Source organism: Primulina eburnea, chromosome 4 (assembly GCF_022965805.1).
Source record: "Primulina eburnea isolate SZY01 chromosome 4, ASM2296580v1, whole genome shotgun sequence".
NCBI lineage: Eukaryota > Viridiplantae > Streptophyta > Magnoliopsida > Lamiales > Gesneriaceae > Primulina > Primulina eburnea.
In genome coordinates this window covers 12,605,585-12,677,673 of record NC_133104.1, presented here as the reverse complement: position 1 = coordinate 12,677,673, position 72,089 = coordinate 12,605,585, and the positions used below count along the sequence as shown (strand labels likewise).

The window sequence follows — 72,089 nt, the reverse complement described above, 5'->3', positions numbered from 1 at the left end:
GATTATATCAGGCCGTGATTTTTGGTTGATTTCGTATTTTTGACAGAGTATACAACAAGCTCTTTCACATATCATCCACAGACCGACGGATAGTCAGAGCGGACTATCCAGACACTGGAGGATATCCGTGGAGCTATAGTGCTTTATTTTAGCACTAATTGACAAGATTCATTGTCACTTTGTGAATTATTGTAAAACAATAGCTATCAGATGAGTATTGAGATAGCTTCATTCGAGGTATTGTACAGTGAGAACTGCAAATTCCCTTCGTATGGGGATAATATCTCTGAGGTACCTGAGATTGGACATAATAGGATCAGAGATATGACAAAGAAAGTGAAGCAGATTCAGAAGAAAATGAAGACATCTCAAAATAGACAAACTAAATATGCCAACGTCAGATGATGACCGTTGGTATTTGAGGCAGAAGATTGAATATTGAATTGACTGGGATTAAACAGATTTGGTAGCAGATGATGGTGTTGATTTGTTATGAGGTGTTGATTTGTATATAAGGATATTGTATAGCCAGTATATTGAGATTGATTTTATCAGAGTTACTTCGAGTTTTATTATGATATTATACTTCTTGAATTATTATTCCAGATTGGAATCAGAAATCCGTGAAAGAAAGATAATTCAGAACGAAGACTATTCCGCTGTTGAAAGTACAGTAAAGTCGTCAGGCATTGAAGAGGCTACCTGGGAAACGGAATCTGATATGAGACAAAGATTTCTAAAGTTATTTCATTGATATGAGCTTTCTTTTAGCTTCTGTACATATCCTTCTTGTATCTGATTTGATATCTAAGTCAATTGCCTGTGATTTCGGGGACGAAATCGTTTCTTAGGGGGGGAGAAATGTAATGCCCAAGATTCTATCATTGTAATTAGACATGCATTAATTGACAGAATTGAAGTTGTAGGAGCTCGAGTGAAGAAGCCGGGCGTCGGTGCATCATAAGCCAAGATGTTGGACAGAACATCCGGCGCTCGAGCGGTACATTTCAACCGCCCGAGCGCCAATGCACCATAAGTATACCCTTCGAATAGAATGTCTGGCGTCCGAGCGGTAGTTTTTGACTGCCCGAGCGTCAGGGGATGATAATTTGAGGGCTTGGACAGAAAGTCTGGCGCCCGAGCGGTAGTTTTTGACCGCCCGAGCGTCAGGGGATGATAATTTGAGGGCTTGGACAGAAAGTCTGGCGCCCGAGCGGTAGTTTTTTTTACCGCCTGAGCGCCAGTGTTTAACAAGCAGAGTAACCGGACAGAGTGTTCGGCGCCCGAGCGGTAAATCTTAACCGCCCGAGCACCGCATGGAAATGTGGGAAAAGCAGCCACATATCTTATTCATTAAACTTGATATATATATAGCCATTCATTCAGAATTAGACAGAAAGGAAATCGAGGAGAGCTTCAGGAAATATACGAGAAATCCTTACGCCTTTTCACCTTTTAGATTTTGATTTACGCAAGATCCGGCCGTCTGATTTTGAATCCGAGTAGAGCACCGTGTTCCTATTGACGAGAGCTTTAACTGGAAGTAAGTTTTGTTATGTTTGATATTGTGACACCCTGACCCGATACAATTAAAATACAGCGGAATTTAAAAATTTTCTTTCAAACATGGAAGGAGTTTCAAAATACATTTTATAAAAGTGTTTACAAAATAACAACATGATCATTCCAATGACATAACAAAATACAAAATATCATTAGTGTGATCATGTTACAAAATGGTACAAAATAATCATCCTTCCAATCTTCGTATGCATATGACCCCCATCCACAGTCAACGTCCCGGTCCGTCGCTCTTATCTGCATCACATGAAAATAACTGAAATGAGAATAAATCTCAGCAAGTGGAACTCTTACATAGCAATGATACATAGTATACTCTGTAAAACATGGCTTTTAAATCATAAATACCATCGACTCTGAAACATGAATAACGTAGCAATAACTGTAGCAATAGCAATAGCAATAGATAGCAATACGATGGTATTTCTCTTTTCTATGGTTGGATTGATATCAATAGTATCTGTAACTGTGGTTGCCAATATCCCATCGATATAAATCGATAACTGTGAGGGGATAAAAGCCTATGGTCGATGATCATCTAATTGCATGCAATGCCATGGCTATGATTAATCAATCCAATAAAACATTTGAATTCTCAATAGCATTTAAGGCCGTCGTTTCGCAATCTCATAATATTTCTTGTATTCCCTTTATAACAATGGTGAGACATACAATGCCTCCAATAGATAATCAATGAAATGAATACATAGCAATGGATCAATGGAAGGGAATAACACTTTGAAACCTTTAAAACACAATACATATAATATCATGTGAGCAAAAAGGATGAAATTCCACTTACTACCAATAGAACACCTCAAATAAGCTCTTGGTACACCACCTACAACAATAATCCATAAATAACACCAATATCAACTCTAGATCCACAAGTACAAGCCAAATAATCCATTAAACAACTCAAACATCAAATCCAAAATAACCCTTAACTCAAAACCTCGTTAGAATCGCACCAAAAACTTACCTAAGCTTCCTTATACCACGGAGAACGATGATCTCAAGTCGGAAATCGAAACAAAGCCAAGAATCAAAGGTAGGAAGCAAAAGAAATGGATGAAAACCCTTGGTATTTGAGAGAAAATCTCGAAAAGTAGATAGGATAAGGTATGGAATGAAGTCAACTCAATCAAAAAGGTACTAAATAACTCGCCCATACTTACACCGCGGGTGCGCCAACACAAGCACCGCGGGTGCGCCATGCTCTCGGCATACCAAAATAATTCTCATGCACGATCACCGCGGGTGCGGTGCTACAATTACCGCGGGTGCGGTGCACACCGCGGGTGCGGTCCTTGCACTGCCGCGGGTGCGGTCATGCCACGGCCCTAAAAATGCAAAATGATGAATAGTACACCGCGGGGGCACTCATCTAAGAGCGCGGGTGCACTCTACTCACGGCAATGAACAGTACAAACTCAACTAAAATCGATCCGAAACGCTGAAACGAACAATCAACACCAACTAATACCTCAAATAAATAATAACCAATAATACTATAGCCCAAAACACAACTATAAACGACTAATCATAAACCCAATTAACACAATAAAGCTTAAACCGTACCGTACACCGGGCTCGGCTATTACAATCTCCCCTCCTTAGAGGAATTTCGTCCTCGAAATTGACGTCACGGCACGAACAACTCAGGATACCTCTCTCTCATCTCAGTCTCTGGTTCCCACGTAGCCTCCTCAATCAAATGGTTCCTCCAAAGGACTTTAACGATGCCGATCTCTTTGTTCCTCAGAACTCTAACTGTGCGATCCAGAATCTGAATCGGAATCTCATGGTAAGTCAAATTCGGCGTCAAGTCCAATGGCTCATGGCGAAGAACATGGGAAGGATCTGCAACATACTTCCTGAGCATCGATACGTGAAACACATTATGGACTCTGTCAAGATCGGGCGGTAGGGCTAATCTGTAGGCTCGGTCACCAACTCTGTCCAATATCTCGAATGGACCAATGAATCTAGGGCTCAACTTGCCCTTCTTGCCAAATCGCATCACACCCTTGAGAGGTGCTATCTTCAGAAAAACATGATCGCCAACCTCGAACTGCAAAGGTCTGCGACGAACATCTGCATAACTCTTCTGCCTCGACTGAGCAGTCTTCATCCTCTCTCTGATAACTGCAACAACATCGGCAGTCTGCTGGACCAACTCGGGACCCAACATCTTCCTCTCTCCAACCTCATCCCAAAACAAAGGGGATCTGCACTTCCTGCCATAAAGTGCCTCATACGGTGCCATGCCAATCGTCGCCTGGTAGCTATTGTTGTATGTGAACTCCACAAGTGGCAGCTTAGAATCCCAACTACTAGAATAGTCAATAGTACAAGCTCTGAGCATATCCTCCAGAATCTGAATGACTCTCTCTGACTGACCGTCGCTCTGAGGATGATAAGCTGTACTGAAAGCTAATCGAGAACCCAAAGCTCTGTGAAGACTCTTCCAAAACTCGGAGGTAAATCTAGGGTCACGATCAGACACAATCGACACGGGCACACCATGAAGTCTAACAATCTCGGCAATGTAGTCCTCGGCATACTGAGACATCGAATACGTCTTCTTGACTGGGAGAAAATGAGCCGACTTGGTCAATCTATCAACAATGACCCAAATGGAATTATAACCCCTCTGAACTCTGGGCAGACCAGTCACGAAATCCATAGTGATATGCTCCCACTTCCACTGAGGAATCGGCAAAGAAAGCAATGTCCCAGCAGGTCTCTGGTGCTCAATCTTTACCTGCTGACAAGTAAGGCACTGAGAAATGAACAAAGCAATATCTCTCTTCATACCTGGCCACCAGTAGAGTCGACGAAGATCCTGATACATCTTCGTACTGCCTGGATGAATCGAATAAGGTGCGGTATGAGCCTCTGTCAAGACGTCTCTACGAATATCGTCGCCAGAAGGAACACAAATGCGGCCTCTGAAAGTTACCAAACCATCACCATTCAGACTAAACTCTGAATTCCCTCTAGCCTCAGCTCTAGCTCTCATCTCTGTCAACTGAACATCAGTCGACTGCTCTCTACGGATCCTGTCCGTCAAAGTAGATCGAATGACCAACGCTGAAAAGCGAGCAATGGTACCTGGAATCACTAGATCAATCTCCTCTCTCTGCAAATCCATCAACAATGGTCTCTGAATCAAAGAACTCAAAGAAGCACTCGATTTGCGGCTCAAAGCATCAGCCACCACATTCGCCTTCCCTGGGTGATAACTGATCGTCACATCGTAATCCTTGACAAGCTCTAACCACCTCCTCTGTCGCATGTTGAGCTCTTTCTGCGAGAACAAATACTTCAAACTCTTGTGGTCTGTAAAGATCTCACACTTTTCGCCATACAGATAATGTCTCCAAATCTTCAGGGCGAAAACCACAGCTGCGAGCTCCAAATCATGCGTCGGATAATTCTTCTCATAATCCTTCAACTGGCGAGACGCATAGGCAATGACCTTACCTCGCTGCATCAACACTGCACCAAGGCCTCTCTTCGACGCATCGGTAAAGACAACAAAGTCCTCTGAACCACTGGGCAAAGAAAGAACAGGAGCTGTCGTCAATCTGTCCTTCAACTCCTGAAATGCACTCTGGCAATCGATAGTCCACTCGAACTTCACAGTCTTCCTCGTCAGATTGGACAATGGCAGGGCAATCTTGGAGAAACCTGAAATGAAACGACGATAGTAACCTGCCAAACCAAGGAAACTGCGAACCTCTGAAACAGTGGTAGGAATAGGCCAACTCTGAATCGCCTCTATCTTCAATGGATCAACAGCAATGCCATCTCTCGAAACCACATGGCCTAGAAAAGAAATCTGATCTAGCCAAAACTCACACTTCTTCAACTTGGCAAACAACCTCTTCTCTCGCAACAACTGAAGAACAACTCTGAGATGCTCTGCATGAAGCTCTCTGGTCTTGGAATAGATCAAGATATCGTCAATGAAGACAATGACGAAGCTATCCAGATAAGGCTTGAACACACGGTTCATCAGGTCCATGAAGACTGAAGGGGCATTGGTCAACCCAAAAGACATGACAAGAAACTCATAGTGACCATACCTGGTCCGGAAAGCTGTCTTAGGGATATCAGACTCCCTAACCTTCAACTGATAGTAGCCAGACCGAAGATCAATCTTCGAGAACACAGTGGCACCATGGAGCTGATCAAACAAATCATCTATCCGAGGCAACAGATACTTGTTCTTGACAGTCACTTTGTTGAGCTCCCTGTAGTCGATACACAGCCGCAAGGAACCATCCTTCTTCTTGACAAACAGAACCGGAGCTCCCCAAGGCGAAGAACTCGGACGAATAAAGCCTTTGTCTAAAAGATCCTACAACTGAGTCTTCAATTCCTTCATCTCGGTAGGGGCCATCCTGTACGGAGCCTTAGAGATAGGAACCGTACCTGGAGCTAAATCGATCACAAACTCAACATCCCTATCCGGCGGCAAACCCGGAACATCATCCTCAAACACATCAGCAAACTCCCTCACCACATCAATATCATCTACATTCAACTTAATCAATCTATCAACATCCACAATAGAAGCAAGAAATCCATCGCAACCTCTACACAACAATCTCTCAGCCTCAAGACAAGAAATAAAAGGAAGGACCAGCGAAGTACCTGCACTGGCGAGCGCTCCTCCCTGGCCATCATCTGCAAAAGTCACCTTCTTAGCAACACAATCGATAACTGCACTGTAAGTCGAAAGCCAATCCATGCCAAGAATAACGTCGAAAGCAACCATAGGGATAACAATCAAATCAGCGAAGACAACTCGCTCCTCAATACGAACAGGGCACGCAAAGACAATCGATGTCGGGCACAACACGTCCCCCGAAGGCAAAACAACATTAAGATGAAGGGGAAGAATAGAAGGAACTATACCCAAAGATCTCAAAAATAATTCAGACATAAAAGAATGAGTAGCACCAGTATCAATCAAAGTAGTAGCTACTCTGCCTGAAATCAAAATAGTACTAAGGATCAATGAAGATTCACGATTAATACCTTCCTTCGTCATGGAAAAGATACGACCCTGCACCTTCCCTTGGCTATCTCCCCTCGGGCAATTCCTAGCAACGTGGCCTGCCGCGCCACAACGAAAACAAGTATGAGTGCCCAATCTGCACTCTCCTCGATGATGCTTACCACACTTTGGACACTGCGGCTTCTCAGGATCAAATGGAACTGGAACTGGCGGAGGTCTAGGACTCGACTCCATCTTGCCCTTGCCCTTGAAACGATCCCTGCCCCTCTGATTAGAACCCTGACCTCTCTGAGCAATGGCCTGGTGTCTCTCTTGCCTCTCCCGGGCAATGTCCTTCTCATCCTGCTCGGCCAACAAAGCTTTGGACACAATCTCCTTGAAAGTAACAGCCTTGGACATGTTGATGTCACGACGAATCTCAGCTCTAAGGCCTCGAATGAAATGAGCGCCCTTGTCCTTGTCGTTCGAAGCAATATACGGAGCAAATAGGCAACCTTCCTCAAACTTCAGGATATACTGGCCAACATCCAAGCTCCCCTGTCTAAGTTCCAAGAACTCCGTAACCTTCCTCGCTCGAAGTGCGTCGGGGAAATACTTGTCGTAGAACAAGTCAGTGAACTCTGACCACTTCAGTGTCGCAACATCAACTCCAACTTTCGTAGCATTCCACCAAATGCGGGCAGCCTTAACCAACATGAACACTGCACAGCTAATCCTGTCTTTATCCTCGTACTGGAGATGATCGAAGATAGCTTCAAGCGCCTTGACCCACTCGACAGCAACTAGAGGATCGGTGCTACCTGCGAATTCCGGTGGATCCATTCTCTTAAAAGAAGAAAAGACGGCATCAGTGCCAACAGCCTGAGCAACTTGACCTCTCACTTGGCCTCGACCCTGACCTGCTCCTTGCAATCGGAGCAACTGCTGAATCTGATCGCTATGCACCTTAGCCTGCTCCTTAAGCAACTTGCCGAACTCGTCGACAACTCTCGAGGAAGAACTATCCTCACCCTCTGCTGCCTTACGCTTAGGAGGCATACTCTACAATTGCTCACAAGACACCAATCAATAAATATAACAATGGATAGATGCAAGAAAACATACCCGGACAGTTGAAAGTAGACGAAGTCATATGCATTGGTCCGAAGAACACCGCTCTGATACCACTAAATGTGACACCCTGACCCGATACAATTAAAATACAGCGGAATTTAAAAATTTTCTTTCAAACATGGAAGGAGTTTCAAAATACATTTTATAAAAGTGTTTACAAAATAACAACATGATCATTCCAATGACATAACAAAATACAAAATATCATTAGTGTGATCATGTTACAAAATGGTACAAAATAATCATCCTTCCAATCTTCGTATGCATATGACCCCCATCCACAGTCAACGTCCCGGTCCGTCGCTCTTATCTGCATCACATGAAAATAACTGAAATGAGAATAAATCTCAGCAAGTGGAACTCTTACATAGCAATGATACATAGTATACTCTGTAAAACATGGCTTTTAAATCATAAATACCATCGACTCTGAAACATGAATAACGTAGCAATAACTGTAGCAATAGCAATAGCAATAGATAGCAATACGATGGTATTTCTCTTTTCTATGGTTGGATTGATATCAATAGTATCTGTAACTGTGGTTGCCAATATCCCATCGATATAAATCGATAACTGTGAGGGGATAAAAGCCTATGGTCGATGATCATCTAATTGCATGCAATGCCATGGCTATGATTAATCAATCCAATAAAACATTTGAATTCTCAATAGCATTTAAGGCCGTCGTTTCGCAATCTCATAATATTTCTTGTATTCCCTTTATAACAATGGTGAGACATACAATGCCTCCAATAGATAATCAATGAAATGAATACATAGCAATGGATCAATGGAAGGGAATAACACTTTGAAACCTTTAAAACACAATACATATAATATCATGTGAGCAAAAAGGATGAAATTCCACTTACTACCAATAGAACACCTCAAATAAGCTCTTGGTACACCACCTACAACAATAATCCATAAATAACACCAATATCAACTCTAGATCCACAAGTACAAGCCAAATAATCCATTAAACAACTCAAACATCAAATCCAAAATAACCCTTAACTCAAAACCTCGTTAGAATCGCACCAAAAACTTACCTAAGCTTCCTTATACCACGGAGAACGATGATCTCAAGTCGGAAATCGAAACAAAGCCAAGAATCAAAGGTAGGAAGCAAAAGAAATGGATGAAAACCCTTGGTATTTGAGAGAAAATCTCGAAAAGTAGATAGGATAAGGTATGGAATGAAGTCAACTCAATCAAAAAGGTACTAAATAACTCGCCCATACTTACACCGCGTGTAGTAGCCCGAATGCCGAATTGGGTAATTAACGGATTAATGGTGATTAATCATGATCGGAAGGTCCGAAGATGGTTCGGAAGCACCGAAGAGTTCGGAAGGTCCGAAGTGAGATCGGAGGATCCGATCATTAGGTGTCAAGAGTTGATCGACACGTGGGAGTTCGGACGTTCCGAAGTGTATGATCGGAGGATCCGATCATGAGCTGTCAAGAGCCAGTGGACACGTAGCGTTCGGACGTTCCGAAGTGGTGTTCGGAGGATCCGAACATGGCCTATAAATAGTGGTCGGATTTCCTCATTTTGACTCGCCAATTCAGAGAGTTCCATAGCATTTCAGTCGTTTCTGACAGGTTCTAGTCTTGTTCCGAGATTTGGGCACTAGCGGGGAGCTGCTGGTCTTGTAGCAGAGCTGTGCTCTAGTTGGGAGCCAGCGGCATCAGCGGGCTAGCGACGGACGAAGGTTTGGAATTTTATCAGTATTTATCTCAGGATTATCTAGTTAAGTCTGGTAGATAAGTTTAGTGATGGTTTTCACTTGATGAATAGGCTTGGATTAGACCTGTTGTCTGGTTGTTCCAGTGGATTAGGATTGCTGTGATAGAGGTACGAAAGTACTATCCGAGATATCCTGGTTGAGTATACATTCATATATGTGTTGCATGATTATGTGGTGCATTGATATATGTCATATGATGCATGCTATTATGTCACGTTTATTACTGCACGTTGCATTTCATGTTGAGCCGTATCTCCTTCGAGATAGCCTTTGCTGTTGAGCTGTATCTCTTTCGAGATAAGCTATATCTTGGGGCCGCTCAGCCCTGTCTTGTGGACGCATGGACACCGAGAGTACACAGTGGCCGACGGGTCGGGAGGGCTTCGGTGGTCCGGGACATTTTAGGTCCACGTCTGTCTTGTAGTGGATGCAGTGACCCAGAGGTTGGACCGCGCGGCACTATCCACTTGGCGCCTCTAGACTGAGCATTGTTGAGATCCTTTTGTGATTCCTGTTTCTTGACTACCCCGGTATCATGATCATAGCATGTGCATTTCATATAGGTCTGTATACTCATACTTTTGTACTGGGCGTTCTTATCGCTCACGTCCTCGGTTTTGTTTATCTTGGACACCCCATTCCCTCGGGGCAGGTCTCAGGTTGGATGGTTCCGGAGGAGCAGGAGGAGGACGTTGAGTAGCCGGTTGGTTTAGTTTCGGTATCATTTGATTCGATATGGTTGTACCAGATATTCTTTACCTTATTTTGAGTTGTTCTAGAGTTCGTTTGGGTTGTATAACTATCATTTGTTAGTTGTTTCCGCTATTATCTCTGATTAGTAATTATTAAGTTAATTGCATGCTTAGTTTTCAATTAGTAGGTGATTCTGGAACGGGTCACTACATTTATGGTATCAGAGCATGCGTATGATTTTGGGATATAGATTTTGTTTTGGGATTTCCGTTGACCATTTTTCCCTATTCTATCTTGTAGCGATGGCTGACCATTTTGATGACGGGAGTAGTCAGGGGAGTGTAGGTCGATGGGGTGACCAGGATGATCTTAGGCGTCACCATGAGCATCGTCATCGTCGGGATGGTCCTAGGCGTTTCGATATGCATCGTTTCATGCAGATGGGGCCTAAGCCTTTAGTTGGCGGTGAGACTCCCGATGATGCGGAGGATTGGTTAGAGCGCATGGAGAGTTGTTTCCGCGCATTCCAGTGCACCGATGAGCAGAAGATGGAGACCCTTAGTTTTCTTCTTGAGGGCCGTGCTCGCAGGTGGTGGCGATCGACTTCTGCGCCGATAGTTCAGTCTCAGGGTAGAGCGACTTGGGCCGATTTCCGTGCAGCGTTCATGCAGCTGTACTTTCCTCCAGCCCTTCGCCAGGCCAAGACGATTGAGCTCTTGAACCTGAAGCAGGGGAGTATGTCTGTTGATGAGTATCAGCAGAAATTCTTTGAGTTATTACCCTTCGCTCCTCATATCAGTGGCAGTTCTGAGGCCAAGTATGATCATTTCCTCCAGGGCCTTAATCAGGAGATCTTTGATCGAGTCACTGTCTGTGATAATCCTACTTCGTACGATGGGTTGGTGAACCGGTGTCGTCAAGCAGAGATCAGTCTCCAGCGTGGTAGGGCTATTCTTTCTTCTAGACCTCCGAGTACTTTGAGGCCTCGATCTCAGTCGTTCAAGAAATCTGGTTCGTCTTCTTCTGGATCTAGATCTCGATCTAGCGGTGTTTTCCGCTTTGGTAAGAAGAAGGAGTCTTGTGCGCATTGTGGGAAGAACCATCCATCGGAGCAATGCCGAGTAGCCGCAGGAGCTTGTTATCAGTGCGGAGAGATGGGGCATATTAAGAAGAATTGTCCTCAGTTGCGAGGTGGAGCAGGATCTGGTTCTGGATCTCAGGCGACTGTTCAGCAGAGGAGGCAGGGTCAGGCAGTGGGTAGTTCGAATCTTCGACCTCGTGCCCAAGGTCAAGTTTTTGCGTTGAACCAGGATCAGGCTGCAGACGAGACCGAGAGAGTCATAGCAGGTACTTTTTGTTTATGCGGTATTCCTGCTTTTGTTCTTATAGATACCGGAGCATCTCATTCATTCATTTCTGCACGATTCGTTAAACGTCATAAGTTACCGTATGTTTCTCTAGACGTCATTCTTTCTGTTTCTACCCCGATGGGTCATTCGGTTTTAGCCAAGCGTCTAGTGATGGGTTGTCCTTTAGATTTTGAGGGTAACGAGTTGACTGCGAATCTTATGATTCTGGAGATGGAAGATTTTGATTGTATTTTGGGTATAGACATTTTGACTACCTACCGAGCTACTGTGGATTGTTACCAGAAGCTTGTTCAGTTTCGTACGACTGAGAGCTCTAGTTGGTTTTTCTATGGTGAGGGAGCGCGACCTCCGATGCCAGTAGTATCTGCTCTGAAAGCCTGTCGTGCTTTAGAGGCGGGCGGGGAAGGCTACCTCATCTATACAATTGATACGTCCACAGGTAGTGTTGGTATAGAGGATATTCCAGTGGTTTGTGAATTTCCTGATGTATTTCCAGAAGAGATTCCTGGTTTTCCTCCGGTTAGAGAGGTGGAGTTTGGCATTGAATTAATGCCAGGGACTGCACCGATTTCTCGTGCCCCCTATCGTCTGGCTCCGTCAGAGATGAGAGAGCTGAAGCAGCAATTGCAGGATCTTCTTGATAAGGGTTATATTCGCCCGAGTGTTTCGCCTTGGGGAGCTCCAGTCTTGTTTGTCAAGAAGAAGGATGGATCGATGCGGTTGTGCATTGATTATCGCCAGCTGAATCGGGTGACGATCAAAAACAAGTACCCATTACCCCGTATTGATGACTTGTTCGATCAGCTTCAGGGTACTTCTGTTTACTCCAAGATCGACTTGCGATCAGGTTATCATCAGATGAGAGTCAGAGATGATGATATTTCCAAGACTGCATTTCGTACTCGTTATGGGCATTACGAGTTTCTAGTTATGCCATTCGGATTGACGAATGCGCCAGCGGTGTTCATGAATTTGATGAACCGAGTCTTCCGAGATTTTCTGGATCAGTTTGTGGTGGTTTTCATTGACGATATCTTGATCTATTCTCATAGTGTGGAAGAGCATGTCCAGCACTTGAGGATTGTGTTGCAGATTCTTCGCGAGAAGCAATTGTATGCTAAGCTGAGTAAGTGCGAGTTCTGGATTGATCGTGTAGTATTCCTTGGTCATGTGATTTCCAAGGAAGGAATTTCTGTGGATCCCAGCAAGATTGAGGCAGTGCTAAATTGGTCACGACCTACGACGGTGGCTGAGATCCGTAGTTTTCTAGGTCTAGCAGGGTATTATCGTCGCTTCATCGTGAATTTCTCCCAGGTAGCTAGACCTTTGACGCAACTTACTCGGAAGGATGTTCCATTTGAGTGGTCATCTGAGTGCGAAGATAGTTTCAGAGAGCTTCGTCGACTTCTGACTTCTGCACCTGTTTTGGCGTTACCGTCAGGATCTGATGGTTTCAGTGTTTACACCGATGCCTCTTCTCAAGGCTTAGGGTGTGTGTTGACGCAAAACGGTCATGTGATTGCTTATGCTTCCAGACAGCTGAAATCTCACGAGGAGAAGTATCCTACTCATGATCTAGAGTTGGCAGCTATTGTGTTCGCGCTGAAGATTTGGCGTCATTACTTGTACGGGGTTAAGTTTGAAATCTTTACTGATCATAAGAGTCTGAAATATCTGTTCACTCAGGCTGAGTTGAACATGAGGCAACGTCGTTGGATGGATTTGCTGAAAGATTATGACTGCGAGATCAAGTACCATCCAGGATCTGCAAATCTCACAGCTGATGCTCTTAGTCGCAAAGTGAGAGTTTCTGCACTTCAGACCAGTGCTATGATTAGTACTATTCAGGATTGTTGTTCGTTGGGATTTAATTTCAAACATCGGAAAGGTATGGAGAGCATTCGTGTTGCTACCATTTTATCTGAGCCAGCCTTGTTCGCTCGGATTCGAGATGCTCAGATGTCTGATCTCAAGACTCAGAGATTAGCTCGGTTAGCGGGTGGAGATAGCGGTTTCCATTATCAGTCTAATGGTCTTCTGTGTTTGTCTAATCGAGTTGTAGTACCAGAAGATGATAATTTGAGGGAGGAGATCTTATCTCATGCTCATCGAAGTAAGTTGAGTATTCATCCAGGAAGTAATAAGATGTATAAAGACTTGAGGACACGATTTTGGTGGAAAGGGATGAAGCGCAGTGTTTATCAGTTTGTTTCCAAGTGTCTTGTTTGTCAACAGGTTAAGGCAGAGCACCGTCGACCTGGAGGATTATTGTTGAATCTACCTATTCCTGAATGGAAGTGGGAGCATATCGCGATGGATTTCATTACTCACTTGCCATTATCGTCGAGGAATAGTGACGCTATTTGGGTAGTGGTGGATCGACTCACCAAGTCTGCTCATTTTCTGTCTTATAACCGGGATTTCACTTTCGATCGTATGGCTCGATTGTACATTCAGGAGATTGTACGTTTGCATGGAGTGCCTGTCAGTATTGTCAGTGACAGAGATCCTCGTTTTACCTCACGGTTTTGGGGTAGTTTCCAGTCAGTTTTGGGTACTACACTGAGTCTGAGTACTGCTTATCATCCGGAGACTGACGGTCAGTCAGAGAGGACTATCCGTACGCTTGAGGATATGTTGCGAGCCTGTGTTATGGATTTCGGACCCGCTTGGCAGGATCATTTGCCTTTGATTGAGTTCGCGTACAACAACAGCTACCATCGTAGTATTGGTATGGCACCATTTGAGGCGTTGTATGGGCGACGTTGTCGTACTCCTTTATTCTGGGACGAAGTTGGTGAACGACATGTTGAGGGACCGGAGTTAGTCCAGCAGGCTATTGATAAAGTTGCAGTAATCAAGAAGAGGATTAAGATTGCCCAGGATCGACAGGCTAGTTATGCGAACACCAAGCGGCGACCTCTTTATTTTCAGCCAGGTGAGAAAGTGTTTCTCCGAGTTTCGCCTTTTCGCAGGATTTTGAGATTTGGTCTCAAGGGTAAGCTATCTCCGAGATTCATTGGTCCTTTTGAGATTCTAGAATGTGTGGGAGATTTAGCTTACAGGTTAGCATTACCTCCGTATTTGTCCGGTATTCATGATGTGTTCCACGTATCTTTGTTGAGACGATACGTAGCAGATGAGTCTCACATCTTGCATCCCTCTGAAGTTCAACTTGAATCAGATTTGTCTTACGTAGAACGACCAGTTCAGATTCTCGATCGCAAAGACAAGGTGTTGCGGAATAAGATCATTCCTCTTGTCTTAGTACAGTGGCAGCGCAGAGGCACTGAAGAAGCCACTTGGGAGTTAGAGAGTCGTATGCGTTCAGAACATCCAGAGCTCTTTTGAGTTTTGCTTTGTATATGTTTGTGTTTTTCAATTGTAATCGAGATATCAGTTGTATTCAACAACAATTGAGATATAATAGCGATGTTGTTATTTCGTTTTGTTCATTCTCTAAGCCTGATTTCGAGGACGAAATCTTTTAAGGGGGGGAGAATGTAGTAGCCCGAATGCCGAATTGGGTAATTAACGGATTAATGGTGATTAATCATGATCGGAAGGTCCGAAGATGGTTCGGAAGCACCGAAGAGTTCGGAAGGTCCGAAGTGAGATCGGAGGATCCGATCATTAGGTGTCAAGAGTTGATCGACACGTGGGAGTTCGGACGTTCCGAAGTGTATGATCGGAGGATCCGATCATGAGCTGTCAAGAGCCAGTGGACACGTAGCGTTCGGACGTTCCGAAGTGGTGTTCGGAGGATCCGAACATGGCCTATAAATAGTGGTCGGATTTCCTCATTTTGACTCGCCAATTCAGAGAGTTCCATAGCATTTCAGTCGTTTCTGACAGGTTCTAGTCTTGTTCCGAGATTTGGGCACTAGCGGGGAGCTGCTGGTCTTGTAGCAGAGCTGTGCTCTAGTTGGGAGCCAGCGGCATCAGCGGGCTAGCGACGGACGAAGGTTTGGAATTTTATCAGTATTTATCTCAGGATTATCTAGTTAAGTCTGGTAGATAAGTTTAGTGATGGTTTTCACTTGATGAATAGGCTTGGATTAGACCTGTTGTCTGGTTGTTCCAGTGGATTAGGATTGCTGTGATAGAGGTACGAAAGTACTATCCGAGATATCCTGGTTGAGTATACATTCATATATGTGTTGCATGATTATGTGGTGCATTGATATATGTCATATGATGCATGCTATTATGTCACGTTTATTACTGCACGTTGCATTTCATGTTGAGCCGTATCTCCTTCGAGATAGCCTTTGCTGTTGAGCTGTATCTCTTTCGAGATAAGCTATATCTTGGGGCCGCTCAGCCCTGTCTTGTGGACGCATGGACACCGAGAGTACACAGTGGCCGACGGGTCGGGAGGGCTTCGGTGGTCCGGGACATTTTAGGTCCACGTCTGTCTTGTAGTGGATGCAGTGACCCAGAGGTTGGACCGCGCGGCACTATCCACTTGGCGCCTCTAGACTGAGCATTGTTGAGATCCTTTTGTGATTCCTGTTTCTTGACTACCCCGGTATCATGATCATAGCATGTGCATTTCATATAGGTCTGTATACTCATACTTTTGTACTGGGCGTTCTTATCGCTCACGTCCTCGGTTTTGTTTATCTTGGACACCCCATTCCCTCGGGGCAGGTCTCAGGTTGGATGGTTCCGGAGGAGCAGGAGGAGGACGTTGAGTAGCCGGTTGGTTTAGTTTCGGTATCATTTGATTCGATATGGTTGTACCAGATATTCTTTACCTTATTTTGAGTTGTTCTAGAGTTCGTTTGGGTTGTATAACTATCATTTGTTAGTTGTTTCCGCTATTATCTCTGATTAGTAATTATTAAGTTAATTGCATGCTTAGTTTTCAATTAGTAGGTGATTCTGGAACGGGTCACTACACCGCGGGTGCGCCAACACAAGCACCGCGGGTGCGCCATGCTCTCGGCATACCAAAATAATTCTCATGCACGATCACCGCGGGTGCGGTGCTACAATTACCGCGGGTGCGGTGCACACCGCGGGTGCAGTCCTTGCACTGCCGCGGGTGCGGTCATGCCACGGCCCTAAAAATGCAAAATGATGAATAGTACACCGCGGGGGCACTCATCTAAGAGCGCGGGTGCACTCTACTCACGGCAATGAACAGTACAAACTCAACTAAAATCGATCCGAAACGCTGAAACGAACAATCAACACCAACTAATACCTCAAATATATAATAACCAATAATACTATAGCCCAAAACACAACTATAAACGACTAATCATAAACCCAATTAACACAATAAAGCTTAAACCGTACCGTACACCGGGCTCGGCTATTACAGATATGATTTGAAATTATGATATTGGGAGAATTATGATTTGCTTATTATTATGTGTTCTGGATATACTGATCGGTATATAAATGAGTCAGATCGGAGAACTGACTGTGTATGTATTTTTTATGATTTTCAGAACTGATATGATCGAGATTGTACAGATTTGAGATTATGATCTGTTATTGTTGAGATTATGAGTTGTACTGATAGTGATTATGAGCCATGTTATTATATATGTGATGTTGAGATTGACGGGGTTATTGAGATGGTATTGTTATGCCGTCGAAACATCAGTAGATTGATATTAATTAGATTCGCTATTGATTGAGACTGTATCGTTGTATAGTTGACATTGATCAGATTATATCTTGATTTGAGTATTGATCAGAACAGGTCTTGAATTGAGTGTACATTGACACAATATATTCGATATTGTCATTGCCAGATTGATATTGACAGGCAGTGAGTTCGAGACTTCGACAGAACTAAAAAAAAGGTATAAATCAATGTTGATTTGGGATTGCAGAACTCGAGTTTGATTTGACTTGAGTCTCCCAAAATCACATATTTTACCTTATTGCATTGATATTTGCAATTGAATGAGATGGATATCTTTGGTCTACTGATTTATGTATTGAGTCATAGGCGGATGCATCTAGTCGTAGAAGAGTGATCTCGTGACAGAGGTGCCAGATAGTGATGGAATCGTCACTGGCCCATTGCACATTGTCACAGAGGTTTGGCAGGATATGCCAGGGCTGATATGCCTAGATGATTGGCAGATATGCCAGGGAGGATGTGCCTAGTCTATGGCTGATTCTCCAAGATGCCGGACGTTTGGTCGTATCGATATGTTGGGGATTAGAGCAGCTCCTATCACTGAGATTCGATACGGAAAGGGCCAAAGTCAGTGAATACGAACGTACCACCACCCCGATCGGGAGTGTAGGTTGGTGTATGTTCTTATTTAGATCGAGATCCCAAGATTAGGACGAGTCGAGTCAGAGTCTAAAAGTCATAGAGTGTGATACAGAGTTGCATTGATTCATGTGAGTATAAGAGCCACATAGTGTGATTCAGAGTTTGTATTGATTCATGTTTATGATTTTGATACATGTTATGAATATCTGTTTCATACTTTTATATCTTTCTGTTTATATGAAATGCATGTATACATGATTTATACTGGGAATGTAATTCTCACCGGAGTTATCCGGCTGTTGTCTTGTTTGTATGTGTGCATGACAACAAGTGGGACATGATCAGGATCAGGAAGAGGATGAGAAATTATAGTTAGCGTGGTGATCCAGGCCCAGAAGCAGAATATGATTCAGCACTGGATGTATAGTCGTTGAACCTAGTTGAGATAGAGACATGTAGTACATGACTTGCACTTTGATATTGACATGTTTATCAGATAGAAAACTATTACGTTTCCGCATTTATAATTTTAAAAAAAAATTAGTCCCACTTTTCTTAATTGTTATATTTGACATGAACAATAATTAAGACATGAATTAGCGTCCGGGTCCCCACAGAAGTTAACATGATTGCTCAATAATGAAGGAGAGTAGAACTCCCTGTTTTGTGAAGGAGTTCACTAAAATTAGCAGCTGCCCAATATGATGAGCGAAAATTTTGATATTCAAAATTTTCGAGTTTCATTATATGAACAAGACTTGTATCTTTGATACATCGGCGCTCTCGGATCGTCGATCATGGTTATAATGAGTTCGGAATCATTTTTTTAGTAAGTTTGGAATTTACTAATTAAATGTTGTTGCTAATAGTGGTGACTACTAACATGTACAAATTCTCATAAATGTTCTAGAGTAGTCTAGAATTAAATTAACTAAGGAGTTAATTTTATAAATTAAATGATGGTTATTTAATTTAATTAATCTACATATGCATGTATATATTTTATATGGTGATATAAAATATGTGTATGTGATATTAATATATCATGTATTATTAAAAGTTAATACATACATTATATAGAGTTTTTGTGGGAGATGAACTCCTAATTGGATTAGGAGTCAACTTCTATATATACATCATATGCGGTTAAAAAAAAAAGAAAAGTTTTGCGCACAAAACAAAAAAAATTCTCTCCAATTCCCAAAGTAAAAGTCACGGCCAACATAAGGAAAATTGGAAGAGATTTTGGCAATAAAAAGCAAAATTGATTTGCTTAATATTTATTAAGAATCAATATTATTAGTTAATATTTGATTAAGAATTAATTACCAAGATTAAGCAAAAATCCTTGTTTATGAAGCATGTAACTCACGACCACCTTATAGGAATTTGTGTGAAAAATTTCAGCCACTTTTTTTTATCTTCCATCATCGTGCCGCTTTGTCTCCAGATTTATGGAAATTCAGAAGCTACAGTCTCAACGCATAAATCGTTTCTGATTTAGTGCAATCCAAACGAGGAACAGAACTTTCGATGGTGGACCTAATTAGGCGATCAAATGAGAAGAGCCGTTCATAGGAAATTACAAGAAGGGTTATATCTGACTAAACAACGGAATAGTTTGGAGTCGAGCGTCCTAAGAACAAAATTTTTAAATTTTCGTTGCGTCTTGGGTGCGAGAATACGATGTCCCAACAGGTTTTGCATCATTTTATTATTATATGATGCTATCTCATTTTGTGCAGTGTTATGAACTCCTTTTTCATGCAACTTTGATATTCAATCTTATGGGTGTGCAGATTCTACTGTTTTTTTCTTATGAAATTGTGTATTTATATTATGTTCGTTGTGTTGTGATTAGTATTTACTACTGGGTTTTTATGAAATTTTTACCAACACATTGCTTTCAAATAAATTGAGTACAGATTTATGGTGAGGCATAAGAAACATTGTCGTCCTTTGTGATGGTGAATTAATCTACTTTGATCAAGTGGGATGTAGGATCGCCTTTATCCAAACCACTATGTATCTTTGTGTCGTCTTTATATTTGAACACGAGAAAACACCAACACTCAAACACCTTACACTCGATCAAGAACTTAGCACTTCCATACACTGATTCTTGCAATACATATAAAAATATCCACAACTCAACGAAGTACTTTTACAATACAATTTTATTTACAAATATTTAACACTCAATATTCATATATTTCGTTATACACATGCAATCTGTGCGCCTTGTTGCTAGTGTATAATAAGTGATGTTCAGAGTCACCAAATATACGTTTCATACTCTGGCAATCCTTAAATAATTGTTAGGTAAATTGATTATTTTTATGGATTTTTATTCTTGCCTCTAAATAGATATTTTTTTATCTACTCAAATAACATAAAACCAGAATTAAAAATACAATTTTAAACATTATACCAATATAATTACACTTTATTAAAAAAACACTAATCTGATTCAAATTAAATAGTTTTAGCCATTAAATGTTGATATATTGTACCTTTATTTAAGTAAATGTATATTTTAGCAAATAAAAATATTAAGGGCTAATATAATTAAATTTTAGTGATTTACATCATTATTAGATATATAGGACTATTTAGAAAATAAAAATATACACGGAATAGATTTGTAAAAAAAAGTTGAGTGAGTCTCATGTGAGACCGTCTCACGGATCATAATCCGTGAGACGGGTCAACCCTACCCATATTCACAATAAAAAGTAATACTCTTAGCATAAAAAGTAATACTTTTTCATGGGTGACCCAAATAAGAGATCCGTCTCACGAATATGACCCGTGAGACCGTCTCACACAAGTTTTTGCCAAAAAAGTTACTTTAGTGAGCCATACATAGGAAGTAATTCGTAATGAGCGGATGATTCATGATTGTCTATGACCTCAACAAAAAATGAGCCAAACATAGAATAACAATGATCGTAGAATCTACTCACAACCTATCCTACACACCAAGGTATACCGAATTCTTTCCTGTATATAAACGTGACTATGTTCTGTTGAAAGGAAAAATACAAAGAATTGATGGCATCAGGTGACAAACAAGTGAAGCCAGGTCAAGAATATTAACATGTATATAAGTCATGCACATTTCCTCGACGGAGCATACCATACTGTCAATCAATTTCTAAGGAAAACGATGATATGAAAGGTTTTTACAGCACTAGAAAGTGTAGGAGCTGCAAAACTATACATTTATACAGGTACTCTATTTCCACGTCGACGATCAAAGAACTGCAAAGAACACACAATTCCGAATATCAGGATAACGAAAACGAGCATGAGCAGGTCTATTTCATACATAGTCTAACCCTTGTTACTTTAGTTAAAAATGGTTCAAACCCTTGTTACTTTAGTTAGGATTAAGTCTAATGGCAGAATCATTCTTTTAAATGGACTACATAACCATAAAATATATTGTAGAATCCAAATGCAGTACACGTAAAATTCATGCACTATTTAATTGTTAAATTGTTTATTTAAGTTTAAAATTATTTATAGCGATGCATGTTTTATGAAATTGCATTATTTTAAATTATTTATGTTTATGTTATGCACGTTAAAATGTTTTCTCGAGTTTCATGTTTCATGCGATTATTCGATGTGGGATCGAGAAAAAAGAGACCGCCGACTATTTTGGCAATTTTAAAATGTGGTATTTATTTTAAGTTCGGTTTGGGGCATTTTAAACGATTTATTGAGTTTTTAGCATTTTAAAAGCCTAATTTAATTTATTAGGTGATTATAAGATTTTTAAACTTTTAAAGTTTAATGCATGTGCATTTTATTTCAAATTTAGGGATGCTAATAAATTAGTGGAGAATTGGTATTTTAATTATCATGTTAATTGCTTATTATTTATTTAATTAAGCTAATTAGCCCCTAATTACCCCTAATTAATCACACACGTTACACACACTTACACGTTTTTACACACACCATCAGCACACACATTTCATTCCATATCATTTCAGATTTTTGAGAGCAAAACTAGGGTTCTTAGAGGTTAGAGCATCCGCCCCTCTCCCCTGTAATTTTCCAGCAAGTTTCGTCATTTTTCTTCAAGAAAATCGTGCCACGTTTGTCCTGGATCCTCTTTCGCATTCTTCTCGCTTCGGTGTCGTCGTTTCGGTAACTTTAAAGATTAAAGACATGTATATTCTATTTTCTCTGCGTCGATTTCGTCATATTATGTGTTGTGTTGTTTATTATGAGTAAAAATCCATGTGTGATGTGCAAAGTTTGAGCAGAAAATTGTTGGATCGATTTTCGAAACGTTTTTAGATCTAAAACTCGTAATTTGCTGTCATTTGAATTACTGCAATTTTTCTGTCGAGTTTCTGGAAAAACATTTAACATATGAAACGTAGAACTTTTCGATACCTTCGATTTGACGGTAAATTCAAAATATTTGGATAAGAAATGAATGAGTTATCATCGTTTTCGTGGGACTGCTCAAACTGCGATTTTTATGAAAATTTGTTCTTGACATGTTCTTGAAGTTATTTGTTGCATGCTTCGATGGGCATCGCCGAGCTTGTGCTACTGCATTTAGATATGTTATGGGATGTATTTATGTGTTATTTGATGGTTCTTTTGGGTCGGGATTGGCTTGAGATGTAATAGAAGTCATAGGAAGCGAAACGCCGTCGAATTACGGGTTATTGTTGTATTGAAGTTGCTTGTTGATGCTTGGGGACGTTTGGAGTGTTTGTACGAGTTTGAATAAATGTAATAGCATCCTATGATGAGTCTCGAGGTGTTGGTTCATGGTCCTTAGGCTTGGATTGAATGAGTGAATAAATAAGATAGCGAATTTTCGTGAGTTTCCATGTGCAGAGGCTACCCGGACCCCGACACGGAGTCCGTGTCTCTTTTTCCTTCAAAATGTGAATTTCCAGCACCTACCCGGACCCCTACACGGGGTCCGTGTACCCCCATTTTAAAAAAATTTTAAAAAAAATATGAATATAAAGTATAGGATTTGTTTTGTGGGTATGAATATAAAATATATGATTTGTTTTGGGGTTCTATGTCATGGTTTAGTACGATGATTAAACGAGGTCAAGTCCCGAGTGATTCAGAATGTCATAAGCTATTTATTTACTTCGGTGGCGAGCTCGAGTACCCACGTCTAAGATATGAAAGTTAAGTGTTTGAGTTCATGCTAGTATGTGCAGCAGTGGCACCAAGCGAGATCCAACAAATCCCTCAACGCCAAGTAAGTATGTTCGACGTGCAAAGAAAATACTTTTAAGTTTTTGAGGTATGCTAAATGTCTTGTGACCAAATTATGTATGGAATTGGAAAGCGGTAAAGTATGACCAGGGACCAATCCACCCCGTTAAATTATGAACGAGTTTAGATCAGGATTGGAAAGCGGTAAAGTATGACTAGGGATCAATCCACCCGTTAAATTATGAACGGGGATCTCATGTATGTGGCAATGGATCTTCCCTCTCAGCCCATAATGTGGTTTAGTCTAATCAGGAGCATTTATGTATGGGTAGCTTGCTTTGAAACATATCTCTACGCAAAATGATGTTATGTATGCTCAAGTCTGTATGATGCAAGTATGTTTAGGAAAAGTCTTATGATGATGACACATCTATGTTTATGCTACTACGTTCAAGTTTCAAGTATGTTTATGCTACTATGTTCAAGTTTCAAGTATGTACGCTCTATTTTAAAGACGCATGTGATTTTATTACGTACTACTTGTTATATCCAGTTTATACATGTTGAGTCTTTAGAGTCACTAGACTTGATCGATGCAGGTGAGGATGACTTTGAGGAGACGAGGGGTGGGGACCAATGAGCCGGCTTGGACTGAGCAGGAGGCTAAACTCGAGGACCGCCCATGTTTTTAAGAAATTATGAAATGTTTCAAATACTCTGATTTTAATGAAGTGGTTTTTGATGTTTAAATGATTATTACTTTTGGCAAACTTGGTTTTGGTTGTTTTGATTGCAAATGTTTTCAGACGAGCAGGTTATTTTAATGCAAATTTGAAAGTTTATTTTGTATTTAAGAAAATTTTTATTTTTTCGCAAATTTCAAGTACTTCAGAATACGGTACGTTACATATATCCATAGGTAGCATGACATCTCTAAATAAACAAGTGATCAGTTTCTTTTTCCACTAGTCACGTAGTTCCACTTGGAAGACGTTTAATTCATTGATGTAATTCAGCATTATTCCAAGGCTTCATCTTTGAGGGATTTCAAATGGAAGGTCGTAAATTAGTAAATTAACCATATTAATATTCAAGGGCCAATATCAATTGTTCAATCAATAAAATAAAAATAACTACCGAATTTGATACCACAAATCAGATTTCGAAGATGATCTTCATTGTTCAATTAATACGTCACAGCTCCTACTAACATGGAAGAATTCCAGCAAAACATGTGGAGCACTCTATGCAAGGAGACCACGAAAACTTAACACAACATTCACACACCAGACAATGTCCTAGGCTAGAGCCATGAGCAATATTGACCATCCATCAAACCATAAAAAATGGTCGGAATCCTTCTATGTGATCCTTTATTAGTTACTAGCATTAAAGCCATAATTGTTTCTGCATTTGAAAAGAAAATAATTCTAATAACAATGAAAACAAGCATACCGATCTAACAAGAGGCTGCTGGAAAATCCAACCTATGATAGGTATCTTCTGCAGAAAAACAGCCAAAGTTGGCCAAAATCCACTGCAAATACATGATAAATACCAAATCAAGAAGGGGAAGATGGAGACTAACAATAGTTAAAACAATTATCATCTTGTATTCTGAGAAGTAGTGCACCTAAAGAGTACAACGAAACCATATGCCTCGAGGATCATCTCTAGTACGGCCCATCCAATTATAACAAGAACGAAGCCAGCACCAAATGAAACTGTTCCCTATAGAAAATGTGATACAAGATGAGACAAAAATCCATATGAATGGCAAGTCATTTATAAGCCTAGTGAACCTTATAATTTGAACGTTTCATGAAGAATTGTGCAGACGACTTTAGTCCAATGGTTAATGCCACTCCTGAGATGAAGAGGACCTGTTGAATTAAACAAGACAGCTAGTGGAAAATGAGACATGAAAAGAATAATTGGGAAACACCTAGTCAACCATTAGAATCATAAACTTACGTTCCCCATTGCCAGCAGTCCCTTATCGAAAAAGAAAATTATCCCCAGAAATGAAAAGAACACTCCAAAACCAGTCAAACCGAGCCCAATTTCTGTTTCATGAAAACAGAGTAAAAAAGAACAAGAGCAAGTCCGTTATTTTCATACTCCCAAATTAAAACCTCCTCCAGAACATCAGGACATCAAATTTTGGCAAAACGAAGGAATGAAACTCAAATGCCACTATCTATGCAAATAAACAAAGTTGATAAACAAATACACGATAGCTTGATTGCTTACGTAAAAAAATGAATAATGTTGGTTTACGATTAAATCTTAGGCACCCTCAATTTATTGCTGCAAGGTTATCGAAGATTCAAAGCAGAAATTTAATCCAAATAACTAGGTTGATCTATAAACCACAATTCTCGTTGTTGAACAGCATAGAAACAGGCAAAAATCAGCGACTTTTCGTCACCACCAAAAAATCCGCAAAATGCCTATAAACACATGCTTGCACACGATGCACCAACACGCACGAACAACAATCACATAAAACAATCATTAAAAAGAAAAAATAAAAAGGAATGAAGATGCGAGGATGACATCAACTCACTTTTCCGGTCGTTCATCTCGAAGGCCATCATCTTCGCTGATTCAGATTCGAGCACAGAACGCCACAATGCTCAACTCAAAAAATAATCTTCTATGCGAACGGTTTCAACAAGATCAATCCCCGCTTTAAAAGAAACTCAAAATCAATGAAAAATGAAGAAAACCATAACATTTACTGTCGCGACAAATCTGAAGCTCCCTTGTTTGTTCTACAGGAGAAGGGGAAGAAAAAATATTAACTGCCCATTTGAGGAAATGATTCGACTCTAGGCATTAGACTGTACTGAACCACCGGTTCGAGGTTTAAAAAACTGGGTCCTTTATCTAATCGTATCCATGAACCGTCGATTCCGATTCTGTTCGATTATTTATTTAAAAATAAAAACTAAAAATTTATTGTTAAATAATGGGGAAAAAGTCTGAAACGTGCTGAATCTATTTTTTCTTCTTCTATAAATTAATGATAAAATAAGTCAAATAATGAAATTATATAGATATATTTGTTTGATTAATATTAATATATATTAGTTGCCAATTTGTGTCAGAAATTAATACATTAAAAAATTATATCATAACACTACTCGTTAAATAATTATTTACATAACTATTACTTCGTTGAATATTTTATTTTGCAAGACGGACATACCTCATTAAAACCTTACAAAAAAAAAACTCAATAGGACGATAACCTAATGAAAGAAAAAACATCAAATCTCTGCCTTTTTGCTAATCGACTTATTGAACCTTGTTACGAAAAACCGCTGAGAAAATTTATAAACAAATCATAGAGAATTATCTGAACTATTCTCCCCATTGCAAGCATGAAACGTCCCTACTCTTGCTGAACTTAAATAATACAATAAATTTTTTTATAACTCACAACAATAACTCTTCATTGAAAATAATTAATTAAAGCTTCCATTTGGGAAAAATGCTAAATGAAAAGCTAGTTTGATACCATATCCAAATAAATTTCAAAGTCTAAAAAAATAACTCGAACATCCATAAAATCAAGTATTAAAAACTCCTAAAAAAAACTTTTGATTTCATGATCCAAAACCTATGATATTATGGTATGAAGTGACTGCCGTTGTAGGACACTTAGGAGGGACGTTTTTCCATTGAGTTAAGGGTACATAGATGCCAAGACCACGACTGCACACGCACGGGAGAAAGCTGGAACGAAAACTTCATGTTTATGCACTAGGGTTTCAACTAGGAAGAAGCAACACGTGCGGCTCGACCAGGGCTTGACCAAGGATCGGGCTGGACGTGGTTAGGTGTGTGGAAGAGTTCTAGCCAAGCACAACGACTAGGGAAGAGTACATGCGAGATAGGATTCTTCCCATGCCAACCGAGGGCAGCAGCTGTGCGAGGGATGTCACGGCTTGGCCAGGGGGTCCTGGCTAGGTCTGAGGGTGGTCCAATGAGGGTCGTGAGGGTTCGGGCTCGGGTGGTGGCTCGGGTGAGGAGTCCTCAATGAGTTGGAGACTTAATTACATGTATCGGCCGCGGATCATGTGCAGAAAATTTGGCGTAGGCTAGGGGTTGGTTAAAGGGGTCAGGAACGATTAAAAATCCTAACATCGTATAGTAAAATGAAACAGCGTATAAAATGCTCAAATCCTCTCAAGTCGTAAAATCACAAGAGTGCGGAAAAACATAAGGTCCTCAGGTCATATCGCCCACCAAGTCTTCCGACTCAGAGTTCAGCACCTCCAGTCCCCTCGTCATCGAACTCACGTGCATCACACACGCCTAATGAGTCTAAAGACTCAACACACCTATATCATAAATAACAAATACATACGTAACACACAGCAGTGAAAAATATAATACTCAACATAACTTTCATGAACTTCAAAAGCTTAATGTAAACGTGTCGAATGTAATCGTGACGTGTCAAACATTTCATCGTTAATCATCATTCATCATTTCTCATTGGTGAAATCAGTTCATTAGAGGTGACTATCGTACATCATCATTTACGATGGATCCATCATACATAGAACCGCTGTACCCGGCGGCTGTCGGACATCAATGACATGATTACCCCATCCACTGTGCCTATGACTCATCATCATCATTTACATATATGTCTTATTCATTTAAATATATGTCGATAGCCACAACTAACTCTCATAATTCAAAACATCATCATTTACATCACTTATAAAAATCGTGTACAAATGTAATTTCCTTTAAATTCAAGCAGGCAACGTATATTTTCATAAAATCTTAAAATTCGTGATCATGATGCATAAACATTTTAAATATAGTAAATTTTTGCTCAAAGCGCTGCCAGGACCAAAATCTCACCACGAATGCAAAATGACCATTTTGCCCATGGAAACCCAAATATTACCGTTTTCGCCATGGACCCTTAAAATTGACCCGAAGCTTACCAAACTCCTTAAAATGTCCCAAAACATATTTATATGCATTCATAGATGTAAAATCGTGCTCAATTTACAACTTAACCGATTCGTTTTAAAACTTGGACCAGGGTCCCGGTTTCAATCTGAATCGAACCGAAACTTCCCCAAATTTTACAAAACTTAAAAAATGACTTAACAACACCATACCAGACTTAAATCCACTCAATTCGAAACCCTTAGAGCCCTTAAAATATCGCTGGTATGCTGCTAGATTTTCAGAACATGCACGAGTCAAAACCCTAATAACGAACCTCCCTTAGTTTCGCTCCAAACCTTCACCCAATGGAACCAGTCCCTACCCAAACACACCTAGACCACCCTAGGCTCCCCCTGGACATGCGTAACCCCCGGCTAACCTCCCATGCATGCCTACACAAAATCCACTATCGCTAGCACTCATCAATACCCACCCGAACTTCTTTTCTTGATTGCGTGCGGTCGGCGCTTCAGGTGGTTCTAGCGGTGGTTAGGCCTCCCTGGGTCGTGCCTCAGACCCAACAGGGTCTGGTCCATGCCCTGGTTCAGCCTCTGCACCGCCCATCCCACCCCATACGCGAGCCACAGCCCCAACGAGCACCACCCCGATACCCCTCGATCTTTCCACTCACAGAAACCCCGATCGGTGTTGTTCCCACAAACACATATTGACACCATTATCAGACTCTTAACCACACATCACAGCAGCCCCTTGCACAGATCACCAAAACCGTGGGCCACAAACAAAAATGAAAGAAACATAATGGAAAAATCGAAAGCTTTTCCTCCTCATGGCTGGATCAAGAATTTAAATGTAAGAACACAATCATTAGCATGTATATAACGTAAATAATGCTGAAATAATGGTACGGGGCGTGCTTGGTACAAAACTTTGCAGGAAAACTCATTCGGAGAATTTATCTTGCTATCCAAAGAAGTGGCCGAAGCTTCCTTGGTGAAGTTTTTTGCTGAAACCGAGAGAGAATGGAGCTGGGGGAGGGTGTCGGCTGATATGGGGTTTAGGTTTAGGTTTAGTTTAAATGATGTTTAGGTGCTTAATTAAATAGTAATCAAATAGCTAATGGGCCCTAAATTATTTAGTTAAAAGTTTAAAAGAGTTTTGAGCCCAATAAGCTTAAAAGTAGGCCCACTAAATCCAAACACTCTCTCGAAAAATATTTCGTGCTGGAAAGTTTTTGAAAATAATAGTCGAACCCTTGAAAAGTCCCTCGATTCGATAAAACTTGCGTACCGGATAAAAATAAAATCATGCGGGTAAAAATACCGAATAAAGCCCATTTTTGCAAAAACCACCTAAATTAAATAATAAAAATTAATCATGTAATAAAAATAATTTTTCTGATAATTCTCCGGTTTCCGTTCCTCGTTCGGGCGTGAAATGCATCAAGAAACCCCAATGCATGAACTTTTAAAATTTCATGAATTAAATCCTATCATGCATGAATTATGCATAAAATACACAAAATGGTTAAACACATAATTTTAAATAAAAATCCTAGATTGCTTGCAATCAGGTTACGTGAATTAAATTTCTGAACCTTACAACTCTCCTCCCCTTAAACAAAATTTCATCATCGAAATTTAGAACGTACTGAATAACTCCGGGTAGCGACTCCTCATCTCGGTCTCGGTCTCCCAAGTAGCCTCCCCCTAGAATGATTCAGCCACTTGACCTTGACCATCTGGATCACCTTGTTTTGGAGCCTTTTCTCCTGCCTGTCCAGTATCTGAGTGGGTTTCTCCTCGAATGACAGGTGCGGTGTCAGCTGAAGTGGCTCATAGTTAAGCACATGCGAAGGATTCGACATATACTTCCGCAGCATGGAGACGTGGAACACATTATGAACTCCCGCCAGATTCGGCGGTAAATCAACTCTATATGCGAGTGTTCCAACTCTTTCTAGGATCTCAAATGGTCTGATGAATCTAGGGCTGAGCTTGCCCTTCTTCCCGAACCTTATCACGCCCTTCATCGGTGCGACCTTCACGAAAACATGATCCCCTACTGCGAACTCAAGGTCTCTTCGCCTCTGATCATCATAGCTCTTCTGACGGCTATGTGCAGTCTTCATCCTGTCCCGAATCCTGGCCACTAAATATGTTGTCTGTCTGAAAATATCCGAACCTAACTCTGCTCGATGTCCTACCTCGTCCCAATAAACTGACGACTTACGATTCCTCCCGTAAAGTGCCTCGTACCGAGCCATACCTATCGATACCTGATAACTGTTGCTGTATGTTGTGACACCCTGACCCGTAACGGTAAAAATACATCGGAATTTAAAATTTTCTTTCAAATGGAAGGAGTTTCAAAATACATTTCATAAAAATGTTTACAAAATAAATACATGATCATTCAAATGATATACAAAATACAAAATAATCATTTCTATGATCATGTCCCAAAATGATAACAAAATAGTCATCCTTCCAATCTTCGTATGCATATGACTCCGGCCACAATCAATGTCCTGGTCCATCGCTCTTATCTGCATCACATGAAAATAACTGAAATGAGTATAATAAAAACTCAGCAAGTGGAACTCTACATAGCAATGATACATAGTATACTCTGTAAAACATGACTTTGAAATTATAAATACCATCAACTCTGAAACATGAATACTGTAGCAATAAGATAGCAATAAGATGGTATTTCTCTTTTCTATGGTTGGATTGATATCAATAGTATCTCTGATTGTGGTACCCGTATCCCAAATCGATATAAACCGATAACTCTGAGGGATACAAGCCTATGGGCGTTGATCAACTAATTGCATGCAATGCTCTGACTATAATTAAATCAATCCAATAAAACATTTGAATTCTCAATAGCATTTAAACAATCACTTTGGAAACTATATCTTTTCTCTTGTATTCCCTTTTTAATAAATGAGACATACAATGCCTCCAATAGATAATCAATGAAATCAATACATAACAATGGATCAATTGAAGGGAATAACACTTTGAAACCTTTGAAATACAATACATATAACATCATGTGAGCGAAGGGATGAAATTCCACTTACAAACCAATAGAACACCTCCAAACTATACTCTTGGTACACCACCTACAACAATAATCCATAAATAACCCCAATATCAACTCTATATCCAAAAATACAAGTCAAATAACCCATTGAACCATCAAAAACATCAACCTATAGCATCTCAATTCCAACACCATGATAGAACTCAACCAAAAACTTACCTTCCTCTCACCACGTAGAAGCTCGATCTCAACTCGGAAATCCAAACAAATCCAAGAATCAAAGCTAGGAAATGAAATGAAATGAAGGAAACCCTTGTTTCTAGAGAGAAATCTCGAAAATGGAGAAAAGGAAAGGTGAAAAGTGAAGTCAACTCAACCAAAAAGCAACTTAAAGCTTCGCCAATACCTCAATAATACAAGACCGCAGGTGCGCTGCCACAAGCACCGCGGGTGCGCTATGCCTTCGGCCAACCAAATTAAAATCCATGCACGATGACCGTGGGTGTGGTGCTGCAAATACCGCTGGTGCGGTCTCACCGCGGGTGCGGTCCTTGCACTGCCGCGGGTGCAGTGATGCCATGGCCAAACTCCCAAAATCCAATAAACACATAAAACATAAACCGTACCGTACACCGGGCTCGGCTATTACAATCTCCCCTCCTTAGAGGAATTTCGTCCGCGAAATTGACGTCACTGCACGAACAACTCAGGATACTTCTCTCTCATCTCATCCTCGGGTTCCCACGTAGCCTCTTCGATCAAATGGTTCCTCCAAAGGACTTTAACGATGCCGATCTCTTTGTTCCTCAAAACTCTAACTGTGCGATCCAAAATCTGGACCGGAATCTCTTGGTACGTCAAATTCGGCGTCAAGTCCAATGGCTCGTGGTGAAGAACATGGGAAGGATTCGCAATATACTTCCTGAGCATCGATACATGAAACACATTATGAACTCTGTCAAGATCTGGCGGTAGGGCTAATCTGTAGGCTCTGTCACCAACTCTGTCCAATATCTCAAATGGACCAATAAACCTCGGACTCAACTTGCCCTTCTTGCCAAATCGCATCACACCCTTGAGAGGTGCAATCTTAAGGAACACGTGGTCGCCAACCTCAAACTGCAAAGGTCTACGACGAACATCTGCATAGCCTTTCTGCCTAGACTGAGCAGTCTTCATCCTCTCACGGATAACAGCAACCACATCGGCAGTCTGCTGGACCAACTCGGGACCCAACATCCTCCTCTCTCCAACCTCGTCCCAATACAAAGGAGATCTGCACTTCCTGCCATAAAGTGCCTCATACGGTGCCATCCCAATCGTCGCTTGGTAGCTATTGTTGTACGTGAACTCCACAAGAGGCAATTTGGAATCCCAGCTACCAGAATAATCAATGGTACAAGCTCTGAGCATATCCTCTAGAATCTGAATGACTCTCTCTGGTTGACCGTCGCTCTGAGGGTGATATGCTGTACTAAACGCTAACCGCGAACCCATAGCTCTGTGCAAAATCTTCCAAAACTCTGAGGTAAATCTAGGGTCACGATCAGACACAATGGACACAGGGACACCGTGAAGTCTAACAATCTCTGCTACATACTCCTCGGCATACTGACTCATAGAGTACGTCATCTTGACAGGAAGAAAGTGCGCTGACTTGGTCAATCGATCAACGATAACCCAAATGGAGTTAAAACCTTTCTGCGTCCTGGGAAGACCAGTCACGAAATCCATCGTAATATGCTCCCACTTCCACTGAGGAAATGGCAATGACAACAATGTCCCAGCAGGTCTCTGATGTTCAATCTTCACCTGCTGACAAGTTAGACACTGAGAAATGAACAAAGCAATATCTTTCTTCATACCTGGCCACCAGTAAAGTCGACGAAGATCCTGATACATCTTCGTACTGCCTGGATGAATCAAATATGGCGCGGTATGAGCCTCTGCCAAAACATCTCGCCGAATATCATCGCCAATAGGAACACAAATACGGCCTCTGAAGGTCACCAAACCATCACCATTCAAACCAAACTCTGAGTTCCCTCTAACCTCTGCTCTAGCTCTCAACTCTGTCAACTGAACATCAATCGACTGCTCTCTACGGATCCTGTCCGTCAATGTAGCCCGAATGACCAGCGCTGAAAGGCGAGCAATGGTTCCCGGAACTACCAAAGAAATATCCTCTCGCTGCAAGTCCATCAACAACGGCCTCTGAATCAAAGAAGTCAAAGAAGAACTCGACTTACGGCTCAAAGCATCAGCCACAACATTCGCTTTCCCTGGGTGGTAACTGATCGTCACATCATAATCCTTGACAAGCTCTAACCACCTCCTCTGTCGCATGTTGAGCTCTTTCTGAGAGAACAAATACTTCAAACTCTTGTGGTCCGTGAAAATCTCACACTTTTCGCCATACAAGTAATGTCTCCAAATCTTCAGGGCGAAAACCACAGCTGCTAGCTCCAAATCATGCGTCGGATAATTCTTCTCATAGTCTTTCAACTGGCGAGAAGCATAGGCAATAACCTTACCTCGCTGCATCAGCACTGCACCAAGGCCTCTCTTCGACGCATCGGTATAGACCACAAAATCCTCTGAACCACTAGGCAAAGAAAGAACAGGAGCTAACGTCAACCTGTCCTTCAACTCTTGAAATGCACTCTGGCAATCAATGGACCACTCGAACTTCACAGTCTTCCTCGTCAGATTGGACAATGGCAGGGCAATCTTGGAGAAATCTGAAATGAAACGACGATAGTAACCCGCCAAACCAAGGAAACTACGTACCTCTGATACAGTAGTAGGAATAGGCCAATTCTGAATCGCCTCTATCTTCAATGGATCAACTGAAATGCCATCCTTCGAAACGACATGGCCTAGGAAAGAAATTTGATCCAGCCAAAACTCACACTTCTTCAACTTGGCGAACAACCTCTTCTCCCTCAACAACTGAAGAACAACTCTGAGATGCTCTGCATGAAGCTCTCTGGTCTTGGAATAGATCAAGATGTCATCGATAAAGACAATGACGAAGCTATCCAGATAAGGCTTGAATACACGGTTCATCAAATCCATGAAGACTGAAGGGGCATTGGTCAAACCAAAAGACATAACCATAAACTCATAATGACCGTACCTGGTCCGGAACGCTGTCTTAGGGATATCAGACTCCCTAACTGTAGTATCCCGATGCCTAATTTGAGTTAATTATTGGATTAATTATATTTCGGTGGGATCGGAAGGACCGAACAGAGTTCGGATCGTCCGAAGCGTGTTCGGATCGTCCGAAGATGGTTCGAATCGTCCGAAGACAGGTGGCTGGACACGTGGAAGACATGCAAGGTTCGGATCGTCCGATCAGGGTTCGGATCGTCCGAAGACAGGTGTCTGGACACGTGGAGGACATGCAGGGTTCGGAGCGTCCGATCAGGGTTCGGATCGTCCGAAGTGTGTCGGATCGGATCGTCCGAAGTGGATCGGATCTACCGATCGTTGTCTATAAATAGAGGCGCGAGGCTTCATTTGTTACTCGCCAATTCCGAGTGTTCCAGAGCGTTTTAGTCGTTTCTGATGGGTTTCTAGTCTTTTCCCGAGGTTTAGGCACTAGCGGGGAGCTACTGGTTTTGTAGCGGAGCTGTGCTCTAGTTGGGAGCTAGCGGCATCAGTGGGCTGACTACGGACGCAGACTTGATTCTAGGACTGATTGCTAGGATCTACTGGTTTGAGGTACGAAAGTACTATCCGAGATAGCAGGATTGAGTATGCTTTACTATGTGTTGCATGTTTATATGTTGCATTATTATCTGTCATATGATGCATGGTTTATTATGCGGCATTTGCATAATCATGTTGAGCCTGACTATTTTTGAGATAGCCTGTTGAGAGGGTGCTCAGCCCTCGTTTGTTGTGGATGGTTGGACCCCGTTGGCCGACGGTGGTCAGGTCACCGGTATATCCACAGGTTTATTTTGGTATGGGAGCCACCTCCTGGTGCGACGGCGCAGAGTGCTACATACCTTGACGTCATTTACCTGAGCAGTATTTCGATATACCCAGATCCTGGTATCCAGTACATTTTGCATACATGCATGTCATAGTCTTGTATACTCATGCTTTCGGTGCTGAGCGTTTTATGCTCACGTCCTCGGTTTATCTCTGTTTTGGACACCCTATTCGATGGGGCAGGTCTCAGGTTGGGCGGTCCAGGAGGGAGTGGACAGGGAGCTGGCAGAGGTTGACCTATAGTTGTTGGTATTTGTTCTTGATATTTAGTTCGATCTGGTTGTTTAAGTATTTTGTACTTACAGATTCGATTGGGTTGTATTACTGTTTTTCCGCTGTTTACCTGATTCAGTTTTAAATGTTAATTTTGCATGCTTGAGTTCTGATTAGTAGGTGATTCTGGAACGGGTCACTACATTTATGGTATCAGAGCATGCATTAAGATTTTGGGATTTAGAACTGTTCTTTTGGGTTTAATCTCTGATAACTTTTGTAGCTAAGAGATGTCTGGTTTTGACGACGATGCTAGTAGTCATGGCAGCGTTGGACGCTGGGGAGACCGCGACGATCGGGAGCGTCGTCGAGAGCATCGAGAACGTCGTCAACACCGTCGTGATGAGCCTCGGAGTTTTAGTATGCATCGGTTCTTGCAGATGGGGCCGAAACCTCTTTCAGGCGATGAGACCCCGGATGTTGCGGAGAACTGGCTTGAGAGGATGGAGAGCTGCTTCAAGACTTTTCAGTGCTCGGCGGAGCAGCAGATTGATACCCTTGATTTCTTGCTGGAGGGTGGTGCGCGCAAGTGGTGGAGGTCTACCTCTGCACCGATAGTTCAGCGACAGGGTCGAGTTCTTTGGGCCGATTTCCGAGCCGCTTTCATGCTGCTTTACTTTCCGCCAGCTCTTCTGCAGACCAAGGCGATTGAGTTGATCAATCTGAAGCAGGGAAGTTTGTCTGTTGATGAGTATCAGCATAAGTTCTTTGAGTTGCTTCCGTATGTTCCGCATGTCAGTGACAATGCTATGGCCAAGTATAACCATTTTCTTCAGGGCCTCAATCAGGAGATTTATGATCGGGTTGTTGTCTGCGATGATCCGACATCGTATGAGGGCCTTGTGAATCGTTGTCGCCAGGCTGAGGGCAGTTTGCTGAGAGGTCGAGCCATGCAGTCTGCTCGTCCTACTAGTTCTTTAGGTCCCCGCGCCCAAGCATTTAAGAAGGCTGGATCTACTTCTTCTTCCTATGGATCTGGAGGAGTTCACCATTTTGGGAAGAAGAGGGGCCCGTGTCAGCACTGCGGGAAGGATCATCCGACGGAGCGTTGTCGCAAGGTTGCGGGTGCTTGTTACAATTGCGGTGAGATGGGCCACATGAAGAGAGATTGTCCACAGACGGGCGAAGGATCAGGATCTGGTTCTCAGGCTTCAGTTCATCAGAGGCCACAGCAGGGACAGTCTACTCAGGGTTCTAACCTCCGACCGCGTACTCAAGGGCAGGTCTTTGCTCTTAACCAGGATCAGGCTGCTGAGGAGAACGAGAGAGTTATCGCAGGTGTTTTTATTTTATGTGGATTACCTGCTTACGTTCTCATTGACACTGGTGCATCTCATTCATTCATATCTGCGAGATTTGCTAAGCGTCATGCATTACCTTTCACTTCTTTGGACGTTGTGGTATCTGTTTCCACACCGATGGGTCATTCGGTGCTAGCTAGACGTCTAGTTTTAGGTTGTCCTCTAGAATTTGAGGGTAATGTTTTAATTGCTAATTTGATGATTCTTGTGATGGAGGATTTTGATTGCATTCTGGGAATAGATGTGCTGACTATGTTTAGAGCTACTGTGGACTGTTATCAGAAGTTTGTGCAGTTTCGTCCAGTTGAGGGCGACAGTTGGTTTTTCTATGGAGAGGGAGCGCGACCCCCGATGCCCGTGGTTTCTGCTCTGAAAGCCTGTCGTGCTTTAGAGTCGGGCGGGGAAGGCTACCTTATCTATGCTATTGATTCGTCCGCAGATAATGTCGGTATCAGTGACATTCCAGTGGTTTGCGATTTTCCGGATGTTTTTCCCGAGGAGATTCCTGGTTTTCCTCCCGTTCGGGATGTGGATTTCGGCATTGATTTAGTGCCAGGCACGGCACCAATCTCTAGAGCTCCTTATCGTTTAGCTCCATCGGAGATGCAAGAATTGAAACAGCAGTTGCAGGATCTTCTTGACAAGGGGTATATTCGACCCAGTGTGTCCCCGTGGGGAGCACCAGTTCTTTTTGTCAAAAAGAAGGATGGTTCTATGCGGCTCTGCATAGATTATCTGCAGTTGAATCGTGCTACGATAAAGAATAAGTATCCGTTGCCACGGATTGATGATTTATTTGATCAACTGCAAGGTACCTCTGTGTATTCCAAAATTGATTTAAGGTCTGGTTATCATCAGCTTCGAGTTCTTCAGGGAGATATATCGAAGACTGCATTCAGGACCCGGTATGGGCATTATGAGTTTCTGGTTATGCCTTTTGGGGTGACGAATGCACCAGCAGTTTTTATGGATCTGATGAATCGGGTTTTTCGAGAATTCTTGGATAAGTTTGTTGTGGTGTTTATAGATGATATCTTAATCTATTCGCATGATCAGCAAGAACACGCACAACACTTAAGGATTATTTTACAGACACTTCGCGAGAATCAGCTTTATGCGAAGTTGAGTAAATGTGAGTTTTGGATTGACAGGGTTGTATTCCTTGGTCATGTCATTTCTAGCAAGGGAGTTTCAGTTGACCCAAGCAAGGTGGAAGCGGTATTGAACTGGTCGCGTCCGACGACAGTAGCCGAGATCCGCAGTTTTCTGGGATTGGCTGGGTATTATCGCCGTTTCATTGTCAACTTCTCTCAGATTGCTAAGCCACTCACTCAGCTCACTCGGAAAGATGTTTCATTTGAATGGACATCAGAGTGCGAAGAGAGTTTCTTGGAACTTCGCAGACGTTTGACATCTGCGCCTGTTTTGGCTTTACCGTCTGGATCTGGTGGTTTCAGTGTTTACACTGATGCCTCCTTGCAGGGACTAGGGTGTGTTCTGATGCAGAATGAGCATGTGATTGCTTATGCATCGAGACAGTTGAAGCCTCATGAGGAAAACTATCATGTCCATGATCTGGAATTAGCAGCGATCGTTTTTGCTTTGAAAATCTGGCGCCATTATCTGTATAGTGAGCGATTTGAGATTTTCACCGATCATAAGAGTTTGAAGTATCTGTTCACTCAGGCTGAGTTGAACATGCGTCAGCGTCGTTGGATGGATCTACTCAAAGATTACGATTGTGAGATCAAGTATCATCCAGAATCTGCGAATCTCACGGCCGATGCTCTTAGTCGCAAGGTGAGGTTATCTGCTCTTCAGACTTGTGCTGTATCTGGGATTATTCAGGATTTCTGTTCGATGGGATTCAATTGTAAGCATCGGAAGGGAACAGAGAGTATCCGTATAGCTACTATTTTGTCCGAGCCAGTTTTGTATTCTCGGATTAGAGATGCTCAGATGTCTGATTCTAAGATTCAGAAATTAGCTCGGTTGGCTGATAGAGATAATACTTCTGGATTCCACTATCAGTCCGAGGGTCTTTTGTGCTTATCTGGTCGTGTTGTTGTACCGGAAGATGACACTTTGAGGGAGGAGATTTTGTCCCAGGCTCATCGTAGCAAGTTGAGTGTTCATCCGGGGAGCAACAAGATGTATAAGGATTTGAGGACTCGATTTTGGTGGAAAGGTATGAAACGTAATGTTTATCAGTATGTCTCCAAGTGCCTAGTCTGTCAGCAGGTGAAGGCTGAGTATCGACGACCCGGAGGTTTGTTACAGAATCTTCCTATTCCGGAGTGGAAGTGGGAGCATATCACGATGGACTTCGTGACTCACTTGCCTATGTCTGTGGGGAATAGAGATGCTATCTGGGTGGTAGTGGATCGGCTTACTAAGTCTGCCCATTTTCTTCCGTATAACAGAGATTTCACTTTCGATCGGATGGCACGGTTGTACATTCAGGAGATTGTACGGTTTCATGGTGTGCCCGTGAGTATCGTTAGTGACAGAGATCCTCGATTTACATCTAGATTTTGGGGCAGCTTTCAGCAAGCTTTGGGCACTACCTTGAGTTTGAGTACTGCATATCACCCAGAGACTGACGGTCAGTCAGAGAGGACTATTCGTACTCTTGAGGATATGTTGAGATCTTGTGTGATGGATTTCGGGCCAGCTTGGCAGGATCATCTGCCGCTGATAGAGTTTGCATACAACAATAATTTTCATAGGAGTATTGGTATGTCTCCGTTTGAAGCATTGTATGGTCGACGTTGTCGTACTCCTCTGTTCTGGGAAGAAGTCGGAGAACGACAGGTCGAGGGTCCAGAATTGATTCAGCAGGCCATGGACAAAGTTCTTGTGATCAAACAGCGGATTAAGACTGCTCAGGATCGACAAGCGAGTTATGCGAACTCCAAGCGCAGACCTCTTCATTTTGATGCAGGCGAGAAAGTGTTTCTCAAGGTATCACCTTTTTGGAGGATTCTGAGATTTGGACTCAAGGGTAAGCTATCTCCGAGATTCATTGGTCCTTTTGAAGTCTTAGAATGTGTGGGAGATTTGGCCTACAGATTAGCTTTGCCACCGTATCTGTCTAGTGTTCACAATGTGTTTCATGTGTCCTTGTTGAGACGATACGTAGCGGATGAGTCTCATGTTTTGCATCCGACAGAAGTTCAGCTGAATCCGGATTTGTCTTTTGTGGAAAGACCGGTTTCGATCTTAGACCGGAAGGATAAGGTACTGCGGAATAAGACTATTCCTCTTGTCTTAGTGCAGTGGCAGCGCCGAGGTACTGAAGAAGCTACTTGGGAACTAGAGAGTCGCATGCGGTCAGAGCATCCAGACTTGTTCTAGTTGTAGTATTTTCAGTAATGATTGTAATTTCAGTTGTACTTTCAGTTGTAATTCATTCTTAAGTTGAATGTATTGTTGTTCAGAATTGTCATTCTTCAGACTCGATTTCGCGGACGAAATCCTTTTTAGGGGGGGAGAATGTAGTATCCCGATGCCTAATTTGAGTTAATTATTGGATTAATTATATTTCGGTGGGATCGGAAGGACCGAACAGAGTTCGGATCGTCCGAAGCGTGTTCGGATCGTCCGAAGAGGGTTCGAATCGTCCGAAGACAGGTGGCTGGACACGTGGAAGACATGCAAGGTTCGGATCGTCCGATCAGGGTTCGGATCGTCCGAAGACAGGTGTCTGGACACGTGGAGGACATGCAGGGTTCGGAGCGTCCGATCAGGGTTCGGATCGTCCGAAGTGTGTCGGATCGGATCGTCCGAAGTGGATCGGATCTACCGATCGTTGTCTATAAATAGAGGCGCGAGGCTTCATTTGTTACTCGCCAATTCCGAGTGTTCCAGAGCGTTTTAGTCGTTTCTGATGGGTTTCTAGTCTTTTCCCGAGGTTTAGGCACTAGCGGGGAGCTACTGGTTTTGTAGCGGAGCTGTGCTCTAGTTGGGAGCTAGCGGCATCAGTGGGCTGACTACGGACGCAGACTTGATTCTAGGACTGATTGCTAGGATCTACTGGTTTGAGGTACGAAAGTACTATCCGAGATAGCAGGATTGAGTATGCTTTACTATGTGTTGCATGTTTATATGTTGCATTATTATCTGTCATATGATGCATGGTTTATTATGCGGCATTTGCATAATCATGTTGAGCCTGACTATTTTTGAGATAGCCTGTTGAGAGGGTGCTCAGCCCTCGTTTGTTGTGGATGGTTGGACCCCGTTGGCCGACGGTGGTCAGGTCACCGGTATATCCACAGGTTTATTTTGGTATGGGAGCCACCTCCTGGTGCGACGGCGCAGAGTGCTACATACCTTGACGTCATTTACCTGAGCAGTATTTCGATATACCCAGATCCTGGTATCCAGTACATTTTGCATACATGCATGTCATAGTCTTGTATACTCATGCTTTCGGTGCTGAGCGTTTTATGCTCACGTCCTCGGTTTATCTCTGTTTTGGACACCCTATTCGATGGGGCAGGTCTCAGGTTGGGCGGTCCAGGAGGGAGTGGACAGGGAGCTGGCAGAGGTTGACCTATAGTTGTTGGTATTTGTTCTTGATATTTAGTTCGATCTGGTTGTTTAAGTATTTTGTACTTACAGATTCGATTGGGTTGTATTACTGTTTTTCCGCTGTTTACCTGATTCAGTTTTAAATGTTAATTTTGCATGCTTAAGTTCTGATTAGTAGGTGATTCTGGAACGGGTCACTACACTAACCTTCAACTGATAGTAGCCAGACCGAAGATCAATCTTTGAGAATACAGTAGCACCATGGAGCTGATCGAACAAATCATCTATCCGTGGCAACGGATACTTATTCTTGACAGTCACTTTGTTAAGCTCTCTGTAGTCGATACACAGTCGCAAAGAACCATCCTTCTTCTTGACAAACAGAACCGGAGCTCCCCAAGGCGAAGAACTCGGACGAATAAAACCCTTGTCTAATAGATCCTGCAACTGCGACTTCAACTCATTCATCTCGGTAGGGGCCATCCTGTACGGAGCCTTAGAAATAGGAACCGTACCTGGAGCTAAATCGATCGAAAACTCAACATCTCTATCCGGCGGCAAACCCGGAACATCATCCTCAAACACATCAGCAAACTCCCTCACAACATCAATATCATCTATATTCAACTTAATCAGTCTATCCCACATCCACAATAGAAGCCAGAAACACATCACAACCTCTACACATCAACTTCTCAGCCTCAAGACAAGAAATAAAAGGAAGGACCAGCGAAGTACCTGTGCTGGCGAGAACTCCTCCCTGGCCATCATCTGCAAAAGTCACCGTCTTAGCGACACAATCGATAACTGCACGGTAAGTCGAAAGCCAATCCATGCCAAGAATAACATCAAAGGCAACCATAGGGATAACAATCAAATCAGCGAAGACAGCTCGCTCCTCAATACGAACATGGCACGCAAACACAATCGATGTCGGGCACAACACGTCCCCCGAAGGCAAAACAACACTAAGCTGGAGGGGAAGAACAGAAGGAACTAAACCCAAAGATCTCAAAAACAATTCAGACATAAAAGAATGAGTAGCACCAGTATCTAACAATGTCGTAGCTACTCTGCCTGAAATCAAAATAGTACTAGAGATCAATGAAGAATCATGATTAATACCTTCCTTAGACATCGTAAAGATATGACCCTGCAACTTCCCTTGGCTAGCTCCTCGAGGACAATCTCTGGCAACGTGGCCTGCCGTGCCACAACGATAGCAAGAATGAGTGCCAAATCTGCACTCTCCTCGATGATGCTTACCACACTTAGAACACAGTGGCTTCTCGGGATCAACTGGAACTGGCGGCGGTCTAAGACTCGACTCCATCTTGCCCTTGCCCTTGAAACGATCCTTGCCCCTCTGATTCGAGCCCTGGCCTCTCTGAGCAACAGCTTGGTGTCTCTCTTGCCTCTCTCTAGTGATGTCCTTCTCATCCTGCTCGGCCAACAGTGCCTTGGACACAATCTCCTTGAAAGTCACAGCCTTGGACATGTTGATATCCCGTCGAATCTCCGCTCTAAAGCCTCGAATGAAATGAACACCTTTATCCTTATCATTGGAAGCAACATACGGAGCAAATAGGCAACCCTCCTCGAAATTCAGAATATACTCATCCACGTTCATGCTCCCCTGACGAAGCTCCAAGAACTCCGTAACCTTCCTCGCTCTAAGTGCGTCTGGAAAATACTTGTCATAGAACAAATATGTAAACTCTGACCACTTCAGTGTCGAAACAGTCACACCAACCTTCGTCGCATTCCACCAAATGCAGGCAGCCTTAACCAACATGAAAACTGCACAACTGATCCTGTCTTTGTCCTCGTACTGGAGATGATCGAAGATAGCTTCAAGCGCCTTGACCCACTCAACAGCCACTAACGGATCAGTGCTACCTGCGAATTCCGGTGGATCCATCCTCTTGAAAGCAGAAAAGACGGCATCAGTGCCAACTGCCTGAGCTACTGGAACTCTACCTTGGCCTCTACCCTGTCCTGTTCCTTTCAATCGAAGCAGCTGCTGAATCTGCTCACTATGAACTTTAGCCTGCTCCTTAAGCAACTTGCCGAACTCATCGACAACTCTAGAGGAAGAACTATCCTCACCCTCTACGGCTTTCCTCTTAGGTGGCATACTCTACAATGTGCTCACAAGACAACAATCAATAGATAACAATGAATAGATGCAAAGAAAACATACCCGGACAGTTGAAAGTAGACGAAGTCATACGCATTGGTCCGAAGAACCGGAGCTATGATACCACTAAATGTGACACCCTGACCCGTAACGGTAAAAATACAGCGGAATTTAAAATTTTCTTTCAAATGGAAGGAGTTTCAAAATACATTTCATAAAAATGTTTACAAAATAAATACATGATCATTCAAATGATATACAAAATACAAAATAATCATTTCTATGATCATGTCCCAAAATGATAACAAAATAATCATCCTTCCAATCTTCGTATGCATATGACTCCCGGCCACAATCAATGTCCTGGTCCGTCGCTCTTATCTGCATCACATGAAAATAACTGAAATGAGTATAAAAACTCAGCAAGTGGAACTCTACATAGCAATGATACATAGTATACTCTGTAAAACATGACTTTGAAATCATAAATACCATCAACTCTGAAACATGAATACTGTAGCAATAACTGTAGCAATAAGATAGCAATAAGATGGTATTTCTCTTTTCTCTGGTTGGATTGATATCAATAGTATCTCTGACTGTGGTACCTGTATCCCAAATCGATATAAACCGATAACTCTGAGGGATACAAGCCTATGGGCGTTGATCAACTAATTGCATGCAATGCTCTGACTATGATTAAATCAATCCAATAAAACATTTGAATTCTCAATAGCATTTAAACAATCACTTTGGAAACTATATCTTTTTTCTTGTATTCCCTTTTTAATAAATGAGACATACAATGCCTCCAATAGATAATCAATGAAATCAATACATTACAATGGATCAATTGAAGGGAATAACACTTTGAAACCTTTGAAATACAATACATATAACATCATGTGAGCGAAGGGATGAAATTCCACTTACAAACCAATAGAACACCTCCAAACTATACTCTTGGTACACCACCTACAACAATAATCCATAAATAACACCAATATCAACTCTATATCCAAAAATACAAGTCAAATAACCCATTGAACCATCAAAAACATCAACCTATAGCATCTCAATTCCAACACCATGATAGAACTCAACCAAAAACTTACCTTAGCTTCCTCTCACCACGTAGAAGCTCGATCTCAACTCGGAAATCCAAACAAATCCAAGAATCAAAGCTAGGAAATGAAATGAAATGAAGGAAACCCTTGTTTCTAGAGAGAAATCTCGAAAATGGAGAAAAGGAAAGGTGAAAAGTGAAGTCAACTCAACCAAAAAGCAACTTAAAGCTTCACCCATACCTCCATAATACAAGACCGCGGGTGCGCTGCCACAAGCACCGCGGGTGCGCTATGCCTTCGGCCAACCAAATTAAAATCCATGCACGATGACCGCGGGTGCGGTGCTGCAAATACCGCTGGTGCGGTCCTTGCACTGCCGCGGGTGCGGTGATGCCACGGCCAAACTCCCAAAATCCAATAAACACATAAAACTTAAACCGTACCGTACACCGGGCTCGGCTATTACATATGTGAACTCCACAAGAGGTAACTTCGGCTCCCAGCTGCCCTGGAAGTCGATTATGCATGCTCGGAGTAGGTCCTCCAAAATCCGAATCACCCTCTCTGACTGACGTTCCGTCAGAGGATGGAAAGCAGTACTGAACAATAACTTAGTACCTAGCTGATGTGAATCTTTGTACGTACGAATATCAAACACGATTAATTCAGAATCGCGCCCTCAATTCAATAACGAACAAGGAATCGTTGTTGTCCCGATCTTTTGAATCAAGTGTGTGTGTGTGACTTTCACCTCTAAACTATAAAAAGTTTAGCAACAAATAATAACGAGATAAACAATTGAGAAACAGACGAACCTTCAAAGAACTTTTCCTTGAAAATCCGTATGAAATCAATTGACAAACGCCACAAGCACGAATCTTGATAAGTTTGATTTTTGATGAAAACAAAGCGAAGCTTTGAAAAAGTTTGAGAGAAAACTCAAAACCTTGATAAAATATCAATAATAAATCTGAATTGTGTCCAAAATTTCGTTCACATATGTTTACATATCAAAAGATATCAAATCTAATTACCAAAATAATAAAACTCTAAACTAGGATTTTCTTGCAACTGGCTCGTGCTCAGCGGTAGGATTTGACCGCTCGAGCGCCGAGGGTTCTGTACTATTCGAGCTCGGGCGGTAGAATATGACCGCTCGGGCGTGAGGCGTTCTGGAAATTTTCTCCTTGGACAGTAAGTGTGGCGCTCGGGCGGTAATATTTGGCCGCTCGGGCGCCGATGCTTCTGAACTCCTCTTCATTTATCACTTGAATAATGTTCCTTTGGCTCCCAACCTTACTCCCATGCATCACGAACCCTCCAGCACTTTGCACCTCGCATGTAAGTCCTTCTTCCTTGCTCATAAGCCCTTGCAACGCTTCCTTGAATCTCTTCAGTCGTCCCCTCGTGATTGGTCCCTCCGACAACTCTAAAGGGTCCCAAGCTGTAAGGCCTGAGAATTACTAATCTTCATTAACGCGATATTTGAAGATATGAGAATGCATGTTATGTCATGAGAAGCACTATGAACTGTCAAGATTTCGACTCTATTAATCCGGAATTATGAAATTTTAATTGATGTGATCATATCGGACCATATCGAGACCAGAGTGGGCAAAGCTGTTTCATTTCACCAATTTCGGGCAGAACTAGTGGCGCCCGAGCGGTAGAAAGTGACCGCTCGAGCGCCAATGCTCAAGGGGAGTACGTTCGGGCAGAAGCTGTGGCGCCCGGGAGGTAATTTATGACCGCCCAAGCGCCAGAGTCTCGCATCGCGGCAGAACGTTCCGCGCCCGGGCGGTAGAACTTGACCGCCCGAGCGCCGAGCTCGCGCCCGGGCGGTAAGTTTCGACCGCCCGAGCGCCAGCGAAGATTGGCAAGAGCAAGCCACGTTTCATGGCATGCAAGTAGGATATATATATAAACGTTATTTGCCTCATAATTGATCAGAATCAAGAACGAGAAAGCTCCGTGAAGCTTTTAGAAATTCTTGCGCCGGTAGTTTGCAATCCGTCCGTTAGATTCGAAATCCGACTCCGGTACCGTGTTCCTATCGTTGTAGGCTACACGTGGACGTAAGTTTTACTATGTTTTGGCATGTCTTGAAATTATGATGTTGAAGGAATCAGATATGATTCATATACGTTGTTTCTGACATATTAGACATCGTATAATTACAAACGGATTTAAGAACGGACACCGTATAGAATTGTTATGAATTTTAGAGTTGAATTGACTGGGTGTTGGTACCAGATTTATACCATTATCAGTTATAAATTAGGGGAATTGATGTAGATTGTTTAATATGGAGATTGTGCAGTTGAATTGATACCGAAATCAAGTCTTTAATTGGATATGTGTTGATTGAGAATAGAGATTGATAGAAAGTGTATCAATGTATCTCTTTCAGATTTGATTGACAGACTTGATATCAACTTCGAGACTTCGACGACAAGAAAGGTATAAACCATGTTGTTTGGGAAGCCACAACTCAAATCAGATATTATTTGAGTTTCCCAAACCAAAATCACATACTAGTATTGTTGTATATATGGTAACATGTTTATGACTTGTTTATAGAATTATATGCAAATCTTGTTACATGATTATGCTTTGATTATAGAAATGTATTCAAGCATGTAAGATTATTGTGATATTCAGATATGAATATGAGCATGCTTTGTTACAGATTGATAGTCATTGCATTTAAGATAGGAGAGTCGTTGGCAGCCATTGTCAACTATCTAGATGTTCGGTGTATCTCAGCTTAGGAGCAGCCTCGACTCCTATTGCAGTCGTTGATACAGCTCAGACCGAAGTCTAGGAATAAGACGTACAGTCACCCCGAGTGGGAGGGTAGGTGACAGCCATTGACGTCTTATTCACACCGGGATCCCTAGAGTTCTAGTCGAGTCGAGTCCAGACATGGTTTGATTCGCATTGCATTGCATGTGTATATGATGTCATTCATGATAGCATGTTTCATGTTTAATTGATTATATGCATGTATACATGTTTATACTGGGATTTGTTCTCACCGGAGTTTCCGGCTGTTGTTATGTCTGTATGTGTGCATAACAACAGGTGGGGCAGGATCTGGGTCACGCAGAGGATGAGAGATGGACATAGCGTGGTGATCTCGGGCTTAGCAGCAGGACTAGTAGTTGTACCTTTGGCATGTACTGTATTTAATTACTAGTTTGTTGAGTAGGGATGGACAAGACATGTTGTACGTTATGTTTGTACATTAACTTTGTAATTTAAATAAAGAATTTATGTTTGTTTATATACATTAGATGTAATGTTGAAAAGCGAAAAATTTGACCTATTTTATATATTACCGATCCATTGAATCCCAAAGAAAGAGTTAGAGCCCGGGTCCCCACAACAGGTGGTATCAGAGCAGTTGGTTCTGTAGATTGAGATAGAATAGAATGAGCGGGGTAGATCGAGTCATCTTCCTTGTTTATATCATGCTAGCATATCATGGTTTATGGCTTTCCCTATTACGTGTTGTGTTATCTGATTTGATTGCAGCATGTATTGGTTAAGATTGAATCAGAACCGATTCTGGATCAGAGGTAAATGATCCGAGGAGGGCTGAGACAGTTAGTATAGATTGTATACTAAATTGTTTGAATAGCAGATTCATGCCTCCTAGAAGAGCAGCTGTCCCTTTACGACCACCGGTACCAGAACAGGGTAGCACATCTGGTGATACGATGGATGTCACTGCTACGCCTATGGAGACTCTATTAAAGCGATTCCAGTCATTCCGACCACCGACCTTAAAGGGTACAGAAAATGCAATTGAATGTGAAAGCTGGTTGGAGGATATCGAGATGTTATTTGAGTCTTTGGAATATAGTGACGAGAAACGAGTGAAACTTATTGGCCATCAACTGCAAGACGTGGCTAAGTATTGGTGGGTGAATATAAGGTGAGCACTAGAACAGCGTGGCTCCGAGATTACATGGAAAGCATTCAAGACGGAGTTCTATCAGCGATTCTTTCCTGTATCCTATCGTAAAGATAAAGGCGCTGAATTTGCAAACCTGAGGCAAGGGCAATTGAACATTGAAGAGTACGTTGCTAAATTTTCTTCTTTGCTTCGCTTTGCACCTCACGTTTCAGGTAATGATGAGGCCATGGCAGATCAGTTTATAAATGGCCTGAATCCAGATATCTTTACGTTGGTAAATACGGGGAGACCCAACAACTTCTCGGATGCATTGAATCGTGCCAAAGGAGCTGAAGCAGGGTTGCTGAGACAACGAAGTGTTCCGTATGTTGCTCCGAGTCCAAGACCGCCACTACCTCCAGTACAACCTCCTCCTCGATTCGAAAGTGGTGGTAGCAGTAGTGGACGCAAGGATCAGTTGAAAGCAAAGGGCAAACAGTTTAAGAGGGCAGGGAGTAGTTCTTCGAGCTCCAGCGGGTCAAGACAGAGAGGTTTTGGCCAGAGTCTAGAGGTGGCAAGTGAATATTGCAGTACTTGTGGAGGTAAGCATGCCACAGAACAGTGTCAAGGTGTAGTGGGCAGGTGTAATGTATGCACGCAACCGGGGCATTATGCCAAGGTCTGTCCTCAGAGAAGTAGTGCATCGAGATTCCAGGCTGCAGGATCGTCTGCCTCCGTGACTCAGCCTGAGAGGCAAGCTTCATCGGTCCATTCCTTTCAGCCGCCACCAGCACAGACCCAGCCTCGAGCCAGAGGTGGCCAGCCAGGGAGTCAGCCTCAGAGACAACAGGCTCAGGTGTTTGCGTTGACAGAGGAGCAAGCACAGGATGCCCCAGATGATGTCATTGCAGGTAACTGTTCCCTTTGCGGTTATCCTGCTTATATATTGATAGATACGGGTGCATCGCATACATTCATATCAGAACGATTTGCATTAGCTGCCTGTTGAGTCGTTGTTAGATGTCGTATCTATTACTTCTCCGTTAGGAAGTGGATTGATATCGGTGACTACGGTTAGACATTGCATCTTACGGTTTGAGGGTCATGAAATTGATCTAGATTGCATAATACTCGGGTTAGATGATTTTGATTGCATTGTTGGAATTGACATGTTAACAAAGTACAGAGCCACCGTGGATTGTTTCCACAAGATTGTCAGATTCAGACCAGAAATGGCAGAGGAGTGAAAATTCTACGGAAAGGGTTCCAAATCTCGGATTCCCTTGATTTCGGCTTTGTCTATGAATAAGTTGCTGCAGAAAGGAGCAGATGGGTTCCTTGTGTATGCTGTAGATGTACAGAAATCTAGCCCGACATTGGCAGATTTGCCAGTAGTACGAGAATTTGCAGATGTATTTCCAGAGGAGATTCCAGGGTTACCTCCGGTACGAGAGGTAGATTTTAGTATTGATCTGATTCCAGGTACCACTCCTATTTCGAGAGCTCCGTATAGGATGGCGCCTGTGGAACTAAAAGAATTGAAGGCACAATTGGAAGATTTGCTAGCCAAGGGATATATCAGACCTAGTGTATCTCCTTGGGGCGCTCCAGTGCTATTTGTGCGAAAGAAAGATGGATCGATGCGATTGTGTATAGACTACCGGCAACTGAATAAGGCAACGATCAAGAACAAATATCCTTTGCCTAGAATTGACGATCTCTTTGATCAATTACAGGGATCCTCTGTTTATTCTAAGATTGATTTGCGATCCGGATATCATCAGCTCCGAGTTCGAGATATTGACATACCGAAGACAGCATTTCGAACCAGGTATGGGCATTACGAATTTATTGTTATGCCTTTTGGGTTAACAAATGGTTCGGCGGTATTTATGGGCTTGATGAATCAAATCTTTCAGAGGTATTTGGATGATTTTGTTATTGTTTTTATCGATGATATTCTGGTGTATTCTAAGAATAGGACTGAGCATGCAGAACATCTCAGAATCGTGTTGCAGACACTAAGAAATGAGAGATTGTATGCCAAATTGTCAAAGTGTGAGTTTTGGTTGAATCGAGTTGTCTTTTTGGGACATATCATATCTGGAGATGGTATCTCTGTAGACCCAAGTAAAGTGGAAGCTGTGATCAGTTGGCCGAGACCGACTTCTGTACCAGAAATACGCAGTTTTATGGGTCTATCAGGATACTATAGACGATTCATCCAAGACTTCTCCCGTATTGCCAAGCCAATCACACAATTGACACAGAAGAATGCGCCATTCTTATGGTCTGAGGACTGTGAGTCTAGCTTTCTAGAACTGAAGAAGAGGCTGACCAGTGCACCTGTATTGATGATTCCTTCAGGTACGGGTGATTTCGTTGTATATTGTGATGCCTCTCACAGAGGTTTGGGAAGTATTCTTATGCAACGAGGTCATGTGGTCGCACACGCCTCGAGACAATTGAAGACTCACGAGACTCGATACCCCATTCATGATCTTGAATTGGCGGCTATCGTATTTGCACTAAAGATCTGGCGTCATTATCTTTATGGCGAGAAATTCGAGATCTATTGTAGTAGCCCGAATTCCAAATTGGGTAATTAACGGATTAATGGTGATTAAGAAGGTTTAATGTGTAATTTTGACCGTGGTCATGATCGGACGGACCGAAGATGGTTCGGTAGCACCGAAGGGTTCGGACGATCCGAAGTGGGTTCGGTGGATCCGATCATGAGGTGTCAAGAGTTGATCGACACGTCAGTTTACATGCAAGTTCGGATGATCCGAAGTGTAGGTTCGGTGGATCCGATCATGAGGTGTCAAGAGCCGATGGACACGTAGGAGTTCGGACGTTCCGAAGTAGGTTCGGTGGATCCGAACATAGCCTATAAATAGTGCTCGGATTTCCTCATTTTGCATTGCAAATTCTTGAGTTGTGTCTCATATTTGAGAGGTTTGGAAGGTTTCTAGGGTTAGTTGTCGGTCGAGCGATAGCCAAGAGCTGCCAGGATTGGTAGCGTAGCGACGCCTGAGTTACGAGGCAATCGACATCAAAGGGCTGTCGACGGACGAAGGTAAACCCTAAACCTTTGGTATTACTGGTTTTGCTAGTCGAGCATGGTAGTATTGTTCATTGGGTATGCTTTTGATGCGTAGGCTTGTTCTAGACCTGATTAGCGGTGTTGCGTAAGGCTAGGCTTGCTGTGATAGAGGTACGAAAGTACTATCCGAGATATCCTGGTCGAGTATACATCCTTATATGTGTTGCATGATTATGTGGTGCATTGATATATGTCATATGATGCATGCTATTATGTCACGTTTTATGATGCATGTTGCATTTCATGTTGAGCCGTATCTCCTTCGAGATAGCCTTTACTGTTGAGCTGTATCTCTTTCGAGATAAGCTATATCTTGTGGGGCCGCTCAGCCCTGTCTTGTCTTGTGGACGCATGGACACCGAGAGTACACAGTGGCCGACGGGTCGGGAGGGCTTCGGTGATCCGGGACATTTTTTGGTCCACGTCTGTTCTTGTAGTGGATGCAGTGACCCAGAGGAGTACCGCGCGGCACTATCCACTTGGCGCCTCTAGACTGAGCATTTTGAGATCCTTTGTTACTCCTGTTTCTTGACTACCCTGGTATCATATCATAGCATGTGCATTTCATATAGGCTTGTATACTCATGCTTTTGTACTGGGCGTTCTTATCGCTCACGTCCTCGGTTTTGTTTATCTTGGACACCCCATTCCCACGGGGCAGGCCTCAGGTTGGACAGCTCAGGAAGAGCAGGAGGAGGACAGTGAGTGGCTGGTTGGTTTAATTTTCAGTACTATTCTTTTCGATATGGTTGTACCGTATATTTCATTTTAGTTCGAGTTGTTCTGGATTTCGATTGGGTTGTATAACTATCGTTTGTTGGCCTTTTCCGCAATTATCTCTGATTATTATTAATTAAGTTAGTTGCATGCTTAGTTCTTGATTAGTAGGTGATTCTGGAACGGGTCACTACATTTATGGTATCAGAGCATGCTTATGATTTTGGGATATAGATTCTGTTTTGGGATTTTCGTGGATCATTTTACCATTTTCCCTATTCTATCTTGTAGCGATGGCTGACCATTTTGGTGATGAGAGTAGTCAGGGAAGTGTAGGTCGTTGGGGTGACCAGGACGATCGTAGGCGTCATCGTGAACATCGTCATCGTCGGGATGGTCCTAGGCGTTTTGATTTGCACCGTTTCATTCAGATGGGGCCTAAGCCTTTAGTTGGCGGGGAGACTCCCGATGATGCTGAGGATTGGTTAGAGCGCATGGAGAGTTGTTTCCGAGCATTCCAGTGCACCGAGGAGCAGAAGATGGAGACCCTTAGTTTTCTTCTCGAGGGCCGTGCGCGCAAGTGGTGGCGATCGACTTCTGAGCCGATAGTTCAGTCCCAGGGTAGGGTGACTTGGGCCGATTTCCGTGCAGCTTTCATGCAGCTGTATTTTCCTCCAGCCCTTCGCCAGGCAAAGACGATTGAGCTCCTGAATCTTAAGCAGGGGAGTATGTCTGTTGATGAATATCAGCAGAAGTTCTTCGAGTTGTTACCCTTTGCCCCTCATATCAGTGGCAGTTCTGAGGCCAAGTATGACCATTTCCTCCAGGGTCTTAACCAGGAGATTTTTGATCGAGTCACTGTCTGTGATAATCCTACTTCTTATGATGGGTTAGTGAACCGGTGTCGCCAGGCAGAGATCAGTCTCCAGCGTGGTAGGGCTATTCTTTCTTCTAGACCTCCGAGTACTTTGAGCCCTCGATCTCAGTCTTTCAAGAAATCTGGTTCTTCTTCTTCTGGATCTGGATCACGGTCTAGCGGTGTTTTCCGCTTTGGTAAGAAGAAGGTTTCTTGTGTGCATTGTGGGAAGAACCATCCATCGGAGCAATGCCGATCAGCCGCTGGAGCTTGTTTTCAGTGCGGAGAGATGGGTCATCTCAAGAAGAATTGTCCTAAGTTGCGAGGTGGAGCAGGATCTGGTTCCGGATCTCAGACGACTGTACAGCAGAGGAGGCAAGGTCAGGCAGTGGGTAGTTCAAATCTTCGACCTCGTGCCCAAGGTCAGGTTTTTGCGCTGAACCAGGATCAGGCTGCAAATGAGACAGAGAGAGTCATAGCAGGTACTTTTCGTTTATGCGGTATTCCTGCTTTTGTTCTTATTGATACCGGAGCATCACATTCATTCATTTCTGCACGATTTGTTAAGCGTCATAAGTTACCATATGTTTCTCTAGACGTCATTCTTTCCGTTTCTACCCCGATGGGTCATTCGGTGTTAGCAAAGCGTCTAGTGATGGGTTGTCCCTTAGATTTTGAGGGTAACAAATTGATTGCGAATCTTATGATCTTGTAGATGGAAGATTTTGATTGTATTATAGGTATAGACCTATTGACTACCTACCGAGCTACCGTGGATTGTTACCAGAAGCTTGTTCAGTTTCGTACGACTGAGAGCTCTAGTTGGTTTTTCTATGGTGAGGGAGCGCGACCTCCGATGCCAGTGGTATCTGCTCTGAAAGCCTGTCGTGCTTTAGAGTCGGGCGGGGAAGGCTACCTCATCTATGCGATTGATTCGTCCACAGGTAGTGTTGGTATAGAGGATATTCCAGTGGTTTGTGAATTTCCTGATGTATTCCCAGATGAGATTCCTGGTTTTCCTCCGGTTAGAGAGGTGGAATTTGGCATTGAGTTAATGCCAGGGACTGCATCGATTTCTCGTGCCCCCTATCGTCTTGCTCCGTCAGAGATGAGAGAATTGAAGCAGCAATTGCAGGATCTTCTTGATAAAGGTTATATTCGCCCAAGTGTTTCACCTTGGGGAGCTCCAGTCTTGTTTGTCAAGAAGAAAGATGGATCTATGCGATTGTGCATTGATTATCGCCAGCTGAATCGTGTGACGATCAAAAACAAGTATCCATTACCTCGTATCGATGATTTGTTCGATCAGCTTCAGGGTACCTCTGTTTACTCCAAGATTGACTTGCGATCGGGTTATCATCAGATGAGAGTTAGAGATGATGATATTTCCAAGACTGCATTTCGTACTCGATATGGGCATTACGAGTTTCTAGTTATGCCATTTGGAATGACGAATGCGCCAGCAGTGTTCATGGATCTGATGAATCGAGTCTTTCGGGATTTTCTAGATCAGTTTGTTGTGGTTTTTATCGACGATATCTTGATTTATTCTCACAGTGTGGAAGAGCATATTCAGCACTTGAAGATTGTGTTGCAGATTCTTCGCGAGAAGCAATTGTATGCTAAGCTGAGTAAGTGCGAGTTCTGGATTGATCGTGTAGTATTCCTTGGTCATGTGATTTCCAAGGAAGGAATTTCTGTGGATCCCAGCAAGATTGAGGCAGTGCTGAATTGGTCACGTCCTACGACGGTGGCTGAGATCCGTAGTTTTCTAGGTCTGGCAGGGTATTATCGTCGCTTCATCGTGAATTTCTCTCAGGTAGCTAGACCCTTGACGCAACTTACTCGGAAGGATGTTCCATTTGAGTGGTCATCTGAGTGCGAAGATAGTTTCAGAGAACTTCGTCGACTTCTGACTTCTGCACCTGTTTTGGCGTTACCGTCAGGATCTGATGGTTTCAGTGTTTACACCGATGCCTCTTTTCAAGGCTTAGGGTGTGTGTTGACGCAGAATGATCATGTGATCGCTTACGCATCCAGGCAGTTGAAACCTCACGAAGAAAAGTATCCTATTCATGATCTAGAACTAGCTGCTATTGTGTTTGCGCTAAAAATCTGGCGTCATTACTTGTACGGGGTTAAGTTTGAAATTTTTACTGATCATAAGAGTCTGAAGTATCTGTTCACTCAGGCTGAGTTGAACATGAGACAACGTCGTTGGATGGATCTACTTTAAGATTATGATTGCGAGATCAAATACCATCCAGGTTCTGCGAATCTCACAGCCGATGCTCTTAGTCGCAAGGTGAGAATCTCTGCACTTCAGACCAGTGCTTTGATTAGTACTATCCAGGATTGTTGTTCATTGGGATTTAATTTCAAACATCGGAAAGGTATGGAGAGCATTCGTGTTGCTACCATTTTATCTGAACCAGCTTTGTTCGCTCGGATTCGAGATGCACAGATGTCTGATCTCAAGACTCAGAGATTAGCCCGATTGGTTGGTGGAGATAGCAATTTCCATTATCAGTCTAATGGTCTTCTGTGTTTGTCTAATCGGGTTGTGGTACCAGAGGATGATACTTTGAGGGAAGAGATCTTGGCTCAGGCTCATCGAAGCAAGTTGAGTGTCCATCCAGGAAGCAACAAGATGTATAAAGATTTGAGGACACGATTTTGGTGGAAAGGGATGAAGCGCAGCGTTTATCAGTTTGCTTCCAAGTGTCTTGTTTGTCAGCAGGTTAAGGCAGAGCACCGTCGACCGGGAGGATTATTGCTGAACTTACTTATTCCCGAATGGAAGTGGGAGCATATCGCGATGGATTTCATTACTCACTTACCATTGTCTTCGAGGAATAGTGATGCTATTTGGGTAGTGGTGGATCGACTCACCAAGTCTGCTCATTTTCTGCCATATAACCGTGATTTCACTTTCGATCGTATGGCTCGATTGTACATTCAAGAGATTGTACGTTTGCATGGGGTACCAGTCAGTATTGTCAGTGACAGAGATCCTCGTTTTACCTCACGATTTTGGGGTAGTTTTCAGTCGGCATTGGGTACTTCACTAAGTTTGAGTACGGCTTATCATCCAGAGACCGACGGTCAAACAGAGAGGACTATCCGTACACTTGAGGATATGTTGCGAGCTTGTGTTATGGATTTCGGACCCGCTTGGCAAGATCATTTGCCTTTGATTGAGTTCGCGTACAACAACAGCTATCATCGTAGTATTGGTATGGCACCATTTGAGGCGTTGTATGGGCGACGTTGTCGTACTCCATTATTCTGGGACGAAGTTGGGGAACGACATGTTGAGGGACCGGAGTTAGTCCAGCAGGCTATTGATAAGGTTGCAGTAATCAAGAAACGGATTAAGATCGCTCAGGATCGACAGGCTAGTTATGCGAACACCAAGCGGCGACCTCTTTATTTTCAGCCAGGTGAGAAAGTGTTTCTCCGAGTTTCGCCTTTTCGCAGGATTTTGAGATTTGGTCTCAAGGGTAAGCTATCTCCGAGATTTGTTGGTCCTTTTGAGATTCTGGAATGTGTGGGAGATTTGGCTTACAGGTTAGCATTACCTCCGTATCTGTCTGGGATTCATGATGTGTTCCACGTATCTTTGTTGAGACGATATGTAGCAGATGAGTCTCACATCTTGCATCCATCTGAAGTTCAACTAAATACGGACTTGTCTTACGTAGAACGACCAGTGCGGATCCTCGATCGCAAAGACAAGGTGTTGCGGAATAAGATCATTCCTCTTGTCTTAGTTCAGTGGCAGCGCAGAGGCACTGAAGAAGCCACTTGGGAGCTAGAGAGTCGTATGCGTTCGGAGCATCCAGAGCTCTTTTGAGTTATACTTTGTTTATGTTTGTGTTTTCAGTTGTAATCGAAATATCAGTTGTATTCAACAACAATTGAGATGTAATAACGATGTTGTTATTTCGTTTTGTTCATCCTCTAAGCCTGATTTCGAGGACGAAATCTTTTAAGGGGGGGAGAATGTAGTAGCCCGAATTCCAAATTGGGTAATTAACGGATTAATGGTGATTAAGAAGGTTTAATGTGTAATTTTGACCGTGGTCATGATCGGACGGACCGAAGATGGTTCGGTAGCACCGAAGGGTTCGGACGATCCGAAGTGGGTTCGGTGGATCCGATCATGAGGTGTCAAGAGTTGATCGACACGTTAGTTTACATGCAAGTTCGGATGATCCGAAGTGTAGGTTCGGTGGATCCGATCATGAGGTGTCAAGAGCCGATGGACACGTAGGAGTTCGGACGTTCCGAAGTAGGTTCGGTGGATCCGAACATAGCCTATAAATAGTGCTCGGATTTCCTCATTTTGCATTGCAAATTCTTGAGTTGTGTCTCATATTTGAGAGGTTTGGAAGGTTTCTAGGGTTAGTTGTCGGTCGAGCGATAGCCAAGAGCTGCCAGGATTGGTAGCGTAGCGACGCCTGAGTTACGAGGCAATCGACATCAAAGGGCTGTCGACGGACGAAGGTAAACCCTAAACCTTTGGTATTACTGGTTTTGCTAGTCGAGCATGGTAGTATTGTTCATTGGGTATGCTTTTGATGCGTAGGCTTGTTCTAGACCTGATTAGCGGTGTTGCGTAAGGCTAGGCTTGCTGTGATAGAGGTACGAAAGTACTATCCGAGATATCCTGGTCGAGTATACATCCTTATATGTGTTGCATGATTATGTGGTGCATTGATATATGTCATATGATGCATGCTATTATGTCACGTTTTATGATGCATATTGCATTTCATGTTGAGCCGTATCTCTTTCGAGATAGCCTTTACTGTTGAGCTGTATCTCTTTCGAGATAAGCTATATCTTGTGGGGTCGCTCAGCCCTGTCTTGTCTTGTGGACGCATGGACACCGAGAGTACACAGTGGCCGACGGGTCGGGAGGGCTTCGGTGATCCGGGACATTTTTTGGTCCACGTCTGTTCTTGTAGTGGATGCAGTGACCCAGAGGAGTACCGCGCGGCACTATCCACTTGGCGCCTCTAGACTGAGCATTTTGAGATCCTTTGTTACTCCTGTTTCTTGACTACCCTGGTATCATATCATAGCATGTGCATTTCATATAGGCTTGTATACTCATGCTTTTGTACTGGGTGTTCTTATCGCTCACGTCCTCGGTTTTGTTTATCTTGGACACCCCATTCCCACGGGGCAGGCCTCAGGTTGGACAGCTCAGGAAGAGCAGGAGGAGGACAGTGAGTGGCTGGTTGGTTTAATTTTCAGTACTATTCTTTTCGATATGGTTGTACCGTATATTTCATTTTAGTTCGAGTTGTTCTGGATTTCGATTGGGTTGTATAACTATCGTTTGTTGGCCTTTTCCGCAATTATCTCTGATTATTATTAATTAAGTTAGTTGCATGCTTAGTTCTTGATTAGTAGGTGATTCTGGAACGGGTCACTACATCTATTCAGACCATAAAAGCCTCAAGTACTTGTTTTCTCAGTCAGAGTTGAATATGAGACAGCGTAGATGGCTTGATTTGTTAAAAGATTTTGATTGCGAGATCAAATATTATCCGGGAAAGTCAAATGCAGCGGCAGACGCCTTGAGTCGAAAGGTATGTGCCTTATCCTTATCGACGATAGGTGTTACGAAGCTTGTTGAAAATTGCTGTTTCTCTGGATTAGAATTTGATACAGATAAGAAGCCACTACGACTTGCTGCTATTCAAGTTGAGCCTGACTTGATCAGGAGGATCAAAGAAGCTCAACGAATCGATCAGAATGTGCAAAGATCAATTCAGATGGTCAGAGCAAGACATGTATCAGAATATCAGGTACGTGATCATGTGCTGTATGTGAATAACCGCCTTGTAGTGCCAGATGTTCCAGACTTGAGACATCAGATTATGTCCGAAGCACACTGCAGTCGGTTCAGCATCCATCCTGGGGGCAGAAAGATGTACAATGATTTGAAGACACAATTCTGGTGGAAGCAGATGAAGTCAGACATCGCCAAATATGTGTCTAAATGCTTAAATTGCCAGCAGGTGAAGGCCGAGAGGAAGAAGCCCGGAGGGTTACTTCAGAGTTTGTCTATTCCAGAATGGAAATGGGACCACATTTCCATGGATTTCGTGACGAAGTTACCCCGATCTTCCCGAGGCTGTGATGCGATTTGGGTCGTTATCGACAGATTGACCAAATCAGCTTGTTTCATCCCGTATAGAATGACGTATCGGCATGATCAAATGGCGGAGATATATGTTCGAGAGGTAGTCAGATTACATGGAGTGCCGAAGTCTATCGTATCAGATCGTGATCCACGATTCACTTCACACTTCTGGCACAGTTTACAGCAGGCCTTAGGTACGACATTACACCTGAGTACTGCTTACCATCCTCAGACAGACGGACAGTCAGAGCGGACTATCCAGACATTAGAGGATATGCTGAGAGCAGTAGTGCTAGATTTTGGCACTAGTTGGCAAGATTCCCTACCTCTTTGTGAATTCTCTTACAATAATAGCTATCAGACGAGCATTGAGATGGCACCGTTTGAAGCTTTATATGGCAAGAAATGCAGATCTCCGCTGTACTGGGATGACATCTCAGAGGTGCCAGAACTTGGGCCAGATATGATTCGTGACATGACTGAAAAGATCAAGATTATTCAGAAAAGAATGAAGACGGCTCAAGATAGGCAAGCGAAATACGCCAACATCAGACGTAGACCGCTAGTATTTGAGCAAGGAGACATGGTGTTTCTAAAGATTTCCCCATTCAGAGGCGTTGTCAGATTTGGCAAGCGTGGAAAGCTGTCTCCTAGATACGTGGGTCCTTACGAGATTCTAGAAAAGATTGGCGATCGAGCATATCGACTAGCTCTTCCTCCTTCTCTGTCTGGTATACATGACGTTTTTCATGTATCAATGTTGCGTAGATACATGCCAGATATTTCTCATGTCATTCAGCCTGACGAAGCGGAGCTTGATCAGACCTTGAGCTATGTCGAACAACCGATACAAATTCTTGATCGGAAGGAAAAGAAACTCAGAACGAAGACTGTTCCTCTAGTGAAAGTCCAATGGAGTCGTCACGGCGTGGAAGAAGCAACTTGGGAGACAGAAGCAGATATGCGACAGAAACATCCCGAGTTATTTTTATGATGTGAGTATTTAGTCAGTGTTAATTTTATTACATCTTGTATATAGAGTGCCTTGAATTTCGAGGGCGAAATCATTTCTTAGAGGGGGAGAAATGTAAGGCCTGAGAATTACTAATCTTCATTAACGCGATATTTGAAGATATGAGAATGCATGTTATGTCATGAGAAGCACTATGAACTGTCAAGATTTCGACTCTATTAATCCGGAATTATGAAATTTTAATTGATGTGATCATATCGGACCATATCGAGACCAGAGTGGGCAAAGCTGTTTCATTTCACCAATTTCGGGCAGAACTAGTGGCGCCCGAGCGGTAGAAAGTGACCGCTCGAGCGCCAATGCTCAAGGGGAGTACGTTCGGGCAGAAGGTGTGGCGCCCGGGCGGTAATTTATGACCGCCCAAGCGCCAGAGTCTCGCATCGCGGCAGAACGTTCCGCGCCCGGGCCGTAGAACTTGACCGCCCGAGCGCCGAGCTCGCGCCCGGGCGGTAAGTTTCGACCGCCCGAGCGCCAGCGAAGATTGGCAAGAGCAAGCCACGTTTCATGGCATGCAAGTAGGATATATATATAAACGTTATTTGCCTCATAATTGATCAGAATCAAGAACGAGAAAGCTCCGTGAAGCTTTTAGAAATTCTTGCGCCGGTAGTTTGCAATCCGTCCGTTAGATTCGAAATCCGACTCCGGTACCGTGTTCCTATCGTTGTAGGCTACACGTGGACGTAAGTTTTACTATGTTTTGGCATGTCTTGAAATTATGATGTTGAAGGAATCAGATATGATTCATATACGTTGTTTCTGACATATTAGACATCGTATAATTACAAACGGATTTAAGAACGGACACCGTATAGAATTGTTATGAATTTTAGAGTTGAATTGACTGGGTGTTGGTACCAGATTTATACCATTATCAATTATAAATTAGGGGAATTGATGTAGATTGTTTAATATGGAGATTGTGCAGTTGAATTGATACCGAAATCAAGTCTTTAATTGGATATGTGTTGATTGAGAATAGAGATTGATAGAAAGTGTATCAATGTATCTCTTTCAGATTTGATTGACAGACTTGATATCAACTTCGAGACTTCGACGACAAGAAAGGTATAAACCATGTTGTTTGGGAAGCCACAACTCAAATCAGATATTATTTGAGTTTCCCAAACCAAAATCACATACTAGTATTGTTGTATATATGGTAACATGTTTATGACTTGTTTATAGAATTATATGCAAATCTTGTTACATGATTATGCTTTGATTATAGAAATGTATTCAAGCATGTAAGATTATTGTGATATTCAGATATGAATATGAGCATGCTTTGTTACAGATTGATAGTCATTGCATTTAAGATAGGAGAGTCGTTGGCAGCCATTGTCAACTATCTAGATGTTCGGTGTATCTCAGCTTAGGAGCAGCCTCGACTCCTATTGCAGTCGTTGATACAGCTCAGACCGAAGTCTAGGAATAAGACGTACAGTCACCCCGAGTGGGAGGGTAGGTGACAGCCATTGACGTCTTATTCACACCGGGATCCCTAGAGTTCTAGTCGAGTCGAGTCCAGACATGGTTTGATTCGCATTGCATTGCATGTGTATATGATGTCATTCATGATAGCATGTTTCATATTTAATTGATTATATGCATGTATACATGTTTATACTGGGATTTGTTCTCACCGGAGTTTCCGGCTGTTGTTATGTCTGTATGTGTGCATAACAACAGGTGGGGCAGGATCTGGGTCACGCAGAGGATGAGAGATGGACATAGCGTGGTGATCTCGGGCTTAGCAGCAGGACTAGTAGTTGTACCTTTGGCATGTACTGTATTTAATTACTAGTTTGTTGAGTAGGGATGGACAAGACATGTTGTACGTTATGTTTGTACATTATATTTGTAATTTAAATAAAGAATTTATGTTTGTTTATATACATTAGATGTAATGTTGAAAAGCGAAAAATTTGACCCATTTTATATATTACCGATCCATTGAATCCCAAAGAAAGAGTTAGAGCCCGGGTCCCCACACAAGCTTTCCTTGGGGCTTGACCACCCGTGTTCGCATCATCATCCCTTTCTTGAAAAAGATTTGTCCTCAAATCTAGTTCGTCATCTGCATCAAACAACGACAAAACACTAACATTAAAAGTAGAACTTACGTTATACTCACCTGGTAGATCGAGTCTGTAGGCGTTGTCATTAATTCTTTCAAGGATTTGAAATGGTCCATCACCTCTAGGTAATAGCTTTAAACGTCTCTTCTCGGGGAACCTTTCCTTCCATAAGTGTAGCCACACCCAATCTCCCTTCTCAAAGACCACCTTCTTCATTCCCTTGTTGGCCTGCTTGGCATATTGCTCATTTTTCTTCTCAATGTTGGCCTTGGCCTTTTCATGCAACCCCCTAAAAAATTCAGCCTTCTTTTTGCTGTCCATGTTTAACCTTTCACTCACAGGTAAAGACATCAAATCCAACGGAGTCAAAGGGTTAAAACCATATACAAGTTCAAATGGCGAGTAATTTGTAGTAGAATACACGCAACGATTATAAGCAAACTCAACAAATGGCAAACAATCCTCCCAATTCTTCAAGTTCTTTTTAAGAATAGCACGCAAAAGAGTTCCTAAAGTTCTATTAACAACTTCAGTTTGTCCATCCGTTTGACGATGACAAGTAGTTGACAACAGCAATTTCGTGCCAAGTTTAGCCCATAAAGTTTTCCAAAAGTAACTCAAGAACTTAACATCGCGATCAGAAACAATAGTCCTAGGCATGTCGTGCAACCTAACTACCTCTCTAAAGAACAAATCCGCGATGTTAAATGCATCATCAGTTTTATGACAAGCAATAAAATGCCCCATCTTTGAAAATCTATCAACAACAACAAATATTGAATCCCTCCCCTTCTTTGTCCTAGGCAACCCCAAAACAATGTCCATAGAAATATCAACCCAAGGTTCACTAGGGACGTGAAGTGGTGTATGCAATCCATGTGGTTGTGTTTTAGATTTAGCTTGTCTACAAGTGATGCGCTTTTCACAAACACGCTCAACATCACGTTTCATGTGTGGCCAATAGAAATGTTCATGCAATGCACTTAAAGTTTTAGCCACACCAAAGTGTCCCATCAAACAACCCATGTGCCTCCCTAACAAGTAATTCACGAATCGATGATTTAGGAATGCACAACCTATCTTCTCTAAACAAGAAACAATGATGCAAATAAAATTTGTCATGTTGACCATGCATACATGTTTCAAATACACTCTTAAAATCATCATCTAGCACATACAATTCCTTCACATGCTCAAACCCCAAAATTTTTGACTCCAAGGTAGAGATTAGTACGTACCTCTGTGATAGTGCGTCGGCTACTACATTCTCCTTACCTTCTTTGTATTTGATGATGTAGGGAAATGTCTCTATGAATGCCACCCACTTGGCATGCCGCTTGTTCAGCTTTTGTTGCCCCTTAAGGTGCTTTAAAGACTCATGATCCGTATGAATCACAAACTCCTTAGGCCTCAAGTAGTGATGCCATGTCTCTAGAGTCCTCACAAGTGCGTAGAACTCCTTATCATATGTGGGATAGTTCAGGGCGGCTCCATTGAGTTTCTCGCTAAAGTACGCCACCGGCCGACCTCCTTGCATCAAGACTCCACCAATACCTACACCTGAAGCATCACATTCAATTTCAAAGGTATTAGCAAAATCAGGTAAAACAATTAAAGGAGCATTAATTAATTTGTGCTTAATAAGATTAAAAGACTTCTCTTGCTCCTCGTCCCAATGGAATGGAACGTTCTTCTTGATTACCGCCGTCATCGGTGCTGCCAATGTGCAAAAATCCTTTACAAACCTCCTATAGAAGCTTGCAAGTCAATGGAAAGTTCGGACTTGACCAACAGTAGTAGGCGATGGCCAATCTTGAATATCACCTACATTGTCTTCATCCACTTGTATCCCCTGTGAGCTTACCACAAAACCAAGAAAGACAAGTTTTCTTGTACAAAAATCACATTTCTTTAAGTTAGCATATAGATTTTCAGCCCTTAGTGTGATTAGCACAAGTTTCAAGTGACCAACATGCTCATCCAAGTCTTTGCTATATACTAGGATATCATTAAAGTAAACAACAACAATTTTTCCTATGTATGCACGCAAGACATGGTTCATTAACCTCATAAATGTGCGAGAAGCATTAGTTAAGCCAAAAGGCATGACCATCCACTCATATAACCCGAACTTGGTTTTAAAAGCCGTTTTCTACTCATCACCTTCCATCATCCTAATTTGGTGATAACCATTCTTCAAATCAATCTTGCTAAAGATACAAGCACCATCCAATTCATCTAACATATCATCTAGTCTAGGTATGGGATGCCTATACTTGATGGTTATATTATTAATTGCCCTACAATCCACACACATACGCCATGAGCCATATTTCTTAGGAACTAATAAAACAGGTACGGCAAAAGGGGACATGGACTCACGCACAAAACCCCTATCTAACAACTCACTTACCTCCCGTTGAAGCTCCTTAGTTTCCTCCGGATTGTTTCTATAAGCTGGACGATTTGGCAATGCACTCCTGGGCACCAAATCAATTTGGTGCTCAATCCCCCTCAATGGTGGTAGTCCTTGAGGTAGCTCCTCCTGAAATATATCATCAAATTCCTGCAAAAGTGAAACAACAATGCTCGGACGGGACCTGGCTATATCACTTGTGTTAAAGGAGAATCTCCTTGTAAAGAATCAACACAAGTGGTTCATGTGTGTGCATGAGGTGTTTCAACTCACTTTTTTGGGCCATATATGATTTCTTTTTGGCCTCTTTCCTCTCATTTTCTTTTCCCTCAATTTCTTTCCTCTGATTTTTCTTTTGCATGGCTATCTCACTCTTTTTATCACTCTTTTCTTCAGCCATTTCATTTTTATTTTCGAAGGCCACCTCACTTTTTTGTTCACTTTTTTTTCGGCCTCATCTCTCTTCTTCTTTTTTAATTGGTCCTCCAACACTTGCTTTGGGGACAAAGGAAGCAATACAATGGATTCCTTCTTCAATACAAATGAGTACTTATTCTTGAACCCATCATGTGTCACCCGCCTATAATATTGACAAGGTCTTCCCAACAAGATATGACATGCATGCATGGGTACCACATAACACAAGACCTCATCCATATACTTCTCAATAGAAAAAGACACCAACACTTGTTTGTTCACCTTCACCTCCGCACAATCATTCAACCATTGAAGCCTATATGGTTGAGGATGCTTTAATGTAGGTAAAACCAATTTTTCCACCATCTCACTACTAGCCATATTGGTACAACTCCATCCATCTATGATTAAATTGCAAACCCTTTGATTTACAAAACACCTAGTGTGGAAAAAGTTCTCCCTTTGCTTAGTATCCTCCTCCTTGACTTGGGCACTCATGATTTGCCTAGTCACTAGTGCTTCACCTACCACCGCCTCATATCCCTCTCTCATCATCATCACCCTCACTATGCGACTCATATTCACCATAATCATTTAAAATCAGCAGCCTTTTATTTGGACATTCACTAGCAATATGACCTAACCATTGACACCTAAAACATCTAGTATCTCTAGCTCGAGTAAGAAGAGTTTCAGATTTACCTTGCACTCCTTGTTTAGGCGCCTCTTGTTTGTTCTCGACCTTGGGCATGGTCACCAACTTGCTTTCATCATGTTTTGCCCCATTTGGTCGCCAAGAAGTTGACGAACACCAACTTTGATTGGTGCGGCCAACTCCTCGCCTCTTGAGTTGTTGCTCCACTTTTACGACCATTTGCACCATCTCGTCTAGATCAAAGCAGTGCCTAAGCTCCGCTTGATCTTGTATCTCCCTGTTCAAACCACAAAGAAAACGTGCCATGGTCGCCTCACTGTCGTCCTCAATATTTTCCCTAATCATGACTACTTCCATCTCCTTGTAGTAGTCCTCCACACTTTTCAACCCTTGCCTCAAGGTTTGTAGCCTCTTAAACATCTCCCTATAATAGTGATTGGGCACAAACCTCTTCCTCATTACCCTCTTCATCTCATCCCAAGATTCAATAGGTCTCTCATTATACCTCCTTCTAGTGGTCACTAGTTGATCCCACCAAATGAGAGCATAGTCTAAGAATTCAACCACTGCCAACCTCACCTTCTTTTGTTCGGAGTAGTGGTGACATTCAAATACGAACTCTACCCTCTTTTCCCATTTTAAGTACGCCTCCAGGTCAGATTTCCCATGGAATGATGGAATTATCATCTTAATACTACCCATGTTACCATCTTCCCTATTCCCGTCATATCTACCCCGTATGGCTTCTCTTTTTCCTCTACAGAATCCTCTACCTCTTCCATTCCTACCCCAATTTTCATTTTGGCTCTCCTCATCTCCTCCCAAATCATACTCCTCCTCTTCTTCTCCTCTACCCAAATCTTTATACTTAGATTTACCCCCACTTGTACTAACTTCAAGCCTACTCATCCTCTCATGTAATGGCTCCAACTCAACCCTCATCATTCGACTAAAATGCCCAAACAATGCCTCCATTTGAACCTTAGACAACCCTGGGTTCGAACTATCTCCTACCTCTCTCTCCATTTAATTTCAAATTTGTACCTGCAAGAAAACGTTAGTAGAAAGCAAAATGATCCTCACCCAAATGCTCACGGTCACTCCAAAGAAATTCACTTATCACTCCTCTCTTATTTTTTTGCTCACAACAAATATTTACCGTTCACTCCAAAGAAAATACACGCGCACTCAATTATTTTTTTTCACTCAAATTTGATAGTATTCTCGAAAGTGTACTCAAGCTTTGTATTTGTATATCAAACAATCAAGTTTCAACTTGTGAACAATTGTGACCGACTCACTTGGACTGCATAGACAAAAAATTCGAAGGTATATGATTTTTTTTGACTGTGATAGACAATTGAATATGACTCCTTAAAGGAAATTGAACAAGATATCAAAAAGAAATAATGGGGAATTTACGGAATTTTTTTAACTTTTTTTTTGGCTGAGTACTACTCGAAAATTCCAGAAAAAAAAAGACACCAAAATTTCGAGAATCACACTCTCAAAAAATTTTGAAGAACGATAGAACAGAAAGCAGATATGAAAACGAACGAAGAACTAACACAGATCTGAAAATTTAAGTACAAGATAACTTACTTGAATTCAATCAACCTATACTCTGATACCAAATGATGTGAATCTTTGTACGTATGAATAGCAAACAAGATTAATTTAGAATTGCCACTCAATTCAATAACAAACAAGGAATCGTTGTTGTCCCGATCTTTTGAATCAAGTGTGTGTGTGTGTGACTTTCACCTCTAAACTATGAAAAGTTTAGCAACAAATAATCATGAGATAAATAATTGAGAAACAGACGAACCTTCAAAGAACTTGTCCTTGACAATACGTATGAAATCAATCGACAAACGCCACAAGAACGAATCTTGATAAGTTTGATTTTTGAAAAGTTTGAGATAAAACTCAAAACCTTAATAAAATAGCAATAATAAATCTGAATTGTGTCCAAAATTTCGTTCACATATGTTTACATATCAAAAAACCGAAATAATCAAAACTCTAAACTAGGAAACTAGAATTTTCTCGCAACTGGCTCACGCTCGGGCGGTAGGATTTGACCGATCGAGCACCGAGGGTTCTGTACTATTCGCGCTCGGGCAGTAGAATATGACCGCTCGGGCGTGAGGCGTTCTGGAAATGTTCTCCTTGGACAGTAAGTGTGGCGCTCGGGCGGTAATATTTGGCCGCTCGAGCGCCGATGCTTCTGGACTCTTCTTCATTTATCACTTGAATAATGTTTCTTTGGCTCCCAACCTTACTCCCATGCATCACCCTCCAGCACTTTGCACCTCGCTTGTAAGTCCTTCTTCCTTGCTCATAAGCCCTTGCAACGCTTCCTAGTCATCCCCTCGTGATTGGTCCCTCCGGCAACTCTAAAGGGTCCCAAGTTTTTCTTGGGGCTTGACCACTCGTGTTCGCATCACTAGCTCTTGATGGAGACTCTTCCAGAATGCAGACTTAAACCTCAGATCCCTGTCTGACATGATGGACACTGGAATACCATTCATTCTGACTATCTCTCTGATGTACAGCTCTGCGTACTGAGTCATGATGAATGTCTTACTGATCGGTAAGAAATGAGCTGATTTAGTGAGCCGATTAACAATCACCCAGATAGCACTGAATCCTCTAGTAGTCCTTGGAAGCCCTGTCAAAAAATCCATAGTAATGTTTTTCCATTTCCACTCGGGAATAGGGAGCGGTCTCAGTTTCCCTGCAGGTCTCTGATGCTCTTACCTTGACCTGCTGACATGTCAAACACTCGGGGACAAATCGCATAATATATCGCTTCATGCCTGGCCACCAATACAGAGTCTGTAGATCCTTATAAATCTTCATACTCCCTAGATGGATGGAGTACGGGGTGATGTGGTCCTCGCTCAAGATATCTGCTCGAAGGGAATAACTGTCAGGAACCCAAAGGCGGTCCCTATATCTGACTATGCCGTCCAAAACTATGTACAGTCTCTGGCCCTTAGCCTCGTCCATAAGTCTCCATGTCTGTAACTGCTCGTCAGAAGTCTGCCCTGTACGGATTTTGTCTCTCAGAGTTGGCTGTACTGTTAGAGTAGCAAGATTCGGGGCCTTGCCCCTGGCATAAACTGCAAGCTCAAATCTCTGCATCTCAGCCTGTAGCGGTCTCTGCACTGACAGATGAGCAATCACTGTGTGCTTCCTGCTCAAAGAGTCTGCAACCACATTAGCCTTACCCGGATGGTAGCTAATGTCACAATCATAGTCCTTCACCAGCTCAAGCCACCTCTTCTGTCGCATATTCAGTTCCTTCTGTGTGAAGAAGTACTTCAGGCTCTTATGATTTGTAAAAATCCTGCACTTCTCCCCATACAAATAGTGTCTCCAGATCTTTAGGGCAAATACCACTGCTGCTAGCTCGAGATCATGAGTCGGATAGTTGTTCTCATGAACCTTCCGTTGTCTTGACGCGTAGGCTATCACTCTGTCTTGTTGCATCAGAATCATGCCCAAACCAAGCTTCGATGCATCTGTAAACACCACAAACTCCCCCTGCCCTGATGGCAAAGCTAGTACTGGTACAGTGGTCAACGTTAGCTTTAGTCTGTCAAAGCTCTCCTGACACTCAGGTCTCCAAATAAACTTGGAATTCTTTTTTGTCAAGGCAGTCATAGGCACCGCGATAGAAGAGAAGCCCTAGATGAACTTCATGCAATAGCCTGCCAATCCCAAAAAACTACGGATCTCTGTCACGCTCTTAGGAACTGGCCAATATCTGACTGCCTCCACTTTGCTGGGGTCGACGTCTATGCCATTCTGAGATACAATGTGACCTAAGAATGCCATCCTGTCAAGCCAGAACTGATATTTACTGAACTTGGCATACAGTCGTTTGTCCTATAGAGTCTGTAACACTGTCCTCAGATGATGACTGTGCTCCTCCCTGCTTTTCGAATAGATCGGGATATCGTCAATGGAGACTATGAATCAATCTAAATATGGCTGAAATAAGAGATTCGTGATATCCATGAAGATCGCTGGCGCATTCGTCAAACCATAGTGCATCACCAAGAACTCATAGTTCCCGTAACGCACCCGGAAGGATGTCTTATGCACATCTGACTCCCTCACTTTTAGCTGATGATATCGGGATCGAAGGTTTAGAACACTGATGTTCCCTGAAGATGATCAAATAAGTCTTCGATTCTAGGCAACTGATAATTATTCTTAACTATGAATTTGTTCAGCTCTCTGTAATCAATGCACGGTCAAATGTTGTCATCCATCTTCTTAACAAAAATATTTGGTGCCACCCAAGGAGAAAACCTAAGGATAATGAAGCACTTATCCAGCAGATCCTGAATCTGATCCTTGAGCTCCTTTATCTCTGCAGGCGATAGCCGGTAGGGCACTTTAGATATCGGAACTGTGCCCAACATGAGCTCAATCGAAAAGTCCACCTCTCTGTCTTGTGGGATGCCTGCAACATCGTCAGGGAAAACACTGGAGAACTCCCTGACTACATCAATGTCCTCCAGCCTCTGACTGTCTGGCTCTGCCATTGATACGATGCTGGCTAAGAATGTTTGGAAGCCTCTTCTCATAAGCTTCCTCGCACACAGGCAGGAAATGACGTGCGGCATCTGCTGATGTCTAGCTGCCGCGAAAACAAATGGCTTCCCAATGGGTGGTCTGACAGACACTGACTTCTGTCGAAAGTCTATGACTGCACCATGACAAGATAGCCAGTCCATGCCCAAGATGATATCAAACTCTGGCAACGACAGCACTATCAAATCTGGGTGCACCATATACTTCTGTAACCGAAGCTCCAATCTCTTCACTATCTGGGAAGCGAACATTTGATCCCCGGATGGAATCGATACTCTGAACACTGAATCCATCGCTACTGGTATGATTCCTAGTCTCTTCACGAAAGATTCAGATATAAACAAATGTGTAGCTCCTGAATCTAGCAATGAATGTGTGGCTACATCTAAAATATATATCCTCCCTGCGACAAAACATACCCACAAATTAATAATATTGAACTTAAGGAATTCCTTATCGGCAATTAACCCAAAATCCTCGAAAAATCACTCGATTGACCCAAACATCATTTCCCAAAATTTCAAAATTGATCCTCAGAAAGAAAGTGCTAAATCTTTCTAAGTTATAAATCCCAAAAGTAAGTCCTCATACAATCATAAAATCCATGCAATTGTATGGTAAATTAAAATCTTAACCAAAAGGGTTACCAGTAATCAGTGTCGAGTCTTGCCCTGCCTCGGCCTCCTCGGCATGCATAACATAGGCCTGGCCAGTAGTGGGGCCCGTGTTCTTTGGGCAGTCCACTGCTTTGTGGCCCTCCTGACCACAAACGAAGCACCTGAAAGTCCTCCATAAGCACCTGCCGACATGGAACTTGCTGCACTGCGGGCACGGCTGCCTGTCATCTGGCTTAGGTGCCCCTAGCACCTGAGAAGGTCTCTGCTGCTGAGGCCTCCTAAACTGACCTTGGGGCTTCTGTTGCCCCTACTGCCTCAGTGGCCCTGAGAATTTTCTTTTGTGGCTGAGAACTGGACTGTGTCTGATGCCGCTTCCTCTGCATCTCAAAGTCTATGTCCCGTAGTGCCTTCTCCGCTTGAAAAGCACAGGTTGTGGCCTCATCGTAGCTCGCCAGTCTCATCAAGATCACATCCCGGCGAAGGGTAGGTCTCAGTCCATCCATGAAGTGCCGCAGCTTCTTACCGGCATCTCCCGCTATCATGGGCACGAAATGGCAGCCCCTGTCAAACTTGCAAATGAACTCTGCCACAGATACGTCTCACTGCCGGAGACTTATGAACTCCCTCATCAGGAGGCCTCTGACGTCGGCTAGAAAGTATTTCCCATAGAAAAAATCCTTGAACCTGTCCCAGGTAAGGGTATCCAAGTTCACAGCATGAGCGGCGCCCTCCCACCACAGCGACGCATCGTTTCTCAACATATAGATGGGGCACCTGGCCCTGTCTCCATCCCACATCTGCAGGTAATCAAAGCGCAGCTCTAGCGATCGAATCCACCCCTCTGCTAAGAACGGAATAGTAGTGTAGTGCCCAAATTCAGTACACATATAACCCATGCATTTATTTAACTAGTAAATCATTTAATTAATTTTAAAATGAGTTTTAAGCCATGCATGATTTATTTGAATGCATTGTTTTAAATTATTTATGTTTATGTGATGAACGTTAAAATGTTTTTCGAGTTTCATGTTCCAGGCGATTATTCGAGGCGGGATTGAGGAAAAGAGACCGGTGACGGTTGGTGGAAATTTTAAATGCGGTATTTTATTTTAAAGTTAAGGATGAGGCGCTTTAAATAATTTATTTAGTTTTAGCATTTTTAAAGCCTTATTTGGGTGTTTAGTAAATTAAGAGTTTGA

At 42.6% G+C, this 72,089-nt stretch overlaps 2 protein-coding genes across 3 annotated transcripts; both read right to left on the bottom strand.

Moving 5' to 3' along the window:
- Positions 1-20,695: 20,695 nt before the first annotated feature.
- LOC140829790 (vesicle transport protein GOT1-like) lies at positions 20,696-25,823 on the bottom strand. Of its 2 annotated transcripts, none has more exons than XM_073193082.1 (7): positions 25,745-25,823; positions 25,570-25,656; positions 24,975-25,066; positions 24,803-24,883; positions 24,634-24,731; positions 24,456-24,537; positions 20,696-21,056 (listed from the first exon to the last, which is right to left on the bottom strand). In XM_073193082.1, the coding sequence occupies exons 2-7, from the start codon at positions 25,598-25,600 to the stop codon at positions 21,018-21,020; spliced, it is 423 nt and encodes a 140-aa protein (XP_073049183.1). In that variant the 5' UTR covers positions 25,601-25,656; positions 25,745-25,823; the 3' UTR covers positions 20,696-21,017. The 2 variants fall into 2 exon arrangements, with proteins under 2 accessions (XP_073049183.1, XP_073049182.1); XM_073193081.1 differs by having other exon boundaries at positions 25,739-25,814.
- A 44,107-nt stretch (positions 25,824-69,930) lies between these two features.
- On the bottom strand, positions 69,931-71,432 carry LOC140830102 (uncharacterized). Its single transcript, XM_073193385.1, has 3 exons — positions 71,179-71,432; positions 70,921-71,051; positions 69,931-70,676 (listed from the first exon to the last, which is right to left on the bottom strand). Exons 1-3 carry the CDS (start codon positions 71,430-71,432, stop codon positions 69,931-69,933), a joined length of 1,131 nt encoding a protein of 376 aa, XP_073049486.1.
- Positions 71,433-72,089: the final 657 nt, after the last annotated feature.

Excerpts from the sequence above, each read along its gene's own strand:
- LOC140830102 (XM_073193385.1), bottom strand. The coding sequence starts at position 71,432 with ATGATAGCGGGAGATGCCGGTAAGAAGCTGCGGCACTTCATGGATGGA. Across the intron at positions 71,052-71,178 it reads GGGGCAACAGAAGCCCCAAG|GTGCTTCGTTTGTGGTCAGG; the intron begins GTCAGTTTAGGA and ends GAGGACTTTCAG. Across the intron at positions 70,677-70,920 it reads AGACTCGACACTGATTACTG|GGAGGATATATATTTTAGAT; the intron begins GTAACCCTTTTG and ends GTTTTGTCGCAG.
- LOC140829790 (XM_073193082.1), bottom strand. The coding sequence starts at position 25,600 with ATGATGGCCTTCGAGATGAACGACCGGAAAA. Across the intron at positions 25,067-25,569 it reads CGAGATGAACGACCGGAAAA|AAATTGGGCTCGGTTTGACT; the intron begins GTGAGTTGATGT and ends TTCATGAAACAG. Across the intron at positions 24,538-24,633 it reads GGTTTCGTTGTACTCTTTAG|TGGATTTTGGCCAACTTTGG; the intron begins GTGCACTACTTC and ends ATGTATTTGCAG.